Source organism: Nuphar pumila, chromosome 12, assembly GCF_984573655.1.
Source record: "Nuphar pumila chromosome 12, dmNupPumi1.hap1.1, whole genome shotgun sequence".
NCBI lineage: Eukaryota > Viridiplantae > Streptophyta > Magnoliopsida > Nymphaeales > Nymphaeaceae > Nuphar > Nuphar pumila.
The window spans coordinates 31,354,422-31,426,510 of NC_143260.1; the positions used below are offsets into that span (position 1 = coordinate 31,354,422).

The 72,089-nt window shown below is 40.9% G+C and overlaps 2 protein-coding genes and 2 pseudogenes across 2 annotated transcripts; 2 read left to right on the forward strand and 2 right to left on the reverse strand.

Annotated features, from left to right (window-relative positions):
* Nucleotides 1-743: 743 nt before the first annotated feature.
* LOC149820529 (pectinesterase-like) lies at nt 744-2,758 on the forward strand. Its single transcript, XM_089983058.1, has 2 exons — nt 744-1,743; nt 1,895-2,758. The coding sequence occupies exons 1-2, from the start codon at nt 783-785 to the stop codon at nt 2,575-2,577; spliced, it is 1,644 nt and encodes a 547-aa protein (XP_089839184.1). The 5' UTR covers nt 744-782; the 3' UTR covers nt 2,578-2,758.
* Nucleotides 2,759-15,735: 12,977 nt separating this feature from the next.
* Nucleotides 15,736-21,965, forward strand: LOC149820530 (pectinesterase-like). Its single transcript, XM_089982696.1, has 2 exons — nt 15,736-16,901; nt 21,143-21,965. The coding sequence occupies exons 1-2, from the start codon at nt 15,944-15,946 to the stop codon at nt 21,832-21,834; spliced, it is 1,650 nt and encodes a 549-aa protein (XP_089838822.1). The 5' UTR covers nt 15,736-15,943; the 3' UTR covers nt 21,835-21,965.
* A 747-nt stretch (nt 21,966-22,712) lies between these two features.
* LOC149820531 (pectinesterase pseudogene) lies at nt 22,713-24,936 on the reverse strand (annotated as a pseudogene).
* Nucleotides 24,937-25,888: 952 nt separating this feature from the next.
* On the reverse strand, nt 25,889-28,557 carry LOC149820532 (pectinesterase pseudogene; annotated as a pseudogene).
* Nucleotides 28,558-72,089: the final 43,532 nt, after the last annotated feature.

Here is a 72,089-nt window from a genome sequence, read left to right on the forward strand (position 1 = left end):
CACGAGAAGCTTGTGGCTCCTCTCGGCTCGGCTCGGCTCGTCGAGAGTTTTATCGGGAGCACAAAATCATAACTTAACATGTGGCTCGTGAAGAATTACCAAGCTGAGCACGAATAAACACTGCACGGCTTAGTTCCAAAGTTGTTGTTCTCAACAAGCATAGCTTGAACTCGGCTCATCTAAGTGATCTTGTCATACGACCTAGGATGGCTGGGCTTGACACTCGTCTATAGTTGATTGGATCCGCTCAGGACAGTTGGGGGGTAGAGCAGGTCCAAAGTCCACCAAATCATCAACCAGGCATTGGCCTGGTCACCCTCTATATAGAGATATGGGCTCCGCTCAGCGAATGATGTACAGGTCAACCAGACTAGTTGAGGCCGCTAGTGGTCACCGATTTTCCTGGTCATGTCGGAATGATGAAGCGCTTGAATCGGTGGCAAACGGAGTTCAATTGAATGTCCTGAGTCGTACTGTGTTGGTTCAACCTTAGAGAGAGAGAGAGTCAATAAAGAAGACAGTTTCATTTGGACGGCTACCAAGATAGACAGAGAGCGAGAGCTGCAGTCTTCAATTGTATTTTACAATTTTTGAATTCTTGGCTCATGTACATCAATCGATAGAAAGAGTAACGTGCAAATATTGTCTATCACGCCTATCAGGCAAACTGAAACAGCCAAGGATTCCTTATATATATGCCTCCTTCACCGCAGCTCTTTCCAACTCGGAAGTTTGATAGATAGATAGAGAGAGAGAGAGAGACCACCAATCCAAACACGAAGATGGTTCCCTCCAAAGCCCTCCTCATCATCTTCATCCCTCTCATCTTTACCTTCTTCCCCTCCTCTTCCTCACAAGACCTCACTGCCCCACTCACCCCAGACAATGCCTGTAACCTGATCACCTCCAACCCTTCCTTCTGCAAGTCCCTCTTACCCCAACAATCACTCTCTACCCTCTCCGGCTACGGCCGATACCTGGTCAAGAAATCCGTCGAAGAGTCGACGAGGTTTTCTTCCCTCATCGACCGAACCATAAGGGAGAACAACACCCTCACACCGCAGGCAGCAGGTGCACTCAAAGACTGCCTCCTCCTCTCCCAACTCACCACCGACTTCTTGATCTCCTCCCTCTCAACCCTCAACTCCAACGACATCACCAAGCTGACCAGCGACCAAGCCGACTTGGTGCACACCCTCCTGAGCGCCATCGTCACCAACCATCAGACATGCTACGAAGGGCTCACCCAAGCATCAGTATTGCACCGGGGGCACCAACTCTATGCTCCACTTGTCAGTGGCTCCCAGCTCTATAGAGTCTCCCTCTCCATGTTCGTTCATTCCTGCGCCCATAAGAACAACAAGGCCAACCCCGGCAGGCAATTGTTGGACGATCTCAGAGTAGGGAGCGATGGTGCCCCTCGCTGGGTGAAGAAGAAAATCTTCCTGTCCAGCCCCGGAAGGAGGATGGCTCTGCAAACTCTGGGCAGCGTGGTGGTCGCCCAGGATGGGAGTGGCAACTACCGAACTATCAGCGAGGCTGTTGCAGCAGCTCCCGTCAACAACGACGGTAGCAAGGGATACTACGTGATACACGTAAAGGCGGGAGTGTACCAGGAGTACGTGACCATCCCTAAGAACAACAATTACATGACGATGACGGGAGACGGGATCGGCAAGACCATCATCACCGGACAGCATAGCGTCGCTGATGGCTCGACCACTTTCAATTCTGCAACTCTAGGTTAGCCGGTTTGTAATTAGGACAATGTAGATGAGTTAATGTACATCATATTTGGGTTGCCAATCTTAAGTTTTGTAGTCTTAATTTTGGCGTTGCACAATGGCTGTTATTTAACATATAAAGTTTTTTTTTTTATGTTGGAAATGTGCAGCTGTGTTTGGTGAAGGCTTCGTGGCAGTTGGCATCACGGTGCGCAACACGGCCGGCGCAGCCAAGCAACAGGCAGTGGCAGTCAGGAACGGAGCTGATCTCTCCACCTTCTATCAATGCAGCTTCGAGGGCTACCAAGACACTCTCTACACCTACTCCCTTCGTCAGTTCTACAGAGAGTGCGACATCTACGGCACCGTCGACTTCATCTTCGGCAACGCAGCAGTCGTCTTCCAAAACTGCAACATCTATGCCAGGCTCCCTTCTGCGGGGCAGTTCAACACGGTGACAGCTCAAGGCAGAATGGATCCCAATCAAAACACAGGCACCTCTATCATAAACTGCAACCTCCTGGCTGCTTCAGATCTCTCTGCAGGCAATGCCAATGTGAAGACGTATCTGGGTAGGCCGTGGAGGCAGTACTCAAGGACGGTGTTCATGCAATCCAATCTTGGTAGCCTGATCGACCCTGCTGGTTGGACGCCTTGGTCCGGTAATTTTGCTCTGACCACATTGTACTACGGGGAGTATAACAACCGTGGCCCTGGTGCGGCTACTAGCGGGAGAGTGAAATGGCCTGGGTTCCATGTGATGACTGCGAGTGATGCGACCATGTTCACCGTGTCCAATTTTGTTCAAGGAGATGTTTGGCTGCCCAAGACAAGTGTGCCATTTACTGCTTGATTGGCTTTGAAGAAGAAGAAGATGATACCAGAAGTGGGCTTAGATCAATAATTCTTTTTGGATTAGTCAAATAGATGACCTTCATTTGTTTATTTATATGCAATTTACAGGGCCCAAGTCATGTTATACATGATTAGTTTGTTCCGCAGAAAAACCAATTTGTAGGAAAGTATGTCACCTTGTTTTTGTAATTGAAAAGTATACAGGATTGGACACTCCATATGTACAACGTCATCGCATTTGTTCTTATGTATAAGATTTTTTCTTGTTTAAAGGTCTCTCAGTCACACCTAATTAAATTGTTGGAATTTTCATTTCCTATCATTCACCCATCTTCTTCTGTTTGTTTCAGCTAGTTAAGAAACACAGATCCACACATTATAACGGTCACGAGTTTCACCGGACCCAGAGGGTCCAGACCAGGATCTGGCTGTGAGGCAATGGTACGGGGTCCAGACCCACGTCCGACTGCACCTACCATGTGAAAAACTATACCCAGGTCCTATATGGTATGTTTGAATCACCATCCCCCATCCAAAATGGGATGAAATGAAATGAATGCAGGGGACAGTGATTTCAACAAACGTCGGATGTGGTGATGCTTAGAATAGTGTCCAGCGCATTCTTAGAAAGGTGTTATTTTTGTAACACCTATCCCCCTGTTACAAAAAGGACAGGACGCCCGAAACACATGTCAAAAAAAAAGTTGGGGGTAGGGGGTCCCCCGACTCTCTCTCTCTCTCTCTCTCTCTCTCTCTCTCTCTCTCTCTCTCTCTCTCTCTCTCTCTCTCTCTCTCATTTATTTGTGTGCTGTGTCAAGCGGCTGAAGAAACTACTTTTCATTTATTCTGGTCCTGCCCAATCTTTGTGGCCTTAGGACGTGGAGATCTCCGAACGTAATTTTCAAAGAGAAGTATTTTGCGCTTGATCTGCTCCTGGGCCCTATTGAAATTAGACGATTAAAGCGGTGAAGACTGATCTGGAAGACATGGTTACTTACTACTTGGTGGTTTGTTTGGATGGCACACAATGATGTTACTTTCCGTCAAATTCCGGTCATCCTTAATAATCTTGTCCATAAAACCCTGGTTCATGTATATGTGATTCTACATATGCATCTTAAAGACCTCTCCTTCTGTCTAAACAACGTTCACTCATCGGTGGTTTCTTCTAATCCAACGGATCCTGGTTGAGCTTGGCTTTGTTGTTTGTTGCTAGCTGTCTGTAGTTTCTTTTTCTTTAGCTTTTGTTTTTCTATATTTTAGTTTTGTTTTCTATTTTGTTCGGTTCATGGGTTCAACATTTTGTTGATCTTCATGAGTGATAATGTTGATCCTCTCTCTCTCTCTCTCTCTCTCTCTCTCTCTCTCTCTCTCTCTCTCTCTCTCTCTCTCTCTCTCTCTCTCTCTCAGTTGGTGCAGATCCTTGGGCATAGCTAAATTTAACATGATTAATAAGTGGGAGGGAGGATGAATTGAAGGAGCTGCAAGGACATACACATTGGGATATAGAGGACGGGAGCATGGAGGTGTGAGAGAGGGAGAAGTTGATCTCTCAAATCCAAAAATGGAGTACAAAAGAGGGGATGACAGCAAGCAAGGTTAAACCGGCTCAAGAATGGGGTTGCAAGAATTCATTATTTTCATGTTTGTGCCTCCATGTGGAAGATGATTAACCATTTCACAACTCTTAAAATAGGTGGTCACCGATGGGAAGGTGATGACATCTTGGTCCAGGCCACCGAGTTCTTTTGTTCTTGTTTCTCTCGAGGGGAGGACTTGGAGTTCGACCTGCATCATATACAGTTTTTGGCCCTTAATCAATAGAATGTAAGCTACCTGCAAGCCCCCTTCTTGATAGAGGAGCTTCACACTAGGGATGGCAGTGGACCGGGGGATAACAGGGCTCCACCCCGACCTGCCTCACCCTGTTTGGACTGAGGATGAAGGTTGAAATCAAAACTCTTGTGGAGATGGATGCAGGGACGGACTTATGATTTTCCTTGCCCCACCCTGCCCCCACTCCATCCCTGATCCCGCTAGTAAAATAACTAAAATGTCTTTAGGGATGGCAGTGGATCAGGGAGAAATAGAGCCCTGCCCTGTCTCATCCGGTATGGACCGGGGATGGAGGTTAAAATCAAAACCCATGCAGGAATGAAGGGCAGAATTTTAAGACGAAGCGGGGGTGGAGACCTTATCTCCTGCCCCTGACCTGGTCCAGGGCCATCTCTACTTCACACGGTTGTTTGGGGGCTCATTCAAAATGGTTGGGTGGATCTTCTACTGTGGAAAGGTGGGGGAAACAGTACTGGATCAAGATTTTAGAAAACATTCTACATTGTAGCAAAGTCCTCATTGAAACATCTAGCAAAGATGTGAAAAGCATAGTTGTTGGGGGGAGGGTGTTGTGTGTTCTCCCCCAAAGACGCAGGGTTTGCTATCGTGCATGTTCGGGGGTCCGAATGAGCACCATGTATATAAGCACGTGGGGCTCGTATCCCCGTGTGTCGGTATCACTTAGCATTAGAGTCTGGTGCTTTTTCAAAGACTTAAGCACCATTTCCGACCATTCTCGCCATGAAACGAGGGTTTGAGAAAAGGACAAAAATGCCATTCATCCAAAAAAGGGAGGATGATCTTAACTCTTCAAAAAGTCCAAACGTTTTATTTTCGCCCTAAGTAGTAAACTCTTATGCTGCCACCGGATCACCCTTTAACGACGCACCATCTGCTGTAACAGGAGCTTCCTTTGACGATGCACCATTTACCGTCGTCTGCTGTCGCTGGAGCATCCTTTACCGTCGTCTCGAGTCTAGGTTCCCACCTTGGTTTTTAGCTTGTGTTACAACACATTGTCGCCTTCTCGTTCCTGCCATGTGTTATAAAACATTTTCAGGTTTGTTCCTATCTCATGGAGATAACTATAAATTGATCGACTGGTTCTATCATTATGGTCGACAACTTTTCCAGATATGTTTAGGTATATCTGTTAAAATTGAAATTTGATTTAATTTATAGATTTTATGGCCTTCATAAATTGATTTCGAACATATTCAATGCTATCGTCAAAATATTTCAATTTGATGCTGGCGAAGAGTTCATGGGACACAATGTTTCATGTTGTAGACCATGGTTTTACAGATCTTACAAAAAATGTTTTAGAGAGAGAGAGAGAGAACACAAAACACATTGATGAATTCCTAGGCAAAATGCTTTAAAAGAAAAACATTATTATCCACAAGGGCTCCAGAGCTGCCTCAATTCCATTCAAGTTGAAGGACATTAAAGACATGTTCTAGAATCATTATCTCACGGTTGCCAAAGAACAACTCTTGTTTTCCTCCCATTTCTCATGTGCAAGCAAACGTGAGAAAATGGCACCAATAAAATTTAAAATTACATGTGAGTGCAACGTCCCAAACACAAGGTGACGTGACCTAGCTGCTCCCTGTTGGTTCCTTTTACTCGAGAGGGTTGTGTATGTTCACCCCCGATGATTCACTGAATCCCACGTCTGTGTTCGGGGCTTTGAATGAGCACCACGTATACAAGCACATGGGGCTCGTATTCCCGTGTATGTTGACATAACTTTGCATCGGACTCTGGTGTTGTTGCAAAGACTTAAGTACCCTTTATTGCTATTCTTCTCATAAAGTGATGGTTTGAGAAAATGACAAAAATGCCTTTCATTCAAAAAAGAAAAAACAAATAGTTCAAAAAAAGGACAAACATGTCCTCCATCCAGAAAGTCGAGGATGATGTTGACTCTTCAAAGTCTTCTTCTTTTTCTGTTCAAAAAAAGGACAAACATGTTTTCTTCTTCTTTCTCCGTAAAACACTGTAAAACCCTTTCTCTCTCTAGAGAAGAAACATGTTCATCTCGTTCCGGTGACGGGTGTTCTACGAAATGTAAATCCCCCCTTCTGTAAGGGCAAAAGGCCATGAACACGTTGGGAGGAGCCCTCAGACCCCCCTTCTGTAAGGGTAAAAGCTCTAAATCAGACTCCATAACTCTTCAAGTTGAATGATGCTACCCACACTGGGAGGAGCTCTCAGACCCCCCTTTCTGTAAGGGTAAAAACTCTAAATCAGACTCCACAACTCTTCAACTCCAGGGAACAAGATGAACACCCATCACCGGAACAACGGCTCCGCTGAGACCTCCTCGCTAGGGAAAAGAAGACGACGTGGTGGAGCTTCTGCTGGCCATCCTCAGCGCGACTGCACCGACTGGGTTGCTGTCGAGGAGGAGGGCGAGAACGGTGACTCTTAGCTTGGGCAATCTTTCTTTTGATGATTGTGGTTGTAATGTATCATTGAAGTTAAAATGGGAAATGAAATGATAATAGAAATTGCTGAAAATTTACAGAAATAAACTAGACTCAATAACGAAGACACCACTTTTTACGGATTTGGAATATGACCTCCGGTTAGCGAGATATGACTCTGACAAGTTGGTCCTAATTTGCGGAAGACACTACAAATCGCTATAGCGATTTGCGGGAGACACTACAAATCGCTATAGCGATTTGCGGAAGACACTACAAATCGCGGATTTGGAATATGACCTCCGGTTAGAGAGATATGACTCTGACAAGTTGGTCCTAATTTGCGGAAGACACTACAAATCGATATAGCGATTTGCGGAAGACACTACAAATCGATATAGCGATTTGCGGAAGACACTACAAATCGCTATAGCGATTTGCGGAAGACACTACAAATCGCGGATTTGGAATATGATCTCCGGTTAGGGAGATATGACTCTGACAAGTTGGTCCTAATTTGCGGAAGACACTACAAATCGCTATAGCGATTTGCGGAAGACACTACAAATCGTTATAGCGATTTGCGGAAGACACTACAAATCGCTATAGCGATTTGCGGAAGACACTACAAATTGCTATAGCGTTTCGCGATTTACGGAAGACACTACAAATGCTACAAATTGCTGTAGGAAAGCCCGATAATACTACAAATCATTGTTGGAAGGCCCAAAAAAATTTTGGTCCGGAGGGCGCTGCCCGCCGAGCCCCCCGCCAGGGGCGGCCCCCCCTGGACCCCCGCCCGCTGACCGCGCAACGGGATCCGCGCCGGGGGGGAGCCCCCGGACCCCCCTCCTGTAAGGGCAAAAACTCTAAATCAGGCACACAAGTAGAGAAAGAAGGGAGAGAGAGTGAGAGGGTTGGTGTTCATGACCTTCTCCAGGAGGAACCCTTTACCTCTCTTGATTTCTTCTCTACAGAGAGAGAGGGTTTTACAGTGTTTTACGAAGAAGGAAGAAGAAGAAGATGATGATGCAGCAATGTAGGATCGTCTGTTGGATATGCACAGAAGTAGAGAGAGAAGGGAGAGTGAGTGAGAGGGTCGATGTTCATGGACTTCTTCAGGAAGAACTCTTTGTTTCCCTTGATTTCTTCTCTAGAGAGAGAAAGGGTTTTACAGTGTTTTACGGAGAAAGAAGAAGAAAACATGTTTGTCCTTTTTTTGAACAGAAAAAGAAGAAGACTTTGAAGAGTCAACATCATCCTCGACTTTCTGGATGGAGGACATGTTTGTCCTTTTTTTGAACTATTTGTTTTTTCTTTTTTGAATGAAAGGCATTTTTGTCATTTTTTCAAACCATTACTTTATGAGAAGAATAGCAATAAAGGGTACTTAAGTCTTTGCAACAACACCAGAGTCCGATGCAAAGTTATGTCAACATACACGGGAATACGAGCCCCATGTGCTTGTATACGTGGTGCTCATTCAAAGCCCCGAACACAGACGTGGGATTCAGAGAATCATCGGGGGGGAACATATAACCTGCTTTGCTTTTACTCGCTTTTAGAATCACATTGTCCACCTTATTATTTAGAATCACGTTTTTTTAAATCACATGAAGTGCAGTCAAAAACATGTCCAAAGAGTTTATGAACCGGGTGTACATCACTTGCCTAAGGGAGAAAGCATAATGCTCCTTGGTCGGCAAGGCTTTACGGTAGAGCAGTGTTGTGAGAGGCGTATGCCTCAGAGGCAAGGCGCACGCTCAAGGTACTGAGGCGTTGCTGTGATGCGCAAATTGCCCCTCATCAACCTCCGACCAGTTGTGACCACCGACCACCGGAGTTGCTGTGCTGCTCAGTCTTCTCCGACCACCGGACGATCGGCATATCCCTCACTTCCGTACCAGCTGGGCGCGTGGTCCTTCTCCTACTGCCTCCCCTCCCACCACTTCACTTTCATACCAGTTGTGAGAGGCGTACGACTCAGTACCTGAGGTGTATGCCTCAGAGGCGAAGCGCAGGCTCAACGCCTCGCTTCGCCTCATCGCATTTAACAACCTTGCGGTAGAGTGTCAATCTCTTCCTTGCCCCCACCACTTGAATCAGTGATTCTCCTCGCCAAAAAAACAAAAAAAAAAAGAAAAAGAAAAATTGCACTAAAAGACATTTCTGCCTCCTGATTAGGTTATACTCATCCCCCATTTGTATACCCCCTCTTAATTTGATCAAATCTGACTCTACAGAAAGATTCAGCATGTTCAATTTAATAATAAGAATCGACCATAGGATCGTATTTTTTCAATGAAAAAAAATGTGATTTTTTTTTAAATTACCAAAAAAGTCCTACCCACGTCAGATTTAGACGTTTTAAATGTCCAACTTCACTAAATGAACGATGTAGATCTAATCTGTGGATTCTGATTTACTCAAAACAACTTTTATCTACGAAATCTGGAGGGGTATGAAGATAAGGATGACATAGGGGATGAATGGAATCCATTTGCGCCTCCTAACTTAGGGAGAGATGAAGCTTCCTTTCATCAGAGTCTTCTTGTGGTTTTTTTTTTTTTAATAGGTAAGCTGGGGTTAGGCAGATCCCCACCATTTATACAACCATACCATTGGGTTTTGAACTTGCAACATCCCAACAGAAGGTGACGTGCAGTATAGCTGCTCCTACCCGACAAACGGAGCCCCCATTGGTGTGACTCTTAGTTAGTGTGAGCCAGAAAGATGCATGGACCATGGATCCCATATGAATTACTGATTCTAATTGGTGCCTATACTTCACGGGATCCTGAGAGCAAACGGTCCGACCACTGAGGCACTGCTCCAAAGTTTAGGACCAAAAACCATATATAGTTGGGCTTGGATCTGGATCGACCAAATGTCCAGGTGACTTGTTCGGAGCTATGTGGATCCGATTCTTACCCAACTCAAAATACTCTAATTGGGGTATGCTTGCTACCGCCTGAGGCACTGTTCAGGGTCCAATTCAAGAGATGCAATAAGTACAAGATGCTGTTACATGAATATGGTCCATATAGGGCCCTAGTCTGGAGTGGTAGTTGTCATGACTTCTACAAATATTTTTTTAATATTTTTTACTCACTTGCACTGCTTGGAGCGATGGAGCAAGATCGACCATGAAAGGACTGGATTCACCATGTTTTGTAATGAGTGGTACAGATTGTGTTACAAAGGCTTTGGTTTTCATAACATGCATGCAAACTTATAACATAGTTCCTCTTCATTCAATCAATCTTTCTTGCTTATGGCTGTTCTTCTAAGACTTGCAACTTGCAATAAGTAGCAACGGCCAGGATCAAATCTCAAGGCGTGTGTGGCCCCATATCAGTGGCTGTGATGATTTCACTCGCAACGTGTAATAAATTTTGAAATGTCAAAAGCTTGTAAAGAAAGGCAAATGACCATAAGGTAGAGGTGGCAGACGGCCCAGCAGGTTCAGGCCCATTAACTGGCCGGTTCATTGAACCAGATCGTTTGTGAGAAGGTCAAACCCCACCGGCCCAGTGGAACCAGCACGGTTGGGCCGGGGTTAGGCAGGGTGGTTCACGGGTTCAACCGTTATATAAGAGGTAGAATTGAAAAATAATCAAGAAAATTTGAAAAATATAAAAATAAACACCATGATTTTACATGGAAACCCCACCCCCTCCCCCTCCCCCCCCCCCCCCAAAAAAAACCACGGGACCAAAGTTCAAAATTTTGAAAAAAAAAAAAATTACAAGTAGATTATAAATTAAAATTAAAAAGAAAAAAATATCCTTAAAATATAATTGTTGGGAGGGTTAAAAATAATTTTTTGGTGTGTTTTAAGCTCATTTGACCATAAAAACTCTTCAAACTAGCCATTTATAACTGTTGGGAGGATTTTTAGAAAAAAAAAACGAAACTAACGGTTTTATAACCAATACCATTGACTGGACGGGTTGTTAGATGGGCTGAGGAGGATTTGCGGGTTGGTCTGGTTTGGTTCAAGGGTTAAATGAGTGGTTTTTGGGCAGGGGTAAAACTGGCACCGCCCACTACACGGTTCACGGGTTGAGTCCAGACCGTTACTGTAGCTCTTTGACCGTTTCGGTCAGGATTTCAATGAGCTGGTTCCGGTTAATGGGTCAAACCGGCCCATTAGCCACCTCTACCATAACGGTAGTAGGGCCCGGTGGATCCCTCCTAATCCAATCTGACACTGTGACAAGAGCCTCACTTTGTCCTCTTGTGATAGCTTGACTGCCATTGCGTGGTGAAAATTAAGCCACGTCCCTCGTTTCGTTGCATGGGAATCTCTCCCGGACCGGCTTACCTTGCTGCTCCAGTTCTGGACCATGATCCAGTCCACTGTTACTGTACATGTTGTGATGTTTACGGCCGTACATCTCTGAAATCGGAGGGTGATAAGGAGTTGTGTTGCGAGTTTTGTCTTTTTAAACGTACGCCTCAGTTTCTTAAACTGCGCGGGGCCCACTTTTGCAGAAAATCGGAAAGAGCGCCATTTATAAGGGCCCCACGGGCAACCACCACCAAATATATATATATAGTTTGGAGCATAGTGACAAATATCGCGAGATTTATGAAAATCTTGCGATAATATCGCGAGAAATTGTCTGAAAGTTTAAAACGGTAATTTCTCGCAAGATTTTCAAAATATAGTGAGATTTATGAAAAAACATAAAATACCGCAATTTAAACGTGATATTTACGTTTTAAATGGCTATTTATCATGAAAAAATGTGTTTTTTATTTTAAATAATTTTTATTAATATTTTCTTATAAAAAATAAATTTTTTATTATTTTTTATTTTTTTATTGCAGATATTTTGCTGAAAAAAATGCAAGATTTATGAAAAAAATTCAATTTCTCACGAGTTTTTGGAAAATAAGAAATTGCGGTTTAAAACATGTCACTATATATGGTTTGGAGTAGGGGGTGTTAACAGTCGGGTTTGGTTCGGATTCAGGTGTAACCAGACTTAGACCAGATTTTTAGGTATGGTATTAGATTTGAACCCGATCTTAATTGGGTCCACTATAAGAAAAATCATACCCGGACCCGATCAGCACTACATGAACCAAACCCGCACCATACCCAATAAAACCATATTTTTTATCATTTTTACATTGAAAATTTGCGGGTCTTAATTCGAACTCAAGTTGGGTCCGGGTCTAGTATAAAATTTCACAAACTATAGCTGGGTCCAAGTATCAATTGGATCTTCGGGCTCTGACCGGGGTCTTAATTGGATCTTATTATTTATCACCATACCCGATCCTATAGGTTTTGGTTAGGGTTGAGTCCCGGTAAACCAGGCCCGTTGAAACCTGTGGCTTGGAGGGTTGCGGCCGTGAGTTTTTGCTTTTTAATTGCACGTGATCTTTCTCTTTTTAAATTGCATATTTATGCATTAATTTGGCAGCTATGTTTTTTTTTTTTTGCTTTTTAACTGTTTGTTTTTACATTAATTGATACTTCATGGAACTTAAGGACTCTTACTTAGGCGCTGCACGAATTGGGTGGTGACATGGAGTACTTCCCCCCATAGTCATGAATCTTGTCCTTCGCAAACAATATTGGTAAGGAAAATCTAGTGATATTTTTAAAACGCGAGTATATATATATATATATATATATATTAGGCCTCATTTTTAGTCCTGCCACATAGGTTTTAAGTGTTTTATTTTAGATTTGTACAGTTAGATGTGTTTAGCATACTAGATTTAGTGGGAATAGACTCTTGGATCATGTTTTTTTGAGCCATTGCCTTCACAGTCATTGATTTTGGATAACCGGAAAACTTGTATGTCAAATTCTGGCTATCCAAAAGCTAGTTTCCACTAAACAAAACCTATAGATCACATCTACAGTGTTAGACATGAGAAAAAATACTTAAAACTATAATTTTTGAAGAGACCTAACAAAAAGGGGCCCTAAGGAATGCATTACTCATATATATATATATATATATATATATATATATATATATATATATATATCATTGTAAATGGGTTTTCTTGAGTTTTTTGGTGTTTTCTTTACGGTTTTGACCTCATAAATGTGTTGGGCATAATCGATTTACTAGAAATCCACACCTAGATCATGTGTATTCAATAAAAAAAATGATTTAAAGTCTCAAAAATTTACAAAGATTTTGGACCATTTATTTTCCGAACCTTATAAAAACTCACTCATGTATCAGTATAGAACTCTTCAAGAATTGATCCTTTTTTTTCTAAAGGCAAGCTGGGGTTAGGGTGGACCCCTACCAGAACAACAGCTGCCCCATGCGGCAGAGGGATCGATTCGATCCCTGGCCTTCAATTTGATGCAGGACCCTGCTTACCGCATGGGATACCACCTCCTTGGTTCAAGAGTTTATCCCTATCACATCGATCTGTATAGTCAAAATTTAAAAGAAATAAAAAAACCTAAAAAATCATTTAGCATGTTTCGTATATATAGCAGGGATGTGTTATATATATATATATATATATATATATATATAGAGAGAGAGAGAGAGAGAGAGTATTTGGTATCCTCATGGGTGAGAAACCCCTGGTTAGACAAGGGTCTTAGCCTCAAAATTTTACACCTTTGGGACGACGATGGTATAACAGGTTGAGTCAGCGAGACCAAGTCTTTCATCTCATATGTGGTTTCTTTGAGTAATAAATAAAAAAAGAACCATTTTCATCTCATATGTGGTATAACAAGTAAGTGTCCATCGCCTTGAGTAACACAATTTTCTTTGGTTTCCCATATTTTCTTTTAGAATTGAAAATTATTCTTTTATCCTCATAAAAAAGAAAATAAGTAAATGTTTTGCAATTTGATTATGCAGGCTGTTATTATCATTTGACTGTAGATTTGACCTGAGTTACTTAAAAATTAAATAACATAGACCTCTGTTTGTCTGTTTTCAGAAAACTATATATATACTAATATCAGAAAATTCAGAAATATGAGCCCTATTTTTTAAATTAGGATAAAAACGTTGGCCTTTAAATAGAACTTTCCTTATAGAATACATAAAATTAAAAAAATGAACAGCATAAAGGCCACACAAAAAATGTCTATGGCGTTAAGATCAGGCTAAAATTAGACATTTTTAACCAACGGGGCTCGGATTCTCTGGTAGGAGCAGCTAGTGCAAGTTACCTTGTGTTGGGACGCCGTCAGTTCAAAATCCCAATGGTATAGTTGTATAACTGGTACGGGTCTGCCTAACCCCAGTTTGCCTTTAAAAAAAAACTAAAATTAAGCATTTTAAAAAATAAACGATATATTGTGAATATTGACTTCTTTTTTGTGGCACCCTCTCTCCCAAGAGCACCGTGAATCAAGGAGATTGAGAACTTTAGGCTAGCTACTTGAATCTCTAGTGTCTTGTTAGATTGCACCGTGATTTTACGATACATCCTAAAAAATCTACTTTTTGCAATGTTGTCACTATCGGAATTGGACCTGTATAAGAATGGCAGGGAAAACCGGGTTTGAGCCTGCCTCCCCTGTTTGGATCGGGGATGGAGGACATAAAACGGTGATAGAGGCGAGGATGGAGGTTGAAATCAAAATCCGTACGGGGATCGAAGCGGGGATGGACTTATATTTTTTCTCTCTCCGTCTCATCCCTGATCCTCGATCCCGTTAGTAAAATAACTAAAATACCTCTATGTGATCTTAGTTTTCCCCCAGATGCACTTGCCACTCTATATTGTGACAATTAGTTTGCTTTACACATTGCGGCAAATCCTATTTTTCATGAACGTACCAAAGACATCTAGCTCGATTGTCATTTTATCAGAGAGAAACTTCAGCAACACATCATTACTACTCAATTCATCTCTAGCAAAGATCAACATGCTGACATCTTCACCAAGGCACTTGGTTGAGATCAACTACTTGACAAGTTGGGCTTGATTGACCTCATGCATCAACTTGAGGGGGAGTGTCCTCAAGCTCGTTATGCACCGGTCGGGTCTAACAATGGCCATCACTGACGTCGAAGAGTGACTCGTCGAAGTCTCGGTCTATGCTCAGATCTCCACTCTCAATGTCACTAGCAGTTGTCTGCACATCGTCATCAAACAACAAATATTTAGAACATAGCATCTGAATATGGTCCAAACAAATGTTGGACTAGGAACAATTGTTGTGAAACGAACATACCCAATGTTCAATTCTGTCTTTTTTGTTCATTTCATCAAACTCTGGACAAGGCATCAAACATACCCTAAAGTTAAAAAAAAAAAAAATTTGAAGCATAAGACAAGAAGACACAAAATTTTTAAATTTTAATCAATAAAAAACTATATTTTGATATTTTTTTTATTAAAAATACATTTTTATTGAAATAAAACTAAAAAATAAATAACATTAAATTAATATTAAAATATTAACTGTACGTGTTGTGTTTGTGTCTAGCTGTCCTCTCATGTCTCTAGGGACAGGCCACAAAAATGGCATGTCCATGTGGGGTAGCACATGACATGGCCAATGTGAAGCGGATCATGTTCGACCCGACCCAACCTAGATCTATTTGTAAATAGTAATAATTAATAAATTTTCAACTTTTCATGTACCCAATTAATTTTCTTTTTAGTTTTAATAAAATTAATGTAATTAATTAATTTAAACATAATAATTATCAAATTATTATGCAATAATTAAATTTTAAAAATTTTATATTAAAAAAATTAATAAATAACTCAAGTCCGTAGCCAGCGGATCGGGCTTGATACATAATGGCTGGACCCTAAAACCTTGGACCAAACCTGGCCCATGTCGGACATGCTCGGCTTGGCCCATGACCCGCCCAGCCCGTTGCCCAACCATAACAAAGGCGCCCTTTCCTTTCCCAAGCTAGGTGTGATACGCCATGTGCCTGGGCATCATCCCTGTCGGTGACTCGGTGCCACCACGTAATAATGAGCCATTATTCTAACACGTCTACTACTCATTAAAAAAAATGCAGACTCTCTTCATATTATTTCATCACTTCGACTCATAGAAATCCTATATAATCACAACCCCAACTTTCAATCTCACACACAACCAAGCCACAGGAAAAAAAAACGATGGGGAGCAACATCAACCTTCTCTCCTTCACCTTCACAGCCACACTTCTACTCTTCTTCCCTCCATGCCTCTCCCACCAAGACATCAAAACCTCAAGGTCACTCGAAGAGGAGGAGCAAAACTTCAGGGCTGCGACCTACGCTTGCGACGGCACCCTCTACCATGACCTCTGCATGTCAACCCTCTCCACCCTGCCCAACCTCGCCAAGAAATCCGTCACCGAAATGATCCGTCACACCATAGACGACATCGAGAAGGGCGTCCAGTATTCCTCGAGCAGCTGCAGCTCCATCTTCAGGAGACTTTCCCGCCTCGACTTCAGGCAGAGGACCGCACTCACCGACTGCCAGGAGCTCTTCTCGGACACGCTGACCGAGCTCAACGTGACCACCGAGGACCTCAAGTCGATCCTGAACTCCACCAGGTCCGAGGAGGTCCTGACCCTCCTGAGCGCGGCCATGACTAACCAGTACACCTGCCTGGATGGGTTCTCTTACAGCAACGGCTCGGTGAGAAACGCTATAGAAAACGGGCTGTACAACATCACCAAGTTGGTGAGCAACTCCCTGTCTATGGCCACCAAGATCAAGCCCAAGGAGGCCAAGAGTGGGTCTGGGTCCGTCTATGCGCAGGACAAGGATGGGTTCCCCAGCTGGATGTCTGCTGGCGATAGGAGGTTGCTTCAGACGACGGTGGGTGGGATCAAGGCGGATGTTGTGGTGGCGCAGGACGGGAGTGGGAAGTTCACCACCGTGTCGGCCGCGGTCGCGGCTGCGCCGAGCGGAAGCAAGAGCAGGTACGTGATATATATAAAGTCGGGGACGTACCAGGAGGTCGTGGACGTGCCCAAGGGGAAGACGAATCTCATGTTTGTTGGAGATGGGATCGGGAAGACGGTGATCACCGGCAACCGCAACGTCCAGGACGGTTGGACTACGTTCCGGTCCGCCACAGTCGGTGAGTCAGAGCAACCTCTCTCTCTCTCTGGAAAACGTGAACAAGTTTACGTTTTTGGTGGTCATGATATAAGCATGAGGTGAGGGTTGTATTGCGTTTTGCACGATATCCAAACAGAACTTTACACGCTTTGCAGGAACCATAAGGAGCTCAGTCTTTCTTTCATTTTTATTATTATTTGTTTCACTAGAGCATCTACGTGGACGGTTTGAAAATCAACGTGTCAAATATGAGTATGAGGATTTCGAGAAAATGTAATATATATATATAATAATAATAATAATGAAAAAAATCTCGAAGATTCGTGGTATTTTTACAATATGAATGTTTCTTCGGTTAAAAACTTTTTTTGTTTCGAACTTGGGAAGTCTGGTCAACTTGGTAACATTCACAAGTCATCCCTACCAGATGAGTGGAGCCCTTGTGGGACGTTTACGAGCTATAGTAATGTATATCCATCTATAAGGTGAATACGAGTATAGCAAATACAAAGCTTAACAGCCTCTAAATTACTTGGCTCCCTTGATTTTTTTTTTTTTAAATTATTTGTTCAATTCATGAAGGAATTCTTGCAATGTTTGTAGATAATAAAGACCAAAATTTCTACTAATTCATAGGTTATGTTCAATATCCTTTCAAAATAAATGGTTAAGTAGTTTCTGGGCAAAATGTTCTTTAGAAGATCACTAGGTAAACCATTTCTCAATACAAAGTTCACCAGGTAAAGACCCATCAGCTTAGTTGAAGTATTTTTTGACAAGTGGGGATAATCTTCTACATTGATTGTGATGTGATGAATAACCAGTTTGCCAGCTTGATTTTCTCCATTTAATACAAGTGACTGGGGCACTACGTTTTTTTTTTCTTTTTTATTTTTTATCCCTTCGGGGAATTTCTTTTACCAAACCTACTTTATCTAGTTATGAAGGGGTTCCACTTATTCCTTATGTCATTCCCCATCTTCGTACCCCTTTTAAATCTTACGTTCCATGTTGTTTTCATCAAATATGACCTTATAGAAGGATTAGTTAGATCGATTTAATAAAAATAAACCCTTGAATCGTGTCTTTCAACTAAAAATATGATTTTTAAATTAAAAATTTGTGTCTTTATCAATCATTGATTTTTTGAATCGCTAAAAAATCCGTCAGATTTTGTGAGTTTAAAAGTTGATCATCGATCATTAAATGAATGATGTAGAACACATGATTTGATCAAAACAACGTGTCTGGGTTTGGATCAAACCCAGGTGGAATCGGAGTTGTATCAGATTTTTCTGTATGGTATCGGGTCTGGACCTAAGTTTATTCAGGTTCACTATAAGAAAAACCAAACCCAGACCCGATAAAAACTACATGAACCAAACCCAGACCATACTCAGCAAAACCATATTTCTTTATCATTTTCATTGAAAAATTGTGAGTCTTAATCGGGTCTTCATATTTATCACCATACCCAAACCCTAAAGGATTTGGTTTGAGTCGAGTCCTGAGAAACCAAAACTAACCCCGTTGACCCTCCTAGATATATATGACCATAGGGATAACATAAGGGTACGAGTGAAACCGATTTGTTAAGAAGGTAAGAAAGAAACTTATTTTTTCTCTTGTCCCACTCTGAAAAAGCTCATCATTTTTTATGTTTTTTCAAACAGCCCGTTTGTTTTATCTGTCTATCTCGAACGTTCTCCAAGTCTTTTTTTTTCTTTGAAAGGCAAGCTGAGTTAGGCAGACCTCACCAGTTATGGGGTTTTGAACCTGCAACGTCCCACCACAAGGAGACGTGCACTGACAGCTCCAACCAACCAGGAGGAGGCCCCGTTGGTACCTTCATCTTCTTTGTTTATAGTAGTTTCCTTCTCTATAATAGTATAATGCATTTTGAATGTTCAGCCCCTCAAAACCCCCTTGAATTATTGAATAAAATGACATTTTTTGCATCTTGGGCTGTGTTTATCTGTAGATTAGAAGTTTTAGTAGTAAAGTGAAGACTTTTTACGGAGAATAGGGGATGAAGATATGATTGGAACTAGGAGATAGTACCCTTTTAGATATATAGGGCTGGTAAATAATTAAACATATATATATATATATATATATATATATTATGCATAATATATATTTTAGGTATAATATATAAAAATATATAATATATAAAAAAAAAGATGAATGAAAAATATATACAAAAATATGAATTATTGTGTAATTTTATTTATAAATAGGATGAAAAGTTTCTACATGAGCCAGCTGGTGTTCGGCTCGTCTCATTCAGGGATGAGCTGAGCTCAAGCTTGGCTCGACTAAAAACGAACATTAGCCGAGCCATGAGCTCAATCCATTGTTAAGCGATCCGAGCCCAAACTTACCCTGTTCTCTGCTAGGTTCGTTCCGCTCGTTTATCAGCCCTACTTTTAGATGGAAACTGTACAATTTTACAGCAAAAAAATGAGCAAGTTTGGTTCTCATTTTAGAAGAAGGGTAGGTATTGACAAAGATGTGCATGGAAATAAATGCTCCATTAGTGACAGATTTTTAAAAGCTACACACTAGACTAGAAGAAACAAAAAAGTCACCTTTTGACAGGCAAACAAGGTTTCATGTGGGTCCCTGTTATTTATTGAGACAACTACTTTTGCATGGCTCTTTCCGTTTTTCACGTGAGAATCACAGCCTTTGGGTGTTAAAACTAGAAGAAATTTAACAAAAAAGTTGCTTCCATTCATGACCTAGATGGCATTCATATTTTGTAACTGTTATTTTAGTTGGAGTTTCTCTTCAAGACCATTCTCACCGATGCCGGGGCGATTTTACCGTGGTAATTCCAAAAACCAGATATAATCTTGTATAAATCACGATATTTTCAATTTTTTGCTCATTTGACAATATATTTACTTTATCATGATGTTTACTCTTTTCAAATTTTAATATATTTTTTATGTTGCTTCATTTTGAGAACCGAGAGATGATCAGCCATGACATAAATGGGACAGCCAGATGGTAAAACTCCTTACCGAACCAGGAAACCGATAAACTATTTGTCCTATATATTTCTTATACAATTGTTGGGTTTCGATTTCGGATTTGAACTCAGATGTAAAAATCCAACCCAAACTCAAACAATGGATGAGGCCGTGAGCTTGGGCCTGATTGGACCATGATTTTTGCCAATTTTTGAGGATCATCTGCTTTTGAGAAATTTCTTTCTAGTTTTATCTTCTTTGTTTTGATGAGGTTTCTAAACTAAATTGAAGGCTTGAGTTACGCGGGTTTTCACTCCATTGAAAGCTCCTGAAAGTAGGACCCGGGTCTGGTATGTAACTTCACAAACCATACACAGCTCCATTTATTAATCGGATCTTTTGGGTTGGACCCAGGTTCTAATCAGACCTTCTTATTTATCACCTAACCCTGACCCTATAGGGTTTGGTACGGGTTGGGTCCAGGTCAAACACATGTCAATGACACCCTTATCCACATCATCGGGTGTTGTGGAAATTAGTCATTAATTATCAGGCATGTGGGTGTTTGGTCCCGTAATGTGCGGGCAATATATCTTCCTCATGCAGTTATCATTTTTGTCTTCACAATCATCTGTCTCAAGAAAGAAAGTGATCTCATTGCTTCCTAGTGTTTATCATTATTGCATTTTTAGTGGGTTTTCTATTTAATTATTTAAGACTTCTAAAAGCAAAATCAACGGTAGTGTAGGCTAAAAGTTATTTTTTTAATGATCTTTTCTTAAATAACATTTTTGTTAAGTGTTCTTTTATTGAATGGACATCTGTAATTCTTTAAAAATTAAGAGGCATAATTGAAATAGCACTTTTGTAAATTTTACAAAATTGAATTATTACTGTTTTAACTATGACAAAGGTTCACCAAATGTTTCTTAAAAAAATAAATAAAAGAAAAGTTTTAACCAAGAATCTCTCTCTTTCTCCCTCTCGATATTTGTTCCATAAAAGCTATTTCTTAAATATTTTAAATTTGTTATATTGCCAGATTTTTCATTGCCGACAAAATGACAATACCCAAATTTATGACATTTGTTAGGGTTATATATAGATCTGACCAATATCTAACTCAGGTTTCACATTTACAATTTATGTGCAAAGTTTGGCAAACATGATTCTAAATTAATAATTTCCAATCTAGATCCAAATCTTGCTCAGATCCAAACATATTTAATCTGGGCATTTCCATTTCTTTTAATTTTTTGCATTTTTTTCATCTGCAATATAGCTGTGGTAGGGAACGGGTTCATTGCAAGGGACATGACCTTCCAAAACACTGCGGGTCCGAGCAAGCACCAAGCCGTGGCTCTCCGGGTCGGGGCGGACCTCTCGGCCTTCTACCGTTGCAGCTTCGTCGCCTACCAAGACACACTCTACGTGCACTCGCTCCGGCAGTTCTACCGCGACTGTGACGTATACGGCACCGTTGACTTCATCTTCGGCAACTCGGCCGTGGTCTTCCAGAGTTGCAACCTGTATGCCCGGAAACCCGACCCGAACCAGAAGAACATATTCACTGCCCAAGGGAGGGAGGACCCGAACCAGAACACCGGAATCTCAATCCAGAACTGCAAGTTGGCCGCGGCGTCGGACCTGGTCCCAGTCAAGTCAAGCTTTAAGACCTTCTTGGGCAGGCCATGGAAGCAGTACTCCCGGACCGTGATCATGCAGTCCCAGATTGATGATCTTGTGGACCCGGCCGGTTGGCTGGAGTGGTCCGGGAATTTTGCACTGAGTACCCTTGTTTATAGGGAGTACTTGAACCAGGGTGCGGGTGCAGGCACCTCCAAGAGGGTCACCTGGCCCGGATACAAGGTCATTACCAGTGCCTCAGAGGCTAGCCAATACACAGTTCAAAATTTCATCCAAGGGGATGTGTGGCTCCCTGCAACTGGTGTTCCTTTCTCAGCTGGTTTCTGAGTTGTGAACTGTGCGTGTTGTGAGATTGTAGTAGTTTGTCATTGTTGTTTACTATGCCTACGTTTTGTTCTAATGATATATCTATTTAAATAAACCCTCAAGTGTAGATGAGGTGTTGGTTTCTTGATGAACTGATTGTGAGGTCTTGAATATTTTCCTGCAGTTGGGTGATGAATGTGTCAAACATGATGTCTACGGTGAATAGGGCTGAACGAACTGAATAGGGCATGTTCAGGCTTGGCTCGTTTACCAGTAGATTGAGTTCGTGGCTCGGCTTGTGTTTGTGTTTAGCCGAGCCGAGCTCATCTCTGAATGAGACGAGTTGAACACGAGCTGACTCGTGTAAAAACATTCCATGTTATTTATACATGAAATATATATAATTTTATATCACTTAATATATCGGACATGTTTGCTTACTTGGGGCATCTTTTTCCCATGGGAGCAGTTGAATGATCATGGCATGACTCATTGAGATTGGATTTTCCAAAAGTTCGAGGGTTATAAGCTGCCATCAAATGCCACTCCTTTTAATTTAGGAAAAAAGAAAGAATTATGAGGAAGTAAGCTCAACATCAATGTAAAGGGAAACATATACGAGTTTTCTAATATCATCTTAAACATTTACAAGGTAAATAGAGAACATTTGGATATTATCAACTGCTACTAACCTACAAACAAAGTATAGGTACTCATCCCGTCCGGTATTGTCTGCAGCATGGTGAACACCTGCATCAACCTCAAAGATGGAACTTCTCTCTATCACCAGGGGTGGTTAGACCAAACTGGCAAGGCTATCGACCCACATTCCACCGTTCACTACAGTGGAAGTCCTTAAAGGACCAATGGATGTATTTTACACACTCTGCAATCAAACCTCAGTTCAGTAAGCCAAGAACATAAGGTATCCCAACACTCTTCAGCCACAGTCCACCTTGAATGAAATTACCAACTGTATATTCAAGTGCTTCTGTGCTACTATTGATCAGTTTGTACCCTCCCCATTTTACCCTTCCACTAGTGCTAGCACCAGGCCCCCTGTTTCCGTACTCTGCAAAGAATAGTGTGTCTAAAGCAAAGTCACCATCCAAAGGAATCCATCCCTGTGGCTGGATCAAGTCCCCCAGGTTTGATTCCATGATCACTGTCCTTGAGTACTGCTTCAGAGGTCGACCCAGATAGCTTGGGATCTTGGATCTAACAGGGAAGAGCTTAACATCAGGCTTTATTTGACAACTGTGTATAACTATTCCTGTTGGACTTCTCTTATCATTCCTTCCCTGAGCCGTGACAGTGTTCTGTTGCTGGTCCATTGGTCTTCTTACAAAGATGGAACAGTTCTGCAAAACTGCAGCAGAGTCTCCGAAGATGAAGTCGATGGTGCCTGAGATAGCACAGTCCCTATAGAATTGACGATGGGCCTGCACATAAAGGGTGTTTTGGAACCCATCTATATGACAATTGAAGAAGGCAGACTGGTCCGACTGGACCCTGAGTGCAACTGCCTGGTTCTTTGCAGCTCCTGCAGTGTTCTGGAATCCCATTGACTTTGCGATAAAGCCATCTCCGATCGCCACTAACAAAGCAAGTAAATGAATTAGATGATCTTCAAAAGATGTTTCGACTTTCTACTTCAATCCAAGGAAGTAACAACTGAATTAATATCTTTGACTTCCTACGTGGTACTATTAGTAGGAGATACTAGATACAGAACAATCTAGAGTCTAATGGCAATAAAATCTACAATTTGATCGTCACTGCGGAATTTTAGACCTTATAGTGTGAAATTGTAAAACATTGAAGCTGGGAATTTTTAAATATCCCAAAGTCAGAATAAACAGCCTATTATGCCTACATCCCTAAATAAATCAACATAAAAATGTGATTTTGGTGTTGGTACTTTAAGCATAAAGAGCCTCAAGACTCAGTGATGAAAGAAGTAGTTCCCAGAGAATTGATGTAATTGTTAATACAGCTTCAAAATGAAACAATCTTAGCAGCCCCGGCTATGCTTGTGTATAAAGTATATTCTTGATACTCACCAAATGTTGCCGTTCGGTAGGTCGTTGTCCCGTCCACATAATTCTTGTTTCCTATAATGATCGTCTTCCTTGGTCCATCACCATACATCAAAACGTTGTTCATCTTCTTTGTCACAATGACTTGTTCTTCATAGATGCCTTCTTTTACATAAATGACATACCTGTCATTGTATTGGGAGGGCATTGCTTCAAGGGCTTGAGATATTGACTTAAATTGCTCACTTCCATCCTTGGCAACCACTGCATTTGGTGTCACTTTGCCAGAATCATGAAGGGCCAAGAGCTTTCTATCCCTCAACTTAAACCAAGATGGATATTCTGCGGTATTATAATGTTGAAGCTTTTCTTTGTCGTCCTCTATGAGTTGGCGACTCGATTTGACGCCAATGTGAAGATCAATGACAAGGGAGGTGATCTCTGTGATGATAGCAAGAGCATTGCTTGTCAATTGTGTGGCATTCACAAGTCCATTCTGCATGGTCAATTTCAATTGCTCCCCTTTTAGTCCATCAATACAAGAGCTTTGGTAAGACATGACAGCCCCCAACCAATTTCTCAACTCATCTCTTCTATTAGGGAGATCCTTCAATTCATTTGAAGAGATGTCTGACAAACAATCTTGAAGCTCATCCACAGCATACTGAAGGAGTTCTTGGCAATCAGCAAGTGCCTGTAATTGCATGGAATCAAGAGACCCCTTGAGTGAAGCAGTTTTAATTGACAGGTTCAAGGCTTTGGTGACTTCAACAATTGTGAGCTTCAATGCTGCCTTGATCAATTCCTTTGGGTGGACAGCAGATGAATCAGAAACTATGGCAGAAGACAGGCTAGAGATGCATGCATCTCTGTAATCAGTCTGGGCACAAATTGCAGAGATTTCACCCATTGAAGAAGATGAGGTATCTTGTTCGCCATTGAAGTCGGCTTCGCTGCTTTTGTTTACACCCATGACGGCCGAGGCAATGCCGATTCCGGTTGCAACAATGAATATGACAGAGAAGCAACCAAAAAATATTCTCCTCCACTTGATCTTCTTCGCCACAATGTCTAAGTCATCCATCTTATCTTTCCAGGTTTACTCACATGAACCAGACTATATAATGAAGTTGGTTTCTGGTTTCCTGCTTCTGCACAAACCAAATCACTTAGTGAAGAACACGGGCCCTCTCCTTTTTTCTTTAGCTTGAACCTGAACCATACAAATGAAGGAAAACTGGCCACTATCTCTCTCTACACGAACCAAATCTCGTGAGGAAAGAAAGTTGGTGCTTAGTTTCTTGTTTTGCAGAACCAAATACACAAGGAAAGATCCCTCTTCTCACTTCTAACAATGAAGGAAAGTTTGTACTCTCTCTCTCTCTCTCTCTCTCTCTCTTGTGTGATGGATGCCCTAAATGGGGTTAGATGGATCGAGAGTGACAGAGATTCGATAATTAGAATTCAAAGATTGCCGTTTTTATCAGTTGTGATATGCATTGGAGGAGATAGAAGAGTTAGAGCAGTAGCTCCGGCAAGAAAGGGCCACCCTTCATTGGTGCCGTAACGCCCGGTGTTGCTAGCCTTGAGACATTACTTAGATACATATGTGAAAAGGCGGAGATGCTCATATTGGTTCATACTATAAGCTACATGTGGGCAGGTAAGTTGCCATTTAGACCAGGTCAGCCAAGCTATACGTTAAGGCATCTATATTTGTCAAGTGACTCTACCGGCATACTCTGGATGTAAATCTTGTTAAAGCATAAAGCTAGTATACATGATCTGGTTGTGCCAATTTCACCCATTATTGCCACTGCTTAGGTGCACTAACTTTAAAATTTTAGATCTAAAAAAATGATTTAGCGACCTTCTAAGATACCAAAAAATCAAACTCCCAATAGAATGCTGACTTGCAGATCACTTAAAACATGCCCCCACCCCAACAAAGTAAATCCCCGGAGAGGCTCTAGTCCTATCAGATTGGCCTTTATGCTGGTAGGAGCAGTTAGTGCACGTCACTTTGTGTTGGGACGTTACAAATTCAATTCCCAATAGTATGATTGTATATCTGGTGGGATCTGCTTAACACCCCACCTTGCCTATAAAAAAAAAATAAGGGAATAGAAGTTTTGAAACATAAAATGAAACACATGATTATTGGGCGAGGGAAACCCCGTTTGTTTCATTCCCATGGAGGGGAATGGCCTTTCATGAAAAAGGCCACCAGCCAGCTAAACCTCTCTACAATGTTTTCAAGTGGGTGGACGGATAGAAATATTTGCACATGAAAAGTTATAGATGGCAAGAAAAACTGAGGCCCACTTGTGCCAGCACGGTACTTTTACCCACTTCCACCCTAATGATTTGATGTTGGTTTCACTCATGCATGGTGGGAAAAAGTCCCATCAAAATTGCATAAAACTTACAAAAATAGAAGCAATTACGACGAAATTCTACATACAAAAATTCAAATCCTATATATTGTTCAATTAAGGAATAAAAAAGGTGACATACTTCTCAAGAAGCGAATTCTTTACGTAGAAAAAGCCTAATTAAATACAAGAAGCCTTGTGACCTCAAGACATTGTCAGAATACCCTAAATCTATAATTTTCTTTCCCTACAAACCAATCAGGCATTGAATGGCACAGTTGTCTTCGGCAGCCAATCTTCTCCACGCACAAGTTTGGGCATACTGAAGGCTCTGGCCTCATTTTTGGTCATCACATGGAATCCAGGCCAGTTCACTCTCCTGCTAGTGTCTGCACCAGGTCCACGGTTGTTATACTCCCCGTAGTATAACGTGCTCAATGCAAAATCACCGGACCAAGCTAACCAACCATCAGGGTCAATCAAACTGCCAAGATTGGACTGCATGAACACCGTTCTTGAGTACTGCTTCCAAGGCCTACCCAGATAGGTCTTGACATCGGGCTGGCCAGAGAGATCAAGAGCAGCCAAGACGTTGCAATTTATGAAGGAGAAGCCAGTGTGTTGGTTCGGGTCCGTCCTGCCTTGAGCAGTCACCGTGTTGCACTGCCCAAAAGAAGGCAGCCTAACGTAGATGTTGCAGTTTTCGAAGACGGCTGCTGCGTCGCCGAAGATGAAGTCGATGGTGCCGTAGATGTCGCACTCCCTGTAGAACTGACGGAGGGTGCTGGCGCAGAGGGTGTCTTGGTATCCCTCGATGCTGCATTTGTAGAATGTGGAGTGATCAGCGACGTTCATGACTGCCACTGCTTGGCCCTTGGTTGGCCCAGCCGTGTTGCGAATTGTGATGCCAATTGCTACGAAGCCTTTCCCAAGTACAGCTGCAGCAATGCCAACATTGATGTTGTATTAGTATTATTACAGTAAGTGTCATTTGTGCTTTATATTGGCTATCCTCGAGTGTATCATACGATCTAGTAAAATCAGCACATTCCATTACATATTATTTTTAGAGTCAAGCCCTACAACTAAGATATCAATATGGTTTAGTTAGTTAAAAATATGTTTTAGATCGTCCGAGCACATTGTATAAGATGTTTTAAAGGCTTTAAAATTTAATGGTCTTAGAAAATCATGTTTTTATGTCAAAGCTACTTGATCAAAAGTGCAATTCCTATTAAATGGATCAAATTTCTGAAATAAAGCTCACGCCTATGAGTTTTTGAGTTTTAGCTAGAGATAAAAAAAATACAGTAACCATGAGAAACTGTAAACAAATGTAAGCACCAAAAGGGCGAGATCTCACATAAAGTTGCAGAACTTATGAGAGTGGACGAGCCATCCACGACGCTACGTTGGCCAGTGATGACTGTCCTCCCGATTCCATCTCCCACCATCATTATGTACTTCTGGTTCGCAGCTATGGTCACGTACTCCTGGTACACACCCGCCTTCACGTGTATCAGGAAGTATCCGTTCCTACCGTCATTGTGGTGGGGCGCTGCGGCAACCGCCTCGCTGATAGTTCGGTAGTTCCCACTACCGTCCTGTGCGACGACAACGTTACCCACCGTTTGCAGAGCCATCCTCCTTCGGGAGCTAGACTGGAAGATGTGCTTGTTCGCCCAGCGAGGGACACCATCGCTCCCTACTCCCAGCTCGTCCAGCAATTTCCCGTCCGGGTCAGCCTTCTTGCTCTTAGGTGCGCTGGAATGCGCGAACATGGCCAGGGAGATACTATAGAGCTGAGATCCATTCACCAGTGGGGAGTACAGTTTGTGGCCGGGGTGCAAGAAGGACGCTTGGGTGAGCCCATCTAAGCATGTCTGGTGGTTTGTGATGATGGCACTCAGGTGGGTGTGCACCGAGTCGGCTTGGACGCTGGGCAGGTTGGTGATGTCGTTGGAGTTGAGGGTGGAGAGGGAGGAGAGCAAGAAGTCGGAGGTGAGTTGGGAGAGAAGGATGCAGTCGTTGAGTGCACTTGCTGCCAGTGGTGTGAGGGTGGCGTTCTTTTTTATGGTTTGGTCGAAGAGGGACGAAAATCTCGCCGATTGGTCCAGTGACTTTTTGACGAGATATCGGCCGTAGCCGGAGAGGGTAGAGAGTGATTGTGGGGGTAAGAGGGACTTGCATAAGGAGGGGTTGACAGTGAGGTTGCAGGCACTGTCTGGGGTGATTGGGGTAGTGAGGTATTGTGAGGAAGAGGAGGGGAAGGAGGTGAAGAAGAGAAGGATGAAGGTGAAAATGAGGGCTGTGGTGCGCATCTTCTTCATGTTTTGTTGGTGATCTCTCTCTACGTCTATGTATCTACTGTGTGTATTACCTTCTGAGTGAGATGTGGGGAGTGATGGAGGTATATAATATAACTATATATATGGTGATCTCAAGTAACCGTTTCGGATTATAATATTGGTTGATACTTTCTTTTTTATGCACTGTTTTCGTAATCTTTTCTTTATTTGTAATGTAATCTTTCTTTCTTTGTATTTGTAATCGTGACAATACTGGAATTGAGGAAATTAGCCCCTGACTGGCGCTATCTTGTGGACGTTGGCTTCAGTAACCAAATAAGGAACGCTAATCTTTTATGTCACTCTTTAGATAAGGGACGAGGGTGCTTTTCTTCAAACATTTTCAAATATTTTGTCACTAGTGGATGACTGGGTGGAGCTTGCACGTGCTCTAGCCTAATTCACATTCTCATGAGCAGCCCACAAATCGGAGGGCGGGCCCCAAGCTCAGGCCATGTGGCAGCCACGTCAGAAGGTGAGCCCAGCCCTCCAGCCCACATTGGTTTGGGTTCCCTATGACCCGGTTTGGCCTTCTCTTCGGCATGCTGATAAGCCAGATGACAATTAGACATGGAAAGTGAACCGGGTCCACAAAATGATTATTATTTTTTTCCTTTTCGATGATGAAGGAAAATCCTCATCGAGAGTCGGGTCACTAATGTACTCGCCTCCCTGTGATGTAAAACTTCATGTTGAGGATATGACCATCCAGCCTTACTTGCCCCAACCACGATAAATCTGATTTCATACTAGAGTAGCAAGGCAGTTCTTTTAATAGAAAGGAAAAGCCTAAAAATCTAATATAAAAAAATTACAAAAAACATGACAGATCCATACCGTGAGGGTGGGCCTATCAGCTCAAGCCTTCTGCTACTGCAACAAACCTCAATCAAAATTAGGTTTGAAGATTTTCTCCAAGTTTGTCAAACCAAGTTAAGAAAAGAAGCATGCCAAGAATTCAAGAAACATGTAACACAATTTTGAAGTGCCCAAATTTTCAAATCAATATACAAAATTTATTATAAGGGTCAAATTTAGCAATATTTAACCCATCGTATCTTATCGTTCAAGCAAAATTTGAAGTATATGCCAAGAAACATATCAATTATGCCTAATTTATAAGTCCATATTGACTCCTGAAGAAAATGAGACATCCCACATTTTTTTGTCATCCCCTCGTTCTTTCTCTTTTTTTTCCATTTGAAAGAATCTGTCATCTTCTGATTTGTGTCCACTTTAATGTATGGATCCTTCTCTCTACTAGTTTGATGTGAAGATCCTTGTCTCTATACTTAATTGAGGAGAACCTTTTGCATCTGTTTGTCTTTAATTTATTGTAGAATTTGATACGCAGATTGCCCATTAGTCATTATAAACAAAAGGGACTAGAAGTGTTGAAACAAAACATAAAAGGAACTGTAAAAGGAAGCAAATTAGACAAGGAAATTTGATACGCAGATTGATGATATTTATCATCATATTTAATTAATATTGCCAACGATATTTATCGCCACTGTAAGGATGATATTACTGACGATCTCCTAGAGCTGTTAATGTTAAAGATGACAATATATAATTATCATAAAAAATAGTAATATAAACGACCTTAATATGCCAACACCAAGTGCAATGATATTTATCATCATTGATATTATTGTCGACCATAAATTAGTTATTGCCAATGATAATTATCATCAGCAATGACCTGCTTTCTTGTAGTGATCCCTTGTACCGAGATGCACACCCGAGAAATAAACAAGCTTTAACTTTTGTTTAAAACTTTGACACATTATATGGAGTTATAAGCAAGTATCAAACAAAACAAAAAATATGAAGATGTTGGTAATCAAGTGAGTGTTTGAGAAAAAGCTTATAAGGCAACTTACGTCTAAGAACCAAGGTTGGCAACCGATTGATAACGTAGGTTGTTGTTTGAAAGGCATCAACCCAATACTCATAGGATAGAGATGTTACATTCAACATACTTAGATCGGTTTCCACTATATACCTGTGTTTGCACTCAACCAAACCATTATATTCTGGTGTGTGCAGGCAAGTTCCATGATTTTGGAGGAAGGATTTAAAATCATGACTAAAGTCACCACCATTGTCTCATTAAAAATATTTAATAACATACCAAAATTGATTTTCATCTATTTGTTTGAAGTTCTTGAAGCAATCAAACACTTGAGATTTAAACTGCATAGAAAAAAACATGAGAATCATGTGAAATCATCCACGATTAAAAGATAATATTGAAATTCTTTACACGCGATCACTGGAGCAGGACTCCAAGCGTCAACATGTATGAGCTCAAGGGGTTGAGATGTGTGGGATTGTGAATGGCCAAAATGGATCTTGTGAGCTTTCCTGATTAAGCAAGCAACTTTCATATACTTTTATTTGTTTGTCCCTATTAAGAGAAATAACATGTTTATAATTTAAAAAAGAAATAATCTTCTTGTTGGCCTGACTGAGACATTGATGCCATAGATCAAACAATGCTTTCCTTCCTGCATAGGTCACCATTATATGAGTTTTGCCTATCTTAATTGGATAACGACCCTCGCTGGTTTTCTATCCCCTGAGAGGTATCATGCCTATCTATTGATCCTTAACAAAGAATTCAAATGGGGTAAATTTGAAAATACAATCATTATACATAGTAAATTGGCTCACAAATAAAAGATTTATCATAATATTGAGAATATATAGGATATTTTTTAAGGCAAAGGTAGGGTCATTTGATGATAAAACTACCATTACCAATCATAATAGACTCTCCCCCTTCTTTTTATATTTACACAAAGAAACCTCCCCCATGATCATAGACCTAGTCGTGCTAGCCCTGCCTATTGTACTTATGATCATTGTCCTAGCAGCATAAAACTTTGTGGGCTTACTCCTTGTCTCTAGGGAGTTTCCACGCTTGAGCTTGTGCATGGAGTGATGCCCTTGGAATTTGAACCTAGACTGCCTACCTAGCAGCCTAGGCCCCATCCCACTGCGCCAAATCCCTTTGGGGCAACTCGCTCCCTTGATATTGGGACTTGTAAAACTGTTGATCGTCCTTGGTCAGATGGTTTGCTGCACCAGTGTCAAGGTACCAATCATCATTTGTGCTTTAGTGCATAGACATGGCAGAGAAGGCCTTTGGTATCTCATAGTAGTTCTTGGCTATGTGACCTCATTTTCCACAATATTGGTAGGTCACAGATCCCCTTTAATTTTGACAATTTTTAGATCCTTGATTGAAGTTTTGCATATTTTGATTAGAGTTTCTTCCTTGGCACCTGCCTCGACCTCTGTAGAATCCATGCCCTCATACTCGAGCTCTAGAGGCATTGAAGACATTGTGGGTATTTTCCTGAGTTGGAGTTTTTTTTTTGTGTGCAGCATAAACAACCTTTTTTTTTTCATAAAGAGATCATGTAGATTTGCAAACGAGTGGTTGAAGCTTCAATGTTGATCCATGTGATGAAGCTTTCATTCTCAATAGGGAGGCCATTTAAGGCAATTTGGACAAGATCATTGTCTTTGATGCAACGCATCTAGGCGAGCTTGAGTCCAGTCACCCGAACCCAGCTCACCTCAGGCATGATGAGTCCAGAACTCAAATTTTTTAATAGTTAGATTTATTTTAATTTATTTTTAAGCAATTATGATTTTTTATTTTTTAGGATTTAGGTCCAATAGCTCATTAGGATCTCTTTAGGGTTATTGGTGGTTGTATGGGGATCTCGGGTGGATTTCTTTACTTATTAAAATATTTCAACTATTAATTTTAATTTTTTTCTTTTTGAAACCCAAGCCAAGCTGGACCTCGTTTGTTGGATCGAGATCTAGTTTGCCCATTTTTGGGATTTATTCTACCAATTAGAGCATACCCTCCCCCATAAGTCCCATGGGCAGTGAGTTAGAAACCCAAGGGGAAGAGAGATGTTGCCTCTCCTCCCCCTATTAGTGCTTAAAAAGAAAAGAACATGAAGAGGGGAGGGGTGTTTTTTTTTGCTAATTTGAAATTCCTTGAGAGAAGAAGACATTGGAGTGAAGAGGAGAATGCCTCCCACCCCCATCAACTCATCCCCTTTGCGTTGCTCCACATGGGATGCTCCATCAAGAAGTGGCCTAGTGACTCCACCCTATGTGTTGTCGAAGTAGATATTGTCGGCCAACGTGTGATGCCAGAGTTGTTGCTCTATCCCCATCGGCTAGAACCCCCCACCCTTCATGCTGCTACCAGTTTATCTTTATCATCCCTAACCAACATGTTTCTATTTTGGCAGTTTGGTTGATTGCATTCTAATTAATTGAAGTATGTTTTGTTACCAATTTTGAGTGTTTGATGTTTAATCTTCCATTAGAAAAATATTTGTATGCAATTTCTAATTTTTTGGTTGTGTTGTTAAAACTCCAAACTCGTTGCCCCCTTACTCACACGCCAACTGTTCAACAAAATTCTCTAACTAGGAATTTCGCTCGGTTTTTGGATTTCCTTTGGGCTGCGTATTTCCAACTTGATGATTGTGCATTGGTATGTAATTTCTCACTTGTTACTAATCGGTTAACGCTGAATTAGATTGTGAACTTATGTCTTCTTGATTCACCAATTTCCCATTGTAATCGTCATAATTGTTTGAGTGTTGAAATCTGATTTGGATTTATTTGTATTGAATTTGATTTTTCTTTTGTTGAAATTTGATTTAGATTTATTCTTATTAAATCAAATTAGAAGTTATTGTTATGACAAGTTGTAGATTGACCCATGGAGATTGTAGATCATCGCGAAAGAGTGATGAAGAACACGACCATCACACTGATTAAGGTTCGATGGCAACACCATGGGCTCGAAGAATGTACCTGGGAGCTCAAAGAAGCAATGAAAGAGAAATACTCTGACTTGGTTGTATCTGACTTATAACGAATTTCGCAGACGAAATTCTTTTTTTAGGTGGGAAGGATGTAAAACCCTGAAAAAAAATAGTGTCTTTTCAATAAATAAATAAATGAAGAAGATTGGTCTTCGATTTTGCAATATTAGAATACCATAACAATGCGATTCAGACCTTCTGGGCATTCAAATTCAAGTTCAAGGAAGATCACTACAAACCAACACATATGCTTAAAAGATAATGGAGTAATAAACAAAACAACAAGAAAGGTAATAGCGTCGTGGCGGAACGCACGGCCAGAAGGGATAAGGTAGTTTTAGTCGCAAAGAAGTGCAACCAAGTAAGAGTTGGCACACTGGTGAGGTTGGTTGCCTATGCGGGAAGAGAATGTTGGTTCGAATCCCCTTGTATGCCAGAAATTTTGTCAAAAAAATGCTATTTTGTAAAATGCATCAAAAGAGGATAAAATGATTATTGTTGCAAGAATATGCAACAAAACAAGTAGTGGCGCACTTGTGGGGCTCATTACCCCTTAGAGAGAAAAACATTGGTTCAAATCCCCTTGTGTGTCAGGGATACTTTTTACTAAAAACGATTTTTGATTGAATTTTTGAAATTTGAAATAGACCATCAAATACTCATTTAAGAAGGTATTAAAGTAGGAGTATGCATTTTTTTTTCCAAGAAGGAGGCTGAGAGAGTGGCTATGGTTGGAAACCCAATTGTCTGGAATGGGAAACACCATTCCACTAGTTTCCAAAAGAGGTGGCTCTATTCCATTATAGGCTTCCCATGAATTTAAGAAGTTGGGGGTTACAATGCCTCAATTATGAGGTAGGTTACATGGGGAAAAAGAAAAAAAAATGGTAACATAGAAAAAAAGGGGTTTACAAAAAACTGAGTCTCATGAAGACTCTTTCCTTTTCCTCTCTCAACCTTCCCTCTCTAATGAGTAGGCTTCTCTTTCTTTTTGCATTCACCTCTTCCACCTCCTCACCACCATTGATTCCGGTGAGGAGCTCACACGTGGACACCCGACACCCGTGAGGAAGAAGAGCACCATACCTTCAGATTTGCATCTTCAAGAGGTAGGGGTGCCTTCTTATTGCATGTGTGCAATGACATTTGACCTAGTATGTCTGGAAATATCACCACAAGAAAATAGGTGATTAGCGACAAAATAATTTCTTCGCTACTTAGCGACGGATTAACAAGAGACATATATTCGTCACTATAGTCAATGAAATTTACGAAAATAGCTACAGAATGTATCCCCTCACAGAAGTCGTCGCTAAGTAGCGACAGATTTGCGATGGACAAGTTTTCGTCGCAATGGGCAACAGAATATATTTTGTCGTTATGTTCGTAAATTTCGTGTACACCAGATTAGCGACGAAATTAATTTCGTCGCTAATCCGTTGCTAATTATCGATAAACCTATTCCCAAACCTCTTTTCCTTTTCTTCTTTCCCTGCTCCTGCTCCCGCCGTTCGCTCGCTTTCGACGTTCGCCCGCTTCCGACATTCGCCGTTCGCCTGCTGTCGCCGCTCCCACCGTTCGCCCAGAGAAAGGTACGCCCGTCCCGACGTTCGCCCGGAGAAAGGCAGAGGGTTAACCCCCTGTCGGTTCCAGTTGGGGGTTAACCCCCTGCCAGGGGGTTAACCTTCGTGCCTTTCTAGCACGGGGTGGGTTAACCCCCTTCTGGAACAGGCAGGGGGTCAACCCCCGTTCCGGCAGGGGGTTAACCCCCTGCCTTTTTGGCACGGGGGTTAACCCATTGCCTGTTCCGGTAGGGGGTTAACCCTTTGCGATAAAGGCAGGGCGTTAACCCCTTGTCGGAACAATCATGGGGTCGACCCCCGTTCCGACAAGGGGTTGGAAAGGCAGGGTGTTAACCCCTTGCCGGAAAGGTAGGGGGTTAACCCCCTGCCGGAACAGGCAGGGGGTCGACCCCCTGCTGTTCTGGCGGGGGGTCGACTCCCCTACCGAAACGCAGAGGTCAACCCCTTGCGGTTTTTGTCAGGGGGTCGACCCCCTGTGTTATTGTAGGGGGTCGACCCCCTGCGGTTTCGGTAGGTCATTGGGTACTGGGCTTCTCAAGGCCTATGCAAAATGTTTTATTTTGCCTCATTTTTTTTATGGTGACTTCATTTTAAAAAATTGTTTTTTGCAGATTTCTCAACGGAACCTGCTTGTACTCAGTCACCCGTGGTAAGTAAGTGAAAAAAACAATGCAAATCGGGTAAATACCCATGGTGAGTAAGTGATGCAAGCGTATCACATGTTATTTAATTTATTAGATGTAGCACTTTATTTTTCAGACATTCACTTAGTTGTTGATATTTAGGGTTGCTTTGTTGGAGTTCGGAGATCATGCTAAACATGATTTTAATGTATGAATATGAAAATGTTCTTATTTTTGGAGTACGGAGTCTATGCTAGGCATGATAGTAGTTTGTGAAATATTGAAGTGTGTTTGCTGCAGGTACATGTTTGCAATTTGTTTGATATAAATGATAACGATTTATTGCAATGTTTGATGTAATTGTATTCATGCTTGCATGCAGTTACTTTCAATTTAATGTATTTTCCATGTGAAATTGTATAATAAAAGCATGCTTCAAATGATTATATTGTGTCATTAATAGTTTGCACATGAAAATATTAAGTTATCAATGCATACATCATAATTCTTGTTATTGTATGACATCATATATTGCATGATAAATTTGATATTTTGTTCATCATAACATTCTGATGGTTCTCTTTTAATTCATTAGGTTATTATTCGTAACATCATAAGAAAATGACTGCAAATCGTGAATGGATGTACCGTAGGATAGTGAACAATGAGTTATCACATGAATATATGGATAGTATTGAAAGTTTTATTGAATTTGCAACGACAAGTGTCAGCACAGTGGATCCCACAAGTCAGATTAGATGTCCCTGCAAGATTTGTAAGAATAATCGATTTGTAGAACCTTATGGCGTTAAACAACACTAAGTTACTTGGTTGGTCGTGATCACAATCATTGTTTATGTCTGTGCGAAGGTCCTCCATGGTGATGTTAAAGATCAAGGAATATGTGATTTAGAAAATGGTCTGACCAAAGTTGTGCAATGTTACAATGGGTACATCGTAAATGACTATCGATTTCATACAAAAGATTACAGTATAAAAAAATCAACGATGAATAGTGGTGTGTGTGTCAAGGGTAGTAGCTACGGTGAAAATGAACATCATTACTACGGTGTTATAGAGGAAATAATGGAGTTGACTTACTTAGGCATAAATAACAGGGTAACTTTACTCAAGTGTCATTGGTTTGATCCAACTGCAACAAGACTCGACAAAGCTTCAGGCATTGTGGAGGTGAATCATAAATCCAGGTTTGGAACATATGAACCATTCATATTAGCCTCGCAAGCTCAACAAGTTTATTATACTTCATATTCGAGTATAAAAAAAGTCAGATAGAAATGAATGGTGGGCAGTTTGCAAGGTGAAGTCCAAACTATACCCTGAGTATGATCAGTTACAGGAAGATAAGTTAGTTGAAGACATCCATTACTATCAATCAGATGATATCTATGACTTCGCTTATGGTCATGATGTTGCGCATGATATGCATGTCATATCTCCATTGGCCGATGAAACATTCATAGAAGAATGTGATCCAAATGATATACCAAGTGGATGGGTAAACAATGAAGAAGAAAAAGAAGAAGAAGAAGAAAGTCAAACAAGTGACGAGGAAGAATTCTCAAGATAGTGAGCAAAATCTTGTAATACAAACTTCTATTTAAATGCATTGCAATACTTGATGTGAATGATTAGAATTATTTGAATGTATTGTAATACCTGATGCGAATGAATGAGTTGTATTGCAATACTTGATATGAATGATTTGAATGATTTGAATTATTTGAATGTATTGTAATACTTTATACGAATAATTTGAATGCATTGCAATGAATGATATGAATGATATGAATGATTTGAATTATTTGAATGTATTGTAATACTTGATGCAAATGAATGAGTTTTATTACAATACTTGATGTGAATGATTTGAATTATTTGAATGTATTGTAATACTTGATACAAATGATTCGAATGTATTACAATACTTGATGTGAATGATTTGAATTATTTGAATATATTGCAATGAATGATACGAATGATTTGAATGCATTGCAATGAATGATGTGAATTATTTGAATGTATTATAATACTTGATGCGAATGAATGAGTTCTATTACAATACTTGATGTGAATGATTTAAATTATTTGAATGTATTGTAATACTTGATACAAATGATTTGAATGCATTGCAATACTTACTGTTAATGTTTTGAATTATTTTAATGCATTGCAATACTTGATGTGAATGATTTGAATTATTTGAATACATTGTAATACTTGATGCAAATGATTTGAATGCATTGCAATGCTTGATGTGAATGATTTGAATGCATTACCGTGTTTGATATGAATGATTTGAATGTATTGTAATACTTGTTGCGAATCATTTGAATGTATTGCAATACTTGATGAGAATGATTTGAATTATTGTAATACTTGATACGAATGACTTGAATGTATTGTAATACTTGATGCAAATTATTTGAATGTATTGTATGACATATGTTATTTGTTAGAATATGGTTCATAGAGGTTACAGCGGTCGCTCATCCAGTAGTAGCCAGACCCAGCCTTCATCTTCACGGGCTCCTGTGATAGGTATATCATTTAACTAATTGGATGCTTGATTAGTTCAAATGCACATTCTGAGAATTTCTAACGTATTTTTTTATAGATGATGTTTCGCCTGTACACGACCCACCTACACCAGTTGAACACACAAGTCAGGAGCCAACACAGGAAGCAGGGTCTTCTCAGTCTGGCACAAGAAGACTCATTCGAATAGTGTATATCGATAATCGACCGTAAGTATTTCGTTTTCAATTATTGCATATCTTATAAATATTTTATATTGATATTTACTATGTACCAATTCATGTGCAGCACGAGGTTTGAGCCACAAGAAGTAGTACGCGAGATTAGGAATTCACTTCTTCAACATCTACCAGGACCGGTTGCTCAATGGAAAGAGTATCCAAAGGAGGTGTTAGACAGATTGTGGTTCTCATTCACGGTATACAGTTGTTTCTCATAGTTAATGTGTTTCATATTTAATTTTTTTTAGTCATATCTACTAACTTTCTGAAAATATCTGTAGGCTTCAAATCGCTTCACAACTATAGTGGAAGAAAATGATGCAAGGAAGGTGTGGCAGAAGGTGACTGCCAATCGATTTGCAGACATGTTGCACAATATGAAGACTGCAGCAAAAAAAACATCTGGCGGAATAGATGATCCACTACAGTGGAAGGGCCATGGCCCTATTATTATCAGGAGAGGTTATTGGGATGGAATGTGCGATAAGTGGGCGAAAGATGCATTTCGAAATCGCTCTGCGAAGGTTGCACAAAATCGAGCGAAAATGCTCTAAGCCATTCTACACACAGGTGGATCTAAGACATTTGGGAGCCACCAAAAGAAAATGGTAACTCATCAATATATAATATTAATTTTATAAGTATTGTTGCAAACTTATTAACTAAATCTTTTATCATTTCACTTCGCAGGAAGCAGAAAAAGGAGGCATTGTACCATATAAGGATGTGTTTGTTGAAACACATAAATGAAAGACCACGGAAGACTTCGTATTAGAGAAGGCGAGAACGACAACGGTATGTATTTATTCTACTAATAATCAATGCAATATGCAAGTTATCATAATGTTATCATTAATTATTAATGCATACTTTAAACATTATTTTGTAGGAGGCATATAAGCAACAGATGGTAGAGCGATATGGCGATGACGCTACTCAACATCCATCATTTGATCTTGCAGCATGGGTGACTGAAGCAGGTGAACCAAAAAAAGGTCGCGTGTTCGGGTTTGAGAGTAATATGAATACTTCACCTGTTATTGCTTCTTCCAGTTACAGCTCACCGACTTCTTCCGCCGTCGTAAGCTCCAAGCAGCAGGCTATTCTTTCCGGTGAAAATATACGCCATATCGTTAAGGACACACTGCGTGACTACTTCCATGAAACCGTCGCCGACGTTCTCCGAGATGAGTTCAACAGTTTTTTGCTGAACAGGGGATCTTCAATTGCAGGTCCCTCTCAGGTATAATCACATATTCAGTTTTTTGACTGCCTTAGAACACATATGAGCATAATCGAATCACATATATAACTTTTTGCCTACCTTAGAGCACATATGAGCATGATAGAATCACATATAGATTTTTTGCCTGCCTTAGAGCACAGATGAGCATGCTATAATCACATATAAAGTTTTTTGCCTGCCTTAGAGCATATATGAGCATGATAAAATCACATATAAAATTTTTTTGACTGCCTTATAACACATATGAGCATGCTATAATCACATATTCAATTTTTTGACTGCCTTAGAACACATATGAGCATGTTATAATCACATATTCAGTTTTTTGACTACCTTAAAACACATATGAGCATGCCAAAATCACATATAGAGTTTTTTTACTGCCTTAGAACATATATCATTCATGATAGAATCACATATAAAGTTTTTTTACTTTTCCTGCCTTAGAGCACATATGAGCATGATAGAATCACATATAGAGTTTTTCTGACTGCCTTAGAACATATATGAGCATGCTATAATCACATATTCAATTTTTTGAATGTCTTAACACACATATGAGCACGATCGAATCACATATATAGCTTTTTGCCTGCCTTAGAGCACATATGAGTATGGTAGAATCACATATATAGTTTTTCTAGCTGCCTTAGAACACATATGAGCATGATATAATCGCATATAAAGTTTTTTTACTGCCTTAAAATATATATCATTCATGATAGAATCACATATGGAGTTTTTTGCCTGCCTTAGAGCACATATGAGCATGATAGAATCACATATAAAGTTTTTTTACTGCCTTAGAACACATATGAGCACATGATAGAATCATATATAGTGTATAATTTATTTCATTATATTTTGTTTATCAATACTGACTGTTCTTTTCTTGTGTAGGCTGCTAGTGATAATCAGCGTAGCGGAGCTGAAAGGACAGATCAAGGAATGAACAAGAAGATACAAAAAATCTTGGCGATGATTAGAGAACTGTGTTGAAGAAGTTCTATTTTTTTTCCAAAATTGTAATTGTTGAATTGTAAATAATTAAACTTGTTAGTTTTAAGGTGGAACGATTAATTGTTGTAGATTCCTTTTATATGAAATTTTATGTGTACTTTGTTTTTTATTTACAGGAAATATAAATTGTACCGTTCTCGATATTTAATTTTCAAATAATTTTTTTTTTCATTTTTGCGACGGATTAGCGACAGATTTTTCCGTCGCTATGCATATAAATCTAGCGACGTCTTAGCGACGGATGTAAATCCGTCGCCAATCCAAGGTCGCTGTTTAGTACCGACGGATTGGCGACGGAATACGTCGTTCATTATTCTGTCGCAATTAGCGACAAATTTATTCCGTCACCAGTTAGCTTCAAAAAATTCGCGACACATGCTTTCTGTCGCCTCGTGGTCGCTAAGTCAGTTAGCGACGAATTAGCGACGAAATAGCGAGGGAATGTGGTCGTCGCTAATCCAATGATTTGTTGTGGTGTATATATATAAAATCATGTTCAATTCAGTATGCATGCGTGAGAAGAGTTTTCATTAGAATACTTTCGATGAGATTGAAATTCTATTGTTGCTGACAAATACCTCATCAACATCCGATTAGATAAATGGTGTATGATATGTGAATCAATTGCATTTAGATTATAATAGTGTATGGTTCCACAGTTTTGGTAGAATAACAGAAAAAAAAAAATAGCTACATGTATATTTCTAAGCATCGGGTTACGCTGGTACACAACCCAGCTTGCACACCCATGACAGAGGTCTGATGGTGTTTTACATCGAACCCTTGTTGTGGATGCTTAGAGGTGGGGTGACTCTCATAACACCATAAGCCTCAGGTCTGACCCAATCGACCTGTATATTTCTGCTGGGGGTGCGTACTCACTCATGTTGAAACACTGATAGAGTGTGAATGCACAATTCAGACCTATACTAGTTCGGTTAAATGCAGAGTTTGTTTAGAAAATCAATAATTGGTCTATGAAATAAAGGGTTGAACGATCCAGAAATGACACTTTTGACAGTATAGTATATGTAGCAAAGTAGGCTCAACCGATATACATAATAAAATAAACATACAGAGAATCAAATGGTTAAGACCAGATTCATAGTGTAACAAGATGATCGAGGAGCACTTAAACGGGATATTGAAATCTGATTCAATGCACAAATGAACCATGTTTATGCAGCATACCTATGTGAAAGTCGTGATCGGGTTCAGCAAGTCAGTCCCCTTGGCGTGACCCTTTGCACTCGGTTATAAAAAAAAAAAAATTGGTGGCCAGTCGGTCCAGTGGCTTGGAACCGATTCTTCTGGGGTTGCAAGATGGGTGTAGCGCTGCTACACCTTGATGTGTGGCTGTCAGGATCAAACGGGTCTTGGCTCAACAGAACCGATCCCAACCAGGACCTGGAAATGCAGGTTGTAGACAGAAAATGCAGGTTGTCTACTTGACTTGCTTGGTGCTGACGTGGTGATGTTGCCTTGCTCGCAGCAGAGAGACTCTGTGTTGCGTTGGGTCTACGCTTCAGCAAGGCTGCAGTGGATGGTCCCTCGCTGCACACCAACCTATCATGTGGGGGTCGGGTTCGACAGATCTGGACGGATGGTGGTGGGTCTGGCAGGGATGCTAAACCTTATTGTGGGAGCAGGTTAGGTCTAGACTGATAGTGGCTGCGGGTGTGGTAGGGTTCAGTAGAACTGAGTCCTACTGTGGTCAATGTCTTGTGTTGGCAAACTCACTGTGGTGAGTCAGCGGACCGAACCCACTGCTGTTGGTACTACCACAACAATCGGATTGCCGGGTCATGCCGGTTACGTTGGCTTCGATGAAGTGGACAGGTGGGGTGCTACACAACCCATAGCTGCTGATATATATATATATATATATATATATATATATATATATATATATATATATATATATATATATATATATGAACAATCTTTTCCATCATGTGTCGCATAAGGAAATACTCATTGCTGTATTATGCGAAAGAGGCTGGTAGTGGCCACTTCCTTAGTGTGAACCATCTACATGGGTGAACCATGGTGGAATGCACATGGTTGTGAGAACCAAAGGAGCCGGAATGCTCGCACACTCAAAAGGGGTCGTAGAGCATGACTTGAGTATGGTATAACTCGAGATAGCATTATATGTCAAGAGAGATATGTGAATCAAGTAAGCTAACTGGCATAAGAAAACTTCATCGGGTTAGCCGTACATAATATATATGATAAAATAAAGAAGAAAAGTTTTATGAGAACTGGGTATACACAAAAGGGTATATGTTATTGGTTTCTCATTGGGTTTCTGGGTACACGAAGGCGGTGTATGTTACTGAATTCTCAGATTCTGGGTACACTGGATCGCAGTGTATCTTACCGGATCCATGGTTCACTTTGGAGAGAGTGGGTGGTACACACTCCGTGAGACATTCTTGTGTTGTGAGAGTGAGGCGTCTCACTCAGTCCCCAGTCCTCGAAATTAGGGGACCAGGACTACCAGTGAGTCCTAGGTGGTAGGTTTGAGTCTTCTGCAGAATAGTTAAGAGTACATCCAGTAATAGTTACTTGCCAATTAGGTATCTCTCTCGGTCGAGCATCGTGCCCCTTTTGGGTATCCGTACAGCTAGTTATACTGGGTATTAAATAATGAACCCTCGTATAATCTCGGTCCATTATGATGTCGAATGCCTGTGCGTACCCACAGGGTTAAGAATGAAATAAAGAATCAGAACAATAAAGGTGGTAATGACCAATGAAATAGATAGAGGTTCTAGTGGAACAAAGCTTAGAGTTGAAACTCATAGGATCACTAGCGCAAAACTCTGAACCAGATGTGACAACCATAGCACAAAAATGTCTAAATAAGTATTGAATTCCTGTCTTATCATGTCGCACACATACCTGTTCACATGACACTACACATATGTATTTAGGACTGTATCACTTACTCGGACTGAGTTAGTCTGATTCCTTTGTGGTTTACTGTTTTCAGGTGAGACTACAAATGAAGTATTCGAGTCGAGTGAAGACAGCGGCTTTGTCAAGGCGGTCATGGCACTACTACTTTTCTGCTTGATGTTTGTTGGATATTTGAACACATAATACAATAAACTCTGATGTGATGGAATAAGATTTGACTTTGATGTGGCTCTCCATTTTCTTTATCTGAATGTTCTTTCTCTGTTGAAAAAAAAAATTATTATTTAATTTCCATGAAAAATAAATGGGGGTTACACAGGTAGTTTATATTATGTTTCACGAATTTTCATGTTAGAAATTTTAAGGAAAAATGCTGTCAAAATTTTGTCTTAGAGGCTCTTACCAAGTGTTCGATGAAACTTCTCAATGAACGTACATATCTCTGGTGAATCTGATTTTTTTGCTGCATTTTTAGATTAGTTTTATATCATATTTGCATGTGTTTGATTGTTGTTTTTATATCATTTGGGTGCCCAAATTGACATCCTAAAATTCAGCCCATAGTCATTTTCAATTTTGCCTAGGTTGCGCATGTCAATTTGCAGCGTCGCTAGCATATCTATGTTCGTGGCATGCATTAGCATATAACTGCATAGGATAGGTTGCATCAATTTAGAAATTTAACTGCTTATGACTGGACATGCAATGCTTTCTCGTTAGGCTTCCGTTCGTTTAGTTTTAGGCTTAGTTTAATGTCATGTTTGCTTTTTGTGAATGTTGGCAGTCATGGACATTTTCATGACCCGTGTCCCTATTAGTTGTCACCGCCAGTCCTCCACAGGATGATTGGTTGTTGCGAGGCAATAAGCTTGAAAAATAATGTTGTTCAACTAGGTCTGCATATCCATACCTTTTTTTTTATGAACGTGAGATCATTCTTTAGAATCTTAAGCCTCAATGGAAACTGTGACACATATGCTTTTTCTTGATTGCCTAATAAAGCGATGCACATGGTGGGAAAGTCTCTCTGGAAAAAGTATAACTAGATTACAAAAGATAACAAATACAAAGAGATAACAAATGTGATCATGTTGATCACTTTCCCTTTGTTTTTCTAAGAATATGTTGAGGTAGTTGAAGTCCATTTGAAGTGGATTGCCTTTCTTGATTGACATCCTTATATGTGTGGATAGAGTCCATTGGATATGACTCTTTTTTCTTGGATAAAATATTTCAAACATTTGTTTGGTCCAGCAAGATCAAAAAATAAAAAATGCATTTGGTCTCTTAAGAGATCATCACTCGCTCTAAAGAAGAGGGTAGATTGGGAATTTGAGAGGTCGGATGATGGAACAAAGCTGTATTATTCAAATGGATTTGGATGACTCTCACTCTTGAAAAAACATGGGTGTGTGTTTTCAAAAGTAAATATGGTCTTCATGGCAGCCAATGGGAGTGGTGTCATGGGCCTATTTCCTTCAATGAGTCAGTGTGGCGCGACGATCCCTCCTCATCACCGCAAGCCTACTTGTCAGCTCGCTTGCCGATCGCGAAAGCTTGTAATCAGAGTGCAAGAGAGCATGAGAGAATAGAGGAATAAAAATTTCAATCACAAGAAGCAATCACAATGAGGGTGAACAAAAAAAAGCTCAACGTATTTACTCCATTCACAATTTTGCCCGCAGACCATTACAGTTCAAGTATACGGGTTGCCCCTTCGGGGTATTGATTCACTTGAACCGGGCAACTTATATCAGACTCAACAAAAGCAAAACAGACTCTAAGCGCAACTATACAATGTAAGTTGCAAGGGAACATGCTCCCCCCTTCAAATCATGTGCCACCCTCGGCGTCATCTATTTAGTGGTAAGCCCTGACTTCAGCCAGGTAGCGGTTGTTCATTCAGAGTGCAGGCTCCTATGTTGGTTTCGTTGTTTCCTCCCACTGCACCAAGTATTTATTCGCTTCACCGTAGTAGTTGACCTTGTGGCGAAGGATCTGACTAAGGTGCTTTTTGGCCTGTTGTGCTATCGAGGCCCTCTACATGATAGGAGCGTGTTATGGCAAACTATATTCTGGGTCTCCATCATCTGGATGAAACTGCTTGAGGTTGCACACGTGGAACACCGGATGCACCTTGAAGTCTGGGGGCAACTCCAGCTTGTATGCCAGCTTGCCCACCTTCTTTGTGATGGTGAAGGGTCCTTCATACTTTATGAGCAGTTTGCGGTGCCACCCCCGGAAGATGCCTGTGCGACCAGGATATAGCTTCACCAACACTTGGTTCCCAACTTTAAACCCTGCGGGCCGACGATGCTTGTCCGTCCACTTCTTCATTCTCTTTGTCGCCTTGTGTAAGAATGTCTTTTCCAACTCATTCTGCTCGTGTCAGTCACGAACAAATTGATAGGCGAAAGATGACCTTCCCTTTTCTTATGTGGCAAGAGTGTGTGGGGTCAGTGGCTGCTGCCCTGTGGCTATCTCAAACGGGTTGTGGCCTAAAGACTCACTCTTCTGCAGATTATAACTAAATTGTGCCACGTCAAGGAGCTTCACCTAATTTTTTTGATTGGCACTAACAAAGTGCCTAAGGTACTGCTCAAGTAGCTCGTTGATGCGCTCTATCTGCCCATCTGTCTGCGGATGGAAGCTTGTTGAAAATAGTAAATCAAAGCCAAGCAACTGAAATACTTCATACCAAAACTTGCCCGTGAAACAGGTATCACGATCTCTCACAATGCTCTTTGGTATGTGTTATCGTCGCAAAATTTTTCCCGTCTTCCCTTCCTTGCGGAAGAGAGAGGGAAATGGTTTCGCGATTCAAACTTGACCGGATTTTAGAAATTGTTTTGAAATACTCGCCTCCGTTTTGAAAATTGCGGGAAAATCCATGGGATGGGGCTCGACCTGTCGGTACGAGGTTCGACCGTTCCTGCCGCCTTTAACAGGGGTAATCGAACCAAGGACCAAAATTGTGCTTGATTTAGTGAAATTACCGAAATTGTGTTCTATCCTAAATGCACAAAGAATTCAGGCATGTGCTATGAGATTTGGTAAAATATAAGTTGGAAAACTATGATGTATGCTTAGAAAATATTTGGAGTTGAAAAGCATTTCTCAGGAAAAGTATGGAAATCAATCTCTCAGAAAAGCTCAGACGAAGAAGGTTTGAAATCTCGAGAAAGTTTATAAAGAGTTGGAAAATATTGAAGAAGAGAGAATCTCGAGAAAATCTTGAGAAAGTTTATAAGGACTTGGAAAATCATGAAAAAAAAAAAAATGAGAATCTCAGGAAATCTTGAGAAAGTTTATCAGATTTGAAAAATCATGAAGAAATGAGAATCTCAGGAAAATTTTGAGAAAGTTTAGAAAGACTTGGAAATCCATGAAGAAATGAGAATCTCGGGAAAATTGGAAGGAATTCTTGAGAAAAGATGAATACTTGAAAGGAAAGAACTTCTCAGGAAAACTCAGACTTGGAGAATTTTCTTAGGAAAATGATGGAAAATTTGTAGGAAAACTCTTTGGAGAAGGAAATTCAAAACTTAGGAAATTGAATTCCTGAGAATCTTGTCTTTTGAAATGTTGGAAAATCGATTTCTGATTCTTGAGAAATATGAAAATTCCTTTTGAAAATGGATCTTAAGAAAATAACTTTTTAAGGAAGATCACAGGAAAACATTTGATTTGGGAAATCCAACTCCGAATATCATCATAGTTTCTTGAGAAAATCGATTCCATGTAGTGAAAATCTTTTTAGAAAATCATGAGAAAAACAAATGATGCAGATGATGTGAATGAATGAATGCACTTTTGAAAAGATTTTTGAAAATTTTATTGGAAAAATGTGGATTAAGCCAAAGTAAATCCTTCATATATTCTGACTGTGGCCATGAATATATTCAGGGTTTATTTGAGTTAATTCACAATATTTTGAAAACATTGGAAATATGAGGTGCCTTTTTCAAGATAGCCTAAGAGTGTAGGCTCAATGTGACTGGTAAAAAGATGATGGATCTGGGTCTCGTCCATATTCCGACTAGGGCCGTAAATATGGACTCCACCGAGTTCATCAACTCTCTAAGAGTTGGTGTACGTGCCATTCGTGTTCATCCACGGTGAATTTTGAAAATGGAGATAATGCATCATAGAATCAGGATATTACTGAAATCAAACTATATGAGATGCAGCCTAATCTAAGCAGTAAAAGTAAATCTTATTCCAAACTTGATTATTACATCTTTGACATAAAGCAAAATGGATAAATAAAAAAAAAAATATGCCTATACAAAGTTAAAAGAATCAGCTTTCTCCAGCTTTCAATGTGGCTGGAGCTCTGCAGGAGGGAAAGCCTTCTGCTGGATGCTGTTATAGCTACGGAGGTCTTCAATCGATCCAGGAGGGGAAGAACCAGTGGAGGCTAGATGAGAATGTGGAAACTTCTTGTAGATCCTCTGCTCCAAACGACCTTGCTGGATCCCCTTATGAATCTCCTGTAACCAGCGATAACGAGCTTGCTCTACGGCTGGGCTGAGTGAATGGAGAGCAGCTGGGTTTTTTTTTTGTTGATGGTCTGAAGAAGGAGACAGCAGCTGTGGGAGGTGGAAACTCCTTCGTTGTTGGGGCTGAAGTGGGTGACAACGTGGGGATGGAGGAAATAGATGCAAACGTTGGGTTGGCTGAAGGCAAATGGGGAAATGAATGGATGGTGAGGGGATCCACACGCTATGCTGAAGGATGTGCGGCTGGCTTGAAGATGGGCTGAAGGAAAATGGGTAATCGGCTGGATGGAGTTTCCTGCAGCTTGGAGGTGGATGACCTTTGCGGCTGGGCTGTAGTGGCTGAGGATAAGTAGGAAGTTGAAGAAGGTGCAGAGGTTGAATCCCTGCGTCTTTTGCTGCTGGGAAGAAAGACTCTGCCAAAAACCCAACAAAACCCAACAAAACCCCAAAAAGAAAAAAACGCAAATTTTTCCTCCCCTTCTCAATCGGCCCAGGCCCCCTTTTTAAAGATTTTCCTTCCTTTTCAAAGATCGCAGCCTCCTTTCCATTTTGAAAATCCGTTATACTCCTCTTGAAAAATTTTTAAAAACCGTAGCATTGAAGGTAGCCGTTTTCAAAAGGGCGCTTCCTGTATTATTTTTTTTTTTTAAAAAAAAAAATGTGTTTCATTTACCTAAGTTTTAGGTAAGATGATTTTTTGTTTGAAAATATGGCTGTGGCGCCGTTTGGGTTGTTTCCTTTTAAAATTTTAGGTAAGCTAATTAATACAAAGAAATAAAAGCAATAAGATAAAAAAATAAAAAAATGAATAGTGAAATAAATAAAACTTTTTTTTTTATGGAAATGCCACCTCAATCCACTTTTAAAATCCTTTTGAAAATAAAGTTTTGTTTTGTTTTGTAAAATCTTTTATTTTAAAATGGGGTGCCACATGTGTGTGGGGCCACTAACTAAAATATAAATAAATAATGATAAAGAAAAATTTGCAAAATGAACTCCGGGTGGGTCCCGCTTGAGAATAGGAAACTTACCTGGGGGTCTTAGTATGATGCTAGTTCAAAGGCGGGTCCCGCTCCATTTACTTGAAAACACGAGATAAAACATTATTTATTTTTTTTTTAAGAATTTGGAAAAATTGGGTTTTCAGGGCAAAAATATGGATAAATGTAAAAACAAAATTTGTAAAGAGATTTAAAATCTTTTGCAAAAAGTTTTTAGATAAAATCTTTAAAATCAATATCCAAATATCCAGATTGTTTTTCTTGAGAAAAATTTTTGTAATTCAAAGTCCTGGGGGTAAAATGGGAAAGATTGGCAATTTTGAAAACCCAGGGTTTTAAAAATAAATTTTGAAAAGTTTAAAAATCAAATCTGGATGGACCATTTTGAAAATTAGGAGTTCTGGATCTCAAACTGATATGCTATGCAATGAAATGATGCAAAGTGTTCATGCAATGCGATGCAAAGACATGTTTCAATGAAATGTCACTCTGAGCTTAGACTTGGAAATTCTAACTTTTGTCCAGAAAGAGGATTTTGAAATTTTGCAATTTGAAGATGTCTCTGAACCTAAATATAGAAATTTTGAGGCTCAAGAGTGAAATTTAGGACTTTCTGCAAGGTCTAAACTCAGAAAATGACCATTTTGCCCTTTATTGCTTCCGGAGAACTGAAATGTGCCGATTGAGGGCGATGTCACGAAGGTGAGTGAAAATTTGGGGTGTTTACAGATGCCCCTCTTTGCTACTAAGCCGGCTTATGGTCGAGCTTAGTGGCAAAGAAAACACACCAAATTTGGGCTATATAAAAATGCCTCAGTTAGAAGGATCTGACTGGGTATGAAGAAGTTAGCCCGAGGAAGATGGTAGATATGAAATGGAGAAATGAAGAGGAAAGACTCACTCTGCGAGAGTGAAATTCAGGTTTCATGCCCTTAACCTGGATGGGACCGAAATACCTCGCATGGCACGAAGCTCAGGTTTTAACCCTTGACCTGATTGGGGGAATGAAATTATCTCATTAAAATGAGATTCAGGTTTGTACCCTTAACCTGATCGGGCAGAAAAATGGAATACCTCAATGAAGGAGGCTCAGGTTTATACCCTTATCCTGATCGGGCGGAAAATGGAATACCTCCTTGAAGGAGGTTCAGGTTTATACCCTTATCCTGATCGGGCGGAAAAATGGAATACCTCATTGAAGGAGGCTCAGGTTTATACCCTTATCCTGATCGGGCGGAAAAATGGAATACCTCATTGAAGGAGGCTCAGGTTTATACCCTTATCCTGATCGGGCGGAAAAATGGAATACCTCATTGAAGGAGGCTCAGGTTTATACCCTTATCCTGATCGGGCGGAAAATGGAATACCTCCTTGAAGGAGGCTCAGGTTTATACCCTTATCCTGATCGGGCGGAAAAATGGATTGGTATGATGGAACCTTCGGATTTTGCACAATAAATCCAACAGGGTTTTTGGCAAAAGGAAGGAAAATGGGGTCCCTAAAGCTTGAAAAGGGATTGATTTTGGGCGTCTCATTGCTGAGACTAAAATCAGCTTTTGAAATTGCCTTTTGCTGGAATTGGTGGCTTAACCTCAAGCCGAAATGGGACTGTCTATGGTGGGACAGTGGGGACACAGGGAAGTGTGCAATCTGAGAGTTCATGCTCTCAAAGAAGGGAAGGAATCAAGTCCTTCAGAGGGATTAAAATTGGTGTCAGGATGCATCGAAAACGAACATCAAGCTCTCGCTTCACGTCAGGATGACTAGAAAATATTGTCAAAATGTTGGAAATTTTGCTGTTGATTCGAAATTTTTGAAAATGTTGCACATTGTTGCAAAGATATTCTTTCTTTTCTACCCAAAGTATTACCTCCAAACAAGGTTCACTTCGTAGAATCGAGACTTGAAATCCAAATTGCTTGCAATTGACCTTCTTCAAGGAAGCTATCAATTTCCTTGATATGAACAAGAAAGAGAATTTGATATTGTGAAAGCAGTTGATGAAAGAGTATTGATAATAGAATTTCACAAGATTAAAGAGGATTCTTGATAGATTTGGCAGTTTGATATCCTGAGAGCTTCTCTCTTGATAATCTTTCTGCACTCTTTTGGGCCTCTTTGGTGTTTTGGCTATATTCTCCTTCATTTTGGAGATGTTCTGACTTTCTCTCTGTCTTTTTTTCCTCTCTTTCTCTCTTTTGGGAAGGATACGTCACAAACTCCTTCAACTTGGAGATGTTTCGATCCTTCTTTGACGATATTGGCTTCTTGGCTAGAGATCTTTGGATGATAGCTGAAATTAAATATCTTTTAGGGATTGTCGAGAGGTTCATCGCATCTGCCTTCATCTTGACAGTGCTTTGGACCTTCCCTGGAAGGATCCGTCACAAACTCCGTCATCTTGGAGATGTTTCGAATCTTCTTTGGCCCCGGGGGTCTACTCGCCTAATTCGCCTTCATCTTGACGACAGGTGAGAGATCCCTTTTGCGGATACTTAATTGCAGCTTAGATGATTCTGAGGAGACAAGGCTTGGGTAAATGCTCTCTTTTCTAGCACTCAGGATATTTCCACTGTCTCGTCCTTACAAGAATAGCCTTTAACGATGCGCCATTGACTGCGATCAATATCGATCATCTACGGCTTTTCAATAACCTTGAATCTTCTTTTCTGGCCATATCGAGGATTTATCCTTCATCCTTTTGGTTGGCCAATAGAAAGAATTTGAATTTTAAATCCCTTTTCGCAAAAGCTTCGCTCTTTTGGAAGTGATGCTGAGGGTAAACTGACTAGTGCAATAAAGATTCTGAAATCAGCAAATAATTTAACAAATTGACAAAATTTTCTTGAAATCCTTAGTGAAAGTGAGTATTTGAAATCCGGCTCAACGCATCCGTGACGAAAATTCTCCTCTCTTTTTCCCCAAAAAGAGAGACTCAGGCTTAGCCCTTACCTGAATGGGAAATGGGAAATACTCCTCTCTTCCCTGAAGAGGAGGTGTTTGCAAAACGAACTTTCGAAGAGAAATTGAGCTTTCGTCAAAGCTCCCTAATATTAGGCTTCTCTTATGGAAAAGGGCCGAAAATAGTGAGGTCTGAAAATTGGGTCATGAAAGGAACGAGTCCATCACACTCTCCCTGCAAAGAGGGTCTTTCATGACGAAAATGGCCTAGTATGAAATTGGGGGGTCACAAGAAAAGCGAGTCTCCGTCGAGCCTCTCCCTTTAAAAGGGTTTCTTGTGTGAAATTGGAAATTGTTTTGCAAACGGTTCACAAAGACGCGAGTCCCTTCAAACTCTCCCTAGAAAGGGGCTAAGTGAACGGATTGGATAGCATGCGAAAAGAACGAGCTCCCTCGAACTCTCCCTAAAAAGGGTCTCTCGCAAGAGAAAATGATTGAAATTGGATATTGAGATTGATTGACCCAAAGGTCGAAATGGAAAATTGGAAAATTGGTTGCTGGAAATTGAATGACCCGAAGGTCGAAATTGGATGACCTGATGGTCGGAATTGAGAATTGATTTGACCACAAAGGTCGAAATTGAGAATTGGTTGACCGAAAGGTCGAAATTGTGTGACCTGAAGGTCGAAATTGAGAATTGAGTGACCTAAAGGTCGAAATTGTGTGACCCGAAGGTCGAAATTGAGAATCGATTTGACCAGAGGTCGAAATTTGGAAATTGATTGACCCGAAGGTCGAAAATTGGAAATTGGTTGACCCGCAGGTCGAGAATTGGAAATTGGTAATTGAAATTGGAAATCAGAGGTCTAAATTGGAGAATTGCCTGATTTGAGGATTTAAATTGAAATTTGGAGAGCAAAATATCAAATTTGAGCAATTGACAGACCCTGATGATTGAAATGACTTGGATTAATAAAAGAGAATGATGAGTTCGAGTCAGAGCTTGAATAAAATATAGAGATCACGAGTCGGAACCCGGATCAACAAAAGAAAATGAAGAGCTCGAGTCAGAGCTCAAACAAGATAATGAGATCACGAGTCAGAACTCGGATCAACAAAGGGAAATGAAGAGCTCGAGTCAGGACTCGAGTAAATAAAGAGATCTCGGGTCGGAACCCGGACCAACAAAAGAAAATGAAGAGCTCGAGTCAGAGCTCAAACAAGATAATGAGATCACGAGTCAGAACTCGGATCAACAAAGGGAAATGAAGAGCTCAAATCAGAGCTCGAATGAAGAGATCTCGAGTCAGAACTCGGATCAACAAAAGAAAATGATTTGAATAAAAACCCTAGTCGGAACTCGGTTTTTTCGAAAAGTTGGGATTTTGAAAATGTATCAGTTTAAACATTGGATTTTGAAATAATACCAGTTCGAGCATTGGGTCTTGGTTCAGTATTGGTGATTACCTTCCAATTTTGAAGCATTAGGAATTGTGATGGGACTGTTTGTTGAAATCCCAATACTGACTGGATTGTTGTTAATGCAGTTGAATGCAATATGAATATGAATTGATGCACATGAATGCATAAGTGCGTGAAATGAGGAATTTGTTTATTCTGCCTGCATACAGAACAAAATTTTAAAAATGCCCCAGTGTAACTGGGAAAGAAAGTTGAATCATTATTTGAAGGAAACGGGAAGATTACAAGAGGAGACTAAATTTTTCAAGTATAGAACTTTTTCAAGTGTCGAGCATTAATAGGATCTGGCAATTCTACCCCATCGGCGTTGATGAGCCGATATGAGTTGCGGGATAATGCTTCTTTAATAACATAGGGACCTTCCCAATTTGGCGACCATTTGCCGCCTGGACGATGTTTGAGATAAGCTGTGGATCGAAGTACTAAATCATTGACTTTGAATCTTCTTTCGATGACAGACTTCGCATATTGCCTGGCTACTCTCTGGCGATAAGATTGAGCATGTTCTGCTGCTTTTAGCCTTTTCTCATCGAGCAAGTCTAATTGTATCAATCGCTGCTGCTGGTATTGATCAAGAGGTAATTGCAGAAGCGAAGCAAATTTCAAAGCGGGCTTTTGAACATGTAGCGGCAGTACTACTTCTGTTCCATATACCAACTCTGATGGAGTAGCATTCGTTGGTGTACGAATGGTGGTCCGATAGGCCCATAGTGCGTCATGGATTTTCTCATGCCAGTCACGGCCTGTTTCCACAGTTCGCTCCAGAATACGAATTAAAATCTTGTTGGTGGCCTCTGCCTGACCATTCCCTTGAGGATAATATGGAGCGGAAAAATGGTGATAGATCTTGAATTTTGAGCAGAATGTTTTCATCTTTTCATTCTTGAAATGACTGCCATTGTCTGACACAATGTCATGTGGGATGCCGAAACGGCAAAGGATGTTCTTGTGAATAAAAGAGACCACGTGTCGGCCTTCTACTGTGCGAAGAGTGATAGCTTCTACCCACTTGGTGAAATATTCTGTTGCAGCAAGGAAATATTTATGGCCATTTGAAGCTGAAGGAGTGATGGGACCTACGACATCGAAGGCCCACATAGAAAATGGCCATGGAGAGACAACAGACTGTAAGTAAGTTGCCGGAGCATGGATGGAAGGTGCGTGTATCTGGCATTGCACACACTTCTTCACATAATGATAACAGTCTTGTTGCATAGTCTTCCAGTAGTAACCTGCTCTGATGATTTGCTTGACAAGGGTTTGGTAACCGACGTGGCCACCACAAATGCCTTCGTGTGCTTCTCGCATGACTTCTTTGGCTTCATCTTCGTCTAAACATCTGGAATACTCTGAACTGAATCCACGACGATAGAGGACATTGGCCAAAATAAAATATCGAGTAGACATACGCTGGATTGCTCGTTGCTCTTTCTTTGAGAGTTCTGGAGGAAATTCGCCAGTTTCTATGAAAGTTTTGATGTTGTAATACCAAGGCTTTTTCCTTTGCTCAGCTTGGTTTACTTGTTCCGCTGGAATGAAAGCAGGTTGGTCAAGTCTGCCAATTTCAAAAGAGCGACAAGATTCTCCATTTTTGAATGCTATAATGGAGCCTAAACTGGCGAGACTATCGGCTACTTGATTAAAATCTCTCTTGATGTGGAATAACTGAAATTCTTCGAACTTGCTGACAAGAGCTGAAACAATCTTTTGATAGGGAAACAACTTCTGATCTTTGACCTGCCATTCGGCTCGAACTTGATTGACAACAAGTAATGAGTCACCGTAGGCATGTACTCTCTTGACATTGAAGTCTAGTAGAATCTTTAGACCTTGGATTAGGGCTTCATATTCAGCCATATTATGAGTGCATTGAAAATCTAACTTGAGGGAAAATGGAATCATCTCCTTCTCAGGAGTGATTAATAAAATTCCGATGCCTATTCCGGCCATATTCTTAGAACCATCGAAAAATAAATTCCACACTGGAAATTGCTGAATATTGCAAATGTGCTCATCAGGGAAATCATCTTCGGCTTTCACCTCTTCTACTAGAGGAAAATCTGCCAATTGATCTGCAATTGCTTGGCCTTTGATTGATTGTTGTGAAACATATTCTAAGTCATACTGCATCAATAAGACTTGCCATTTGGCGACTCGTCCGCTGAGAAAAGGTTGCTCCAAGATGTATTTGAGAGGATTGAGTTTAGACAAGATTTTGACTTCTGATGCCAACAGGTAGTGTCTTAGCTTCTGACACATCCATACCAGAGCTAGGCAGGTCTTCTCTATATGAGAGTATTTCTTTTCATAGTCTATGAAAGTCTTACTCACATAATAAATGGCGTGCTCTATCAGGCTGCCTTCTTTGTATTGTGCCAAGAATCCGCCACATGCGACTTGATTGACTGAGATGTATAACAGAAGAGGTTTTCCCAATTCTGGCGGCTTCAGGATTGGAGGATTGAGAAGATACTTCTTGATTCTATCGAACGATTGCTGACATTCTGGTCCCCATTCGAATTTCACTCCTTTTCTGAGCAAGTGGTTAAAAGGTTCACATCTCATCGCCAAGTTGGAAATAAATCGCCGGATTGATTGCATGCGTCCCTGAAGGCTACGCAACTCTTTGAGATTTTTCGGGGGTGGCATATCAATGATAGCCTTGGCTTTGGCCGGGTCAACTTCAATTCCCTTTTTACTGACCAGAAAACCCAACAGTTTGCCTGATTCGACTCCAAAGACACACTTTTGCGGGTTAAGCCTTAACTTGTAAAGAATGAGTCTCTTAAAGACTTGATCAAGGGCTTCGAGGTGATCTTCTCCCTCTTTAGATTTCACGAGAATATCATCAACATACGCATCCATGATTTTGCGCATTTGATCATGAAATATAACAGCCATTGCCCGTTGATATGTTGCTCCAGCATTCTTGAGCCCAAAAGGCATAACCGTATAGCAGAAAGTGCCCCAAGGCGTAGTAAAGGAAGTTTTAGATTGGTCGCGGGCGGCCAACTTAATCTGGTTGTAGCCGGAATATCCATCCATGAAGGAGAACATGGCGTGTCCTGCTGTGCTGTCAATCAAAAGATCAATGCTTGGCAGTGGATAGTCATCTTTCGGAGTTGCCTTATTGAGATCTCTGAAGTCTATACAAATCCTGACTTTGCCGCTTTTCTTTGGGACAACGACGATATTGGCTAACCAATCTGGATAGTCAATAGGTCGGATAAATCCTGCTTTGAGCAGATCTTCAAGTCCTTCTTTGACTTGTTGCTCTATTCTAGGATCCATTTTTCTCAGCTTTTGCTTAACTGGCTTAGCATCCGGCTTCAAAACGAGTCGATGTTCGACCAATTTGGGATCTAAACCCGGCATATCTTCATATGTCCATGCAAACACTTCTTCATGCTGCTTGAGAAAATTTGTAAGTCTTTCTTTCTCTTCCGGACTTAGACTGATACCGATCTTGAGAATCTTGGGATATTCCTCTGAGCCGATATTGACATCTTCAGTAGGATCTTGTACTAGAGCAGATGGTTCATCTTGCTTCTGAACTGAGGTGAATTCTGGTAATTCCTGAAGAGACGGGTCAAATTCTGCATAATCATCTAACTGCTTTGCAACCTTGCTGTCTCCTGTGCTTGCTTTGACTCGGTGAATTGCTGCCGATTTCTGGAAAACCTTTGGATTGATAACGAGTTTCTTGATTGCTCGGGAAGACATTTCTGAAATTTTGGATAAGAAATGGGATTCAGGAAAAATCGTCCATCATACGACAAACCCTCAAAAAGAATTATGCATAAAATGACATTGAGTTATAAAATGAGAATTTAGAGACAAAAGAGGCAGATGGCACCCAGATAAACAGAGAAAATTGACATTTTATTGATTTGAATTGATAAAAGACATGGAGACATTTATTTTGAAAGGAATAGAAGGAAATGCAACAACGATTCTCAGTGTGCCCCTCTAACAAAAACAGTCTTCTTTGGTGAGTTTCCGCCGAAAAACCCTAATCCTGCCCTGTGGGGACGATGCTTTTGGATTATTGGCTCGACACGACCATCTTCATTTTTGCCCAGTCCTTTAAAGGGTTGATAACCATGCTTCAGAAGTAAATCAAATCCCTTTCTTGCTTTCATGAATTGTGGAAACAATGGATGATCTTTGACAGTGTCGTAGCTGACACGACCTCCAACTTTGAAGAACTTGGGACCTTTCCATCGGGTCATGGCTACAGTGTGCAAAGATAATTCTGATGTTGCCTGGAATATCTCCTGACTTTCTTTGAGACTGATTTCTTCATTCTCTCTGATGCTAGGAATATCTGCAGTAAATGATGGTCGAGGTATCATAGGCTGTGGGAGCCTTTCTTCTGGGTCCTCTCCGAGCACAGTTGTAATCATTCCACCTTTTGACCATTTTACGCATTGATGTAAGGTGGAAGGTACTGCATTTGCATTATGAATCCATGTCCTTCCGAGCAGCAAATTGTAGGTGGGTGGCACATTGACCACATAAAAAAGCACGGAATGTACCGAATAATTGATAAACACTTCCAGGAATATCTTGCCTTTAGCTGTTTGACCATGGTTGTCAAACCCATAGATGGTGATAGGATCTGGAATGTATTCTTCTTCCTTAATGCCTAGCGCCTTTGCGGTCATTTCGGGACATATGTTGAGGCTGCTGCCTCCATCAACTAGTACATGGGGTACTGTCATTCCCCTTACCCGAACGACGATGTAAAGAGCATTATTGTGAAAGGAATGAGGCTTTGGAAGGTCCTCATCCGAGAAAGTGATTGGCGCATTAGTCATAGTTGAATTCACAATTTGTGCCATGTCTTCAGGAGTGGTACTGGGCTTAACTTTGATTTTTCTGAGCAGATCGTCCAGTACTTGCTGATGCTTGCAGGAACTTTTGGCCAAGTCAAAAATGGAAATATTGGACAAAGCGGTCAGAGGCTTCTGGCTTGAATTCCCCGGCTTGGGCTTGATGATTTGATTGAGAAAATCAGGAAGTCCCTTTGACTTGGGGACTGACTTTACCGATGCTTCGGAGACTTTCATCTTACCCAATGCTGAGATTAGATCCATTTTCTTAGAATCAGGAGTTGCTTGTCGAAGTACTGATACCTGATGTTGAACTTGAAGATCTTGTGCAGAACATGGCTTGATGCGCTCATGTGGCAGAAATGGTTGGGCAGATACTACTGCTGTGGTGTGTGAAGGAAAAGGCTGCTTAAGAATGTCCATTTTTTCTTCTTCTTCTCCTTCTACCAATAGATTTTTATCGATAAGATCCTGCACAATGTTCTTGAGAACGAAACAATTCTCAGTGTTGTGTCCCACTGTTCTGTGGAACTTGCAGAATTGATCCTTCCATTTCCCCATAGGCACAGGGGGATCAGCCAACCTCGGTAATTTGACCATTTCCTTCGACAACATATACTCGAGCACATCTTCGAGTGATTGATCGAGAGGAGTGAATTTTCGATCATAACTCCATCCTTCATGTTTAACTTTTTCACGCAATTTAGGCCCTTGGTCTTGCTGAGAAGGCTTGCTGAACTGAGGAACAGGCTTCATTTTCTGATCTCCTTTATTGTTGGGATTGCCTGCGCCGTAACAGTAATCTTTCTTCTGCCCTTTGTACTGATTTCGGCTATTGTTGTTGTTATTGTTGGCAGAGAAGGTGAAGTGAGCTTTTTTCTTCTGCTCACCTTGGGGGTTATTTTTGGAAAAAGTGAAGCCTTCATAGACTCCATTTTCTACGCTCAGCTCGAGCCATTCTGCTCGCTCAGTTAATTCAATGAAGGTCCTGGACGGTGCGGTAGAGATTAATCCTCTTAACGGCTGCGAAAAGTTATTGAGGATTAGGGACAGGGCGTGCCTTTCTGAAATGGGATCTCTCATTTTATTACAGGCTGACCTCCACCTGTGAATGAAGTCCCGTGCTTTTTCATTCTCATTCTGCCTCAGACTGCAGAGATGACTTAATGTCGGGAGCGCTTCTGTATTGAACAAAAAGCGTTCAATAAATAAATTTACCACTTTATCGAACTCCTTGAGCTCGATGGGATTGATATGCTCAGCATACCATTTAGCTGCAACTCCTTCCAAGCTGCGAGGGAAACATAGGAACAGTGCTCTGTTATTTCTCTTGAATCTTGAGCACTCTGCGAAGAAAGTGGCGAGATGGGCTTTCGGATCGCCAGAACCATCGAACTTGATAAATTTTCGGGGAAGGTTTTCGAGATCATCATCCCCTTCGAGGCCGTCATAGAAGTCCTCACTGGTAAAGACTTTCTTGCCCTTGTCACGGGCTTGGAGATCCTTAACAACTCGGGCCATTTCCCTGAATTGTGACTGCAGAGGTTCTTCTGTGACTTGATTCTTTGCTTTGCGGCTCCTCCTTTGTTCTCGGCCACGTTTCTGAAATGCCGGAGGCACCTCATATTCTTCCTCAGTGTCTTCAGTTGATTCGGATTCATCTGAGATTTCTTCTGACTGAATCTGCTTTTTGGGAGCTTTCTTATTCTTGTGCCCGTGGAACTTTTCTCTGAATTGATTTTTTTCTGCACTAGTCCCAGCCTGTTCACTCATCATTTTATTCATCATCTTTCGGAACATGGCATACATTTGAGGGTCTATGCCGTCATCCTCTTGTTGCTGCTCTTGGCTCTTCTCGGATCGGGGGGAGCCCATCTCTTCTTCTGAGGCTGACGAGAACTGCGATACCGTTGTTCTTTTGCCTGATCTTGTCTCAACCATCAAATGATATGGACGCTCTCAGATTTTGCGGCGGATGCTCTCTGCAGGGCAAAGACCTGATTAGATTATGAAGGAATTGGATTTTGGAAGAAATATTTAAAAAATATGGTAGACAATTTGAAGAAGATATCCCATTACTAGGGACAGAGTCGTCGCGAGAATCACGACAATTGTGTTGTCAATTCTTGGCACGAGAAACAAACAACGAAAATATGCCTTGTTACCTAGGCGAGGTCATCAAGCCATAATAGAAAAAGAGAGAATCTTATTAAAATGAGAAAACATGATTTTATTGATCTTGACAAAGAGGTGGAGGACAGACAATTTGCCACCATTTACGATAATCGGCAGATACTCTAGGACCAGGGAAAATTTTAAGAGAGACAAAGGAATCCCAGCCGTAGCGGGCAGAATGATATGCCCCGGACCATTGCGCGGAAGTGAGATCAAACTCTACCATAACACCTGATAACAATCGGGCTTCGACGTACTGTTGTCTCTGGGAGAACTGCCGGACACACCTCTCTGGTTGGTAGTAAGTGCAGAAGAATGGGCCCAGTAACTTGAACCTCTTGCCATAAGCATAGGTGTATCTGGGAGGAGATAATTGCCGATCAAAATAGTCCCAGACTACATCATCTTCTTGAATGTTGTTGATCATAGACCGGTACTGTGCCACTGGAAGAAGTTCTTGACCATTATATCTGAAAGAGCTTGCTCGGGCTGGGACATGCTGAAAGAACCAGGATTGAAGCGCGTAGATGCATCCTTCAACTAAGATAGATTCTCCAAGTGAGAATCGAGTCAGACCTCGATATAGGAAGGCGAGCGCTGCCATGGCTATAGAAAGACGATTGGTTTGCCGACTTCCCCATCTTCTCATAAGCTGGATTATTCTGATGTCCATGTAATTCTGTCCATCTGGGAAGAGGGATAATCCTACGGTGCACAAAACCATTGCATTCTGAATCCTTTCTTTGGCTGTTCTTGATAGCGAGCTGACTTCGACGAAGGTCCCGTACTGGCGGTACAACTCGAGCAAATCGACATATTCATTCCCTTCCAACTGGATCAAAGGCCAGGATCGGCGGCCTGTCATACGAGCTAAGGAGTCTCGGGGGTCCAAACCCTTGACATTGATCAGGAATTGATGTTCTAATGGATCACTTGGCTGACCGGCTGGTTCTGGTAATCCCATGATTTCTGAAAATTCATCCATTAAAACGGTCATCTCTCCCCATGGGAACCAGAAGGTACATGTTCGAGGATTCCATCGTTCTGCCATTGCATGGATCAAGTTGCCATTGATGGTCTGCTTTCCGACTGCTGACGCCAGTTCTAATCCGCACTCGCTCAAATGGTCCGGGAACATTCGGGAAAAGCTCTTTAACCAGGAATAGTACCACCGGGGAATGAAAGTTCCGGTGCTAAGGGCTCGATGTTCAGGACGACCTTGTCGCACCTCAAAGGAGATGTGACCTTCAGGAAAGATAGGATCGACTTGACTGGATGCCATCGAACTGAAAACAGAGAAAGACTCAGAATGAGACTTAGGAAAATATGAGAAATTTTGAAAAAAATTTTGCAGGCAGGATAAAATGCAGCTAGAAATTTGAGATCCAGTGGAAAGGTAGAATGTAAAATCACCTGGAGTTTTGAAAGAAATGGGATATTTGAGAAAATCATCCCGGGTTTGAGAAAAAGACCTTGTGGAAAATAAGGATATTTTGAAAAAGACCTAATGAGTTGAAAAATATTGGGAAATATAAAGAATTGAAGAAATAACACCCATACAATCACATCCTGCACAAACATTTATGCGCATACAACATTCCCTAAAAGGCTGACTCTAGATGCATCAATTTGAAAATAGCTGTAGGACCTTAATCCTAACTCTAAGTTCAGATCATCTTTGTCCAATCCAGTTATGCCGATATACCCGAACCGAAATTCGAGGTACGTGGCATATAATTTCAACTCCGGTTCTAAGGTAAGGTTTTCCAACATCCTTGAGCGCCTACCGATATACTTCGGACTGTGGCCCGCGGTACGTGGTAGGGGGGTGTTAACCCAAATCATTGGCCCAGTTGTGAGGCTCTGTCCCGAACTAGGGTTCTGGAAGAGAGCCCAGCAACGTGAAGACCGGGTAATAATAGGTAATGGAGATTTTGAAAAATGATCACATGCAAGAAATAGATGGCTCTAAATCCTAGAGAGATAGATTTTGAAAACTTTGAAGAAGCATTACATTGTTTGCATTCAGATCCTAAATTGAGGAGAGTTGTATTTAGACCTAAGTCTATGTGAACATAAAAATTTCTCCTCAATCTGGTCCTACCAAACCATGCCTAGTCTATATGCAATCAATGTCAGCTAGGTCAGAATCTAGGCTCCTAGGCTCACATGATATTGAAAGTAAGAGAGCTGACATTTTGTGAACATAATTTTGATGATTAAACTAAGTCAAGCATAATTTAGGTCAGACAAGGACAGGTCCCATCACGGTCGCCAAACCTGTTATCGTCGCAAAATTTTTCCCGTCTTCCCTTCCTTGCGGAAGAGAGAGGGAAATGGTTTCGCGATTCAAACTTGACCGGATTTTAGAAATTGTTTTGAAATACTCGCCTCCGTTTTGAAAATTGCGGAAAAATCCATGGGATGGGGCTCGACCTGTCGGTACGAGGTTCGACCGTTCCTGCCGCCTTTAACAGGGGTAATCGAACCAAGGACCAAAATTGTGCTTGATTTAGTGAAATTACCGAAATTGTGTTCTATCCTAAATGCACAAAGAATTCAGGCATGTGCTATGAGATTTGGTAAAATATAAGTTGGAAAACTATGATGTATGCTTAGAAAATATTTGGAGTTGAAAAGCATTTCTCAGGAAAAGTATGGAAATCAATCTCTCAGAAAAGCTCAGACGAAGAAGGTTTGAAATCTCGAGAAAGTTTATAAAGAGTTGGAAAATATTGAAGAAGAGAGAATCTCGAGAAAATCTTGAGAAAGTTTATAAGGACTTGGAAAATCATGAAAAAAAAAAAATGAGAATCTCAGGAAATCTTGAGAAAGTTTATCAGATTTGAAAAATCATGAAGAAATGAGAATCTCAGGAAAATTTTGAGAAAGTTTAGAAAGACTTGGAAATCCATGAAGAAATGAGAATCTCGGGAAAATTGGAAGGAATTCTTGAGAAAAGATGAATACTTGAAAGGAAAGAACTTCTCAGGAAAACTCAGACTTGGAGAATTTTCTTAGGAAAATGATGGAAAATTTGTAGGAAAACTCTTTGGAGAAGGAAATTCAAAACTTAGGAAATTGAATTCCTGAGAATCTTGTCTTTTGAAATGTTGGAAAATCGATTTCTGATTCTTGAGAAATATGAAAATTCCTTTTGAAAATGGATCTTAAGAAAATAACTTTTTAAGGAAGATCACAGGAAAACATTTGATTTGGGAAATCCAACTCCGAATATCATCATAGTTTCTTGAGAAAATCGATTCCATGTAGTGAAAATCTTTTTAGAAAATCATGAGAAAAACAAATGATGCAGATGATGTGAATGAATGAATGCACTTTTGAAAAGATTTTTGAAAATTTTATTGGAAAAATGTGGATTAAGCCAAAGTAAATCCTTCATATATTCTGACTGTGGCCATGAATATATTCAGGGTTTATTTGAGTTAATTCACAATATTTTGAAAACATTGGAAATATGAGGTGCCTTTTTCAAGATAGCCTAAGAGTGTAGGCTCAATGTGACTGGTAAAAAGATGATGGATCTGGGTCTCGTCCATATTCCGACTAGGGCCGTAAATATGGACTCCACCGAGTTCATCAACTCTCTAAGAGTTGGTGTACGTGCCATTCGTGTTCATCCACGGTGAATTTTGAAAATGGAGATAATGCATCATAGAATCAGGATATTACTGAAATCAAACTATATGAGATGCAGCCTAATCTAAGCAGTAAAAGTAAATCTTATTCCAAACTTGATTATTACATCTTTGACATAAAGCAAAATGGATAAATAAAAAAAAAAATATGCCTATACAAAGTTAAAAGAATCAGCTTTCTCCAGCTTTCAATGTGGCTGGAGCTCTGCAGGAGGGAAAGCCTTCTGCTGGATGCTGTTATAGCTACGGAGGTCTTCAATCGATCCAGGAGGGGAAGAACCAGTGGAGGCTAGATGAGAATGTGGAAACTTCTTGTAGATCCTCTGCTCCAAACGACCTTGCTGGATCCCCTTATGAATCTCCTGTAACCAGCGATAACGAGCTTGCTCTGCGGCTGGGCTGAGTGAATGGAGAGCAGCTGGGTTTTTTTTTTGTTGATGGTCTGAAGAAGGAGACAGCAGCTGTGGGAGGTGGAAACTCCTTCGTTGTTGGGGCTGAAGTGGGTGACAACGTGGGGATGGAGGAAATAGATGCAAACGTTGGGTTGGCTGAAGGCAAATGGGGAAATGAATGGATGGTGAGGGGATCCACACGCTATGCTGAAGGATGTGCGGCTGGCTTGAAGATGGGCTGAAGGAAAATGGGTAATCGGCTGGATGGAGTTTCCTGCAGCTTGGAGGTGGATGACCTTTGCGGCTGGGCTGTAGTGGCTGAGGATAAGTAGGAAGTTGAAGAAGGTGCAGAGGTTGAATCCCTGCGTCTTTTGCTGCTGGGAAGAAAGACTCTGCCAAAAACCCAACAAAACCCAACAAAACCCCAAAAAGAAAAAAACGCAAATTTTTCCTCCCCTTCTCAATCGGCCCAGGCCCCCTTTTTAAAGATTTTCCTTCCTTTTCAAAGATCGCAGCCTCCTTTCCATTTTGAAAATCCGTTATACTCCTCTTGAAAATTTTTTAAAAACCGTAGCATTGAAGGTAGCCGTTTTCAAAAGGGCGCTTCCTGTATTATTTTTTTTTTTTAAAAAAAAAAATGTGTTTCATTTACCTAAGTTTTAGGTAAGATGATTTTTTGTTTGAAAATATGGCTGTGGCGCCGTTTGGGTTGTTTCCTTTTAAAATTTTAGGTAAGCTAATTAATACAAAGAAATAAAAGCAATAAGATAAAAAAATAAAAAAATGAATAGTGAAATAAATAAAACTTTTTTTTTATGGAAATGCCACCTCAATCCACTTTTAAAATCCTTTTGAAAATAAAGTTTTGTTTTGTTTTGTAAAATCTTTTATTTTAAAATGGGGTGCCACATGTGTGTGGGGCCACTAACTAAAATATAAATAAATAATGATAAAGAAAAATTTGCAAAATGAACTCCGGGTGGGTCCCGCTTGAGAATAGGAAACTTACCTGGGGGTCTTAGTATGATGCTAGTTCAAAGGCGGGTCCCGCTCCATTTACTTGAAAACACGAGATAAAACATTATTTATTTTTTTTTTAAGAATTTGGAAAAATTGGGTTTTCAGGGCAAAAATATGGATAAATGTAAAAACAAAATTTGTAAAGAGATTTAAAATCTTTTGCAAAAAGTTTTTAGATAAAATCTTTAAAATCAATATCCAAATATCCAGATTGTTTTTCTTGAGAAAAATTTTTGTAATTCAAAGTCCTGGGGGTAAAATGGGAAAGATTGGCAATTTTGAAAACCCAGGGTTTTAAAAATAAATTTTGAAAAGTTTAAAAATCAAATCTGGATGGACCATTTTGAAAATTAGGAGTTCTGGATCTCAAACTGATATGCTATGCAATGAAATGATGCAAAGTGTTCATGCAATGCGATGCAAAGACATGTTTCAATGAAATGTCACTCTGAGCTTAGACTTGGAAATTCTAACTTTTGTCCAGAAAGAGGATTTTGAAATTTTGCAATTTGAAGATGTCTCTGAACCTAAATATAGAAATTTTGAGGCTCAAGAGTGAAATTTAGGACTTTCTGCAAGGTCTAAACTCAGAAAATGACCATTTTGCCCTTTATTGCTTCCGGAGAACTGAAATGTGCCGATTGAGGGCGATGTCACGAAGGTGAGTGAAAATTTGGGGTGTTTACAGTATGCCTTAGTACTTCACCACATACTTTACGAACAACTTTGCAGGGCACTCCTTTGAAGCTGGGATGAAGGTGGAATATTTTGAAAAATGATCCACCACAACTAGGATGAAACTGAGGCCCTCCACCTTTAGCAGACTAACAATAAAGTCCATGGCGATGCTATCCCAATGACGTTCTCAAATTGGTAGAGGCTCAAGGAGACCCGCAACCTTCTGGTTTGTCCCCTTATCTTGTTAGCAGATGAGGCATGTTTGCATATGCCCCTCTACATCGTCCCTCATCTGCGAACAATAGTAACCGCTCTCAAGGAGTGCTAAGGTCCACTCCTGACCAGGATGGTCGGCCCATAGTGTATCATGGCACTCCTTAAACAATTCTCGACAAAGGCTTCCCCACCATGGTATGAAGATGCATCCCTTTTTTGTCACGAGGAGGCCATCCTGTAGCCAAAATCACCGAGTCTTCCCTGCTTGCGCCAAAGAAACAAGGTGTTGTGCTGTCGGATCCTGCTGCATTCCTTTAAAGATGCAGCTCAACAATGCACCCTCCAAATGCACTTCAGAAGGTTCTGCACACGTAACTGCAATTCTGCCTTGTGGCTCAAAGCATCCGCTACAACATTGGTCTTTCCAACCTTGTACTCTAAGGCAAAGTTGAACTCAGCCAAAAACATCTGCCATCGAGCTTGTTTAGGCGTCAGCTTCTTTTGTGTCTGAAAATAGCTTATGGCCACATTGTCCGTCTTGACGATAAACTCAACACCCAGAAGATAGTGCCGCCAAGTTCTGAGGCAATATATGATGGTTGTCATCTCACGTTCATGCACCGTATAATGCCTCTCTGCATCCTTTAGCTTACGACTTTCATATGCAATTAGATGGCCATCTTGCATAATAACTCTGCCAATGGCAAAGTTTGAGGCATTCGTGTAGACTTCGAAGGGTCTTGAATGATCAGACAGTCGTAACACTAGCTCTCTCACAAAGGCTTTCTTCAACCTGTCGAAATCATCTTGGCACACTCCTGACTAGAGCCATACCTGATTCTTCTTTAGCAAATCGGTGAGGGGAGCAACAATAAGGGAATAACCTTCGATGAAACGCCGATAGTAGTTTGCCAAACCAAGAAATGACCGCAACTCTGGCACTTTGCAAGGCAGAACCCATTTTTGGATGACTCTTATCTTTTGCCTATCCATGTGCAGTACACCATGCTCCATAACGTGGCCAAGAAAGCTGATCTCCTCCTGCCCGAAGAGACACTTCTCTCGCTTAACATAGAGGTTATTCTCCTTCAGCACCTGAAACACTATTCGCAAGTGCCCGATATGCTACTCTATGTTGTTGTTGTAGATCAAGATGTCATCCAAGTAGACTACCACAAAATTGTCTAAGTACAGGTAGAAAATCTGATTCATTAAGGTCATGAACGTAGCTAGAGCATTCGTTTACCTGAATGACATTACTAAGAACTCGTAAGCACTATAGCAGGTGACACAAGTTGTCTTCGGCTCATCGCCATCTGCAATCCTCACCTGCCAATAACTCGATCTCAAGTCTAGCTTGGAAAAGACTCAAGCACTGCCCAACTGATCGAACAAGTCTGCTATTAGAGGCAATGGGTACTTGTTCTTTATCGTGACCTTGTTCAAAGCACGGTAATCCACACATAACTGTTTGGAGCCATCATGTTTCATCTAAAAAAGGACTTGGGTGCCAAATAGGGCTTTCGATAGATGAACAATGCCTGCATCCAACATCTCATCTAGCTGCCTGCGCAGTTCCTTCAACTCAGTTGACCCCATACGGTATGGAACCATTACAAGAGGTTTCACTCCCAAGGTCAACTCAATCTTGTGGTTGACCTCACGTCTTGGCGGAAGACGCTTCAGCAATTCCGGAGGCATCACCCCTTAAAACTCCTTCAATAGTGGGGGCTAGGGTCGGTAGCACTGCTGCTTCTACCTTTCCTTATTCTGCACGCACTGCAACTAAGAATGTCTACTTGACACCCTTCTTTAGCTATATTGCTGATAGCACTAAAGACTTGCCTTTCTGCGTAAGGCACAACACTGTGTAGGATAGGTCTGACCCCATGATCGTGAACATGTTAAACTTTGGCAGCATCAAAATATTCTGGCTTCGCAGAAACTCTATACCCAACATCACCTTGAAATTGTCTAAGGGCACCACAGAGAAGTTGGCTTTACCGACCCAACTCCCCACTTGAATAGCCACATCTCTTGCTTCACCAAGGATGGGCTTGGCCTCAGAGTTTACCGTTTTGATGGTCCTCTGCTTTGGCTCAGGCTTCAAGCCCAACTGCTCTGCCTCTTCCTGCGAGACAAAGTTGTGTATGGCTCCAAAGTCTATCACTGCTGAAGTAGACTTTTCATTCATAATGACCTCCAAGTACATAAGTTCCTTACTGACCTGCATGTTCTTAGCCGCAAAACTTCGTGCTGCATTAATTGATTGCATGGCCCCCATCCTTGGTTGCATCATCTCAGTGTCACTGCATTCAGTAACGCTGCATTCTTTCTGTGTAGCATTGGCTTGCCCATCGTCCTTTACGAGGTGCTTTGGGCACTGTCTAGCGATATGTCTATTGCCACAAAATCAGCATGTCACAACCGCACCCTTGTTGTTGTTGTTATACTTTGTGAAGTTTTGTTTCCTTTTGGATTGATGGTGTGTCGATGCCTCACCTTTATCATCGCGCCACTCATCCTTCTTGCCTTCGTGGTCAGGCTTCTTCTTGACTTTGGTTGATGGAGTGAAAGGCTTGCGCTGGGTGTCAACTAAGCGCTCGGCCACCACATATGCATCTTCCAAAATACGGGGGTTGCTCCTTTTCCACTTCAGACTGTGTCTATGACTGAAGTCCCACAATAAACCAGTTGATCTTGTCGTCTTGTGATTTGTTAGGTATCTCTAGCATACACTTCTAGAGCGTTCTGACATAGTCTTGCAACAAATCAAAGTGTTTGAGCTCACGAACCATCCGGTACGCTTGCCTCTGCGCGTTTCTTTGCATAAAATACTTGCACAACTCTATTTTGAAGTCATCAAAGGTGTCTATCACGCATTGACCCCTCTCCATGTCGCTGCACTTCCGCATCCACCAAGCGATAGCATCTTCATCAAGTAAGGCTGCTGCGACCTTAATTTTGAGATCCTTAATTATCACATTCTGGATATCCAAGTAGTCTTCTACTTGGAACAAGAAGTTGTCAATGGCCTTGCTATCACGAAAACCATTGAATTTTGCAGGTCTTGGCACATCAATCCTTGATGGCCTCTCACCATTTCTGCCATTTAGGGTCACCATCCACTGCAACGTACGGTTTTTCAACTTAAGCTCCCCTACTTCAGTCTGCAAGTCAGCCACTGTAGTCGTCAACAAAGTGACCTGCCCCATTTGTATGTTTACCTGCTCTTGCAGGCTCGCCACCACATCATTCAGTCCACTGAATGATTTACATGCGCGCGAAATTGCTTCCTCATGCGAAGTCACATCTTCCACCAGCTTGTTAACAGTTGCAGTCAACTCTTCTTGGCTCCGAGGTGAACCCATTTTCTCAGCTTCGACAACTGCCTTGCCTTTGGTGTTGCGCAAGTTTTGATAAGGCGCCACAAATCGCAGTCTGTCGACGTGTCTGTCGACACCAACTCCGAAGTCCCTTCCCCAACACGAGAACGGGCTCTGATACCACTTGTCACGGGCCTATTTTCTTCAATGGGCCAGCGCAGCGCGACAAGCCCTTCTCACCGCCGCACGCCTACTTGTCAGCTCGCTTGCCGATCGCGGAAGCTTGTAATCAGAGTGCAAGAGAGCAAGAGAGAATAGAGGAAGAGCAATTGCAATCACAATGAGGGTGAACAAAAGAAAGCTCAATGCATTTACTTCATTCACAATTTTACCCGCAGGCCATTACAGTTCAAGTATATGGGTTGCCTCTTTGGGGTATTGATTCACCCGAACTGGGCAGCTTACATTAGACTCAACAAAAGCAAAACAGACTCTAAGCGCAACTGTACAATGTAAGTCGCAAGGGCACAAGTGGAGTGCTAGTCATAATTGGGTTAATGGATCCGAAATTTGAAATGGGATGGTGAAACTCATTTTTGAGTTCATTGCTGCCATCTATGTGTCCTTTGGTGATTGTTTAAACACTCGGCTTTAGAAGGATGAGTGACGTTATCCCACACTCTATTGGGGTGCACGGGGAAAAGAAGAACTCATTTCTTCATTTGGGAACCCACAACATGGTTGGGAAATACAACTGCATAGCAATCCATCACCCATCGTCTTTGATGAATGGATGAGTCTTATGAAAGATTTGTCCTCCCTAAAGCCCAAGGACTCAATAGATACTATGCATTAGAAGCACTCTTCTAATGGCGATTTTTGCATGGAATCATGCTATCTTATGCTTGGTCTCCCAACCATACTTTGGATGCCTATCAAAGCCATGTGGAACGTTGCATATCCAGTTCGAGGATCTATTAATGCATGACTAATTCTACATAATAGGCTTTCCACCCATCATGCGCTTAAATCAAGAGGCATTTACATTACAACCACATGTTTATTATGTAAAAAGGATAAAGAATTATCTTTACACCTCTTTTGGGAATGCAAATATGCTAGAGAATGTTTCAAATTGATTTGGCAATCTGTTGCTCCACAATGGGAGGCGCCAAACAATATGAGAGATGTCCTAATTGCCACACATTTCCAAATTTGGGGACAAAAATTAAATTTATCTTTGATTGGAGGTGCTTTATCCTTATTCTATGGGAGCTTATATGGATGCAATGGAACAATAGAGTTCACATGGACGTAAACCACCATCACACCATCATTGCTAAAGCTGCATGTTGGGAACTTATTATCCGCTATAGATTTAAATGGGTTGACCTGAATATTTGATTCTTGCAAGACTTGTGGTCTTCTTTGTTTTCATAATGAGTAGCATCTCGTCACTCCATGTTGTAATACTTAGCTGAAATAAAATAGAACTATATTTTTATCTCAAAAAAAAAATTTTTTGCTGCTCGCATTGGTGAACATATATGCTGCATTGATGGTGGCATTTGATTTGGTCGATGAATGAGAAAATTAAACCTTTTTTTATAACGAAGAACCTTCACCGATAACCAGGCCACTTGATGGACCTGCCATCCCACCCCCAGCCATTGGACGGTTGGTGGTTCAAGCATTAGATAGCAAGATTTGATGCTAAAGTCATCATTTTGAGAGTGTTTCCAATGCAAATCATCTAAAGAATCATTAGGCCGCAAAGATGACAAGTCCTTCATAACGCACAGACAGGTTGCCTTGTAGTTGAATTTTCCATCCATGTTGGCCCTAGAAGCCCAATAGAGGGCGGTTAGAGGTCTTTCAAACAATCATTCTCACACCACACATCTTTCCCAAAACGGGTTTGTACCATCTTCAAATGACACAAAGATTGCATCAGCGAACTCATGAAGTAATTTAACCTACCCTTTCCGAATTCTAGATCAACATACCCATTTTGCACCTCCTTTCACTCCCAAGACCAGAACTTTAAGGCGTATTTAGCCAATTCTGAAAATGAACGAACATGGACCTTGATTGGGTCCCCTTCTTGTAATCTTGTTTCAGTGAGTTAAGAAATAGGTAGGGGTCTGCTATAAAATACTTTGCAAAATATATATTATTTTTGTAATACATGTATAAATATATATATATATATATATTATTTCAGTGAGTTATGTTTTATGAGCAAAGAGACAGAAAATTAGTTAACGAAATACAATGAA

Bases quoted from the DNA above. Each gene is read 5' to 3' on its own strand.
- LOC149820529 (XM_089983058.1), top strand. From the start codon at position 783: ATGGTTCCCTCCAAAGCCCTCCTCATCATCTTCATCCCTCTCATCTTT. The intron at 1,744-1,894 runs GTTAGCCGGTTT...GGAAATGTGCAG, and splicing joins TTTCAATTCTGCAACTCTAG to CTGTGTTTGGTGAAGGCTTC.
- LOC149820530 (XM_089982696.1), top strand. From the start codon at position 15,944: ATGGGGAGCAACATCAACCTTCTCTCCTTCACCTTCACAGCCACACTT. The intron at 16,902-21,142 runs GTGAGTCAGAGC...TCTGCAATATAG, and splicing joins GTTCCGGTCCGCCACAGTCG to CTGTGGTAGGGAACGGGTTC.